General features: G+C 42.9%; 6 protein-coding genes, 1 long non-coding RNA gene and 1 pseudogene across 10 annotated transcripts; 2 read left to right on the plus strand and 6 right to left on the minus strand.

Moving 5' to 3' along the window:
- Nucleotides 1–499: 499 nt before the first annotated feature.
- Nucleotides 500–3,340, minus strand: LOC307071371 (annotated as a pseudogene). Its single transcript, XR_013812795.1, has 5 exons — nt 3,316–3,340; nt 2,467–2,713; nt 2,317–2,347; nt 1,681–1,783; nt 500–778 (listed from the first exon to the last, which is right to left on the minus strand). The product of XR_013812795.1 is annotated as an uncharacterized misc_RNA (transcript).
- On the minus strand, nt 3,210–8,010 carry LOC307070470 (uncharacterized protein). Of its 2 annotated transcripts, none has more exons than XM_079728949.1 (6): nt 7,956–8,010; nt 5,994–6,034; nt 4,634–5,667; nt 4,419–4,445; nt 3,848–3,981; nt 3,210–3,732 (listed from the first exon to the last, which is right to left on the minus strand). In XM_079728949.1, the coding sequence occupies exons 3-6, from the start codon at nt 4,686–4,688 to the stop codon at nt 3,457–3,459; spliced, it is 492 nt and encodes a 163-aa protein (XP_079585075.1). In that variant the 5' UTR covers nt 4,689–5,667; nt 5,994–6,034; nt 7,956–8,010; the 3' UTR covers nt 3,210–3,456. The 2 variants fall into 2 exon arrangements, with proteins under 2 accessions (XP_079585075.1, XP_079585076.1); XM_079728950.1 differs by lacking the exon at nt 7,956–8,010 and adding an exon at nt 6,578–6,663.
- A 6,848-nt stretch (nt 8,011–14,858) lies between these two features.
- Nucleotides 14,859–18,310, minus strand: LOC307071718 (dnaJ homolog subfamily B member 1-like). The gene is made up of 3 exons (XM_079730782.1): nt 17,836–18,310; nt 16,602–17,203; nt 14,859–16,174 (listed from the first exon to the last, which is right to left on the minus strand). The coding sequence occupies exons 1-3, from the start codon at nt 18,044–18,046 to the stop codon at nt 15,941–15,943; spliced, it is 1,047 nt and encodes a 348-aa protein (XP_079586908.1). The 5' UTR covers nt 18,047–18,310; the 3' UTR covers nt 14,859–15,940.
- An 803-nt stretch (nt 18,311–19,113) lies between these two features.
- tecrb (trans-2,3-enoyl-CoA reductase b) lies at nt 19,114–26,133 on the plus strand. Of its 2 annotated transcripts, XM_079729525.1 has the most exons (12): nt 19,114–19,161; nt 20,752–20,802; nt 22,337–22,388; nt 22,571–22,615; nt 22,715–22,818; nt 23,501–23,616; nt 23,767–23,872; nt 24,042–24,114; nt 24,216–24,259; nt 24,476–24,533; nt 24,643–24,731; nt 25,346–26,091. In XM_079729525.1, the coding sequence occupies exons 1-12, from the start codon at nt 19,147–19,149 to the stop codon at nt 25,517–25,519; spliced, it is 927 nt and encodes a 308-aa protein (XP_079585651.1). In that variant the 5' UTR covers nt 19,114–19,146; the 3' UTR covers nt 25,520–26,091. The 2 variants fall into 2 exon arrangements, with proteins under 2 accessions (XP_079585651.1, XP_079585650.1); XM_079729524.1 differs by lacking the exon at nt 19,114–19,161 and having other exon boundaries at nt 20,575–20,802; nt 25,346–26,133.
- Nucleotides 26,134–26,270: 137 nt separating this feature from the next.
- Nucleotides 26,271–27,864, minus strand: ndufb7 (NADH:ubiquinone oxidoreductase subunit B7). The gene is made up of 3 exons (XM_079729526.1): nt 27,618–27,864; nt 27,162–27,330; nt 26,271–26,551 (listed from the first exon to the last, which is right to left on the minus strand). Exons 1-3 carry the CDS (start codon nt 27,727–27,729, stop codon nt 26,464–26,466), a joined length of 369 nt encoding a protein of 122 aa, XP_079585652.1. The 5' UTR covers nt 27,730–27,864; the 3' UTR covers nt 26,271–26,463.
- A 2,398-nt stretch (nt 27,865–30,262) lies between these two features.
- Nucleotides 30,263–34,795, minus strand: samd1b (sterile alpha motif domain containing 1b; the record flags this gene model as incomplete). Its single annotated transcript, XM_079759036.1, has 7 exons — nt 30,263–30,827; nt 30,939–31,053; nt 31,172–31,253; nt 31,615–31,690; nt 32,342–32,472; nt 32,573–32,747; nt 33,668–34,795. 7 exons carry the CDS (start codon nt 34,793–34,795, stop codon nt 30,684–30,686), a joined length of 1,851 nt encoding a protein of 616 aa, XP_079615162.1. The 3' UTR covers nt 30,263–30,683.
- Nucleotides 34,796–37,218: 2,423 nt separating this feature from the next.
- LOC307091412 (cAMP-dependent protein kinase catalytic subunit alpha-like) lies at nt 37,219–47,137 on the minus strand (the record flags this gene model as incomplete). Its single annotated transcript, XM_079758379.1, has 11 exons — nt 37,219–37,344; nt 37,430–37,534; nt 37,759–37,818; nt 38,571–38,693; nt 38,996–39,091; nt 40,119–40,245; nt 40,474–40,556; nt 41,666–41,764; nt 42,348–42,476; nt 45,822–45,883; nt 47,092–47,137. The coding sequence occupies 11 exons, from the start codon at nt 47,135–47,137 to the stop codon at nt 37,219–37,221; spliced, it is 1,056 nt and encodes a 351-aa protein (XP_079614505.1).
- Nucleotides 47,138–62,828: 15,691 nt separating this feature from the next.
- Nucleotides 62,829–69,095, plus strand: LOC307071766. The gene is made up of 6 exons (XR_013811639.1): nt 62,829–63,290; nt 63,553–63,612; nt 63,701–63,751; nt 65,822–65,888; nt 67,998–68,125; nt 68,643–69,095. It is a non-coding gene; the product is annotated as an uncharacterized lncRNA (long non-coding RNA).
- The last annotated feature ends 1,270 nt before the right edge of the window (nt 69,096–70,365 follow it).

The raw sequence follows: 70,365 nt of genomic DNA on the forward strand, positions 1-70,365 counted from the left end.
GGACTTGACTTGTCACCTCATGTTAAAAATATTGATCTGCATGAAAAACCCTCTTGTACGGTGTAATCATCTTCTTAAGTGTTACTGAAGGATGTTGGTTGTTGGTTCTCAAAACGAGAGTTTTGTAAACATATTGCCCTTCTATGATTGCTGATTTGCTCTCTAATTGGATTAATTGAAATGTTTGCATATTTTCACATCTGTGTGGTTGTGTGTGTGTGTGTGTGGGGGGGGGGGGGGGGGGGGGGTGTATGTGTGTGCTTGTTTCCCTGTATGCACATTTTTGTATGCATTCATTTCAGTTTCCAACATCACAGAAGAAAGTTCCATCCACATAAGAATTTGAATGACTTAAGAACATGACGAATGACAATTGAAAGGATAAAAAAATAGAAAATACGCAATAAATAAAACTGTTAATAGCAGTACAGTTATTGTTATCACTATTAATAGTACTTTCCGAAAGCAGAATCACTCTTAGTTCTGATCTTCCAGGCCCTTACTGAGTCATTTTAATGCTAGAATACATGACAGATTCTGTGTCCGTTATGAGAGCCACACCCTTGGAATCATTGTTGTGGTTCACATTGGAGTAGAAGACATCGGGTTGCTCTGGACTGGAGGGGACCGACACACTCATCTGGTTGGTCTTGAGGCTTTGGAAACCCACTGACATTGGAGTAAATAGCGCAATCAGGGTGCGGATTGGTCAATGAGGCGGGAAGGAGGCTGTTCCTCCTAGGGTCTCCTGGACATTCATTGGTGCTTTGGTTTTTGTCTGCAAAGAAAGAAACTGTCAGGATTTTCGTATGGACTGTTGTTTTTGTCTCCCCCTACCTGTTGGAGTGTGATAATTCTGGACTTTCTCTATGTTTGTAGTCATGTGTTGGTCATGTGCCCGGAGCAACACCCATCTCCTTATTTGGGCAACTTCCTGCCTTTGTTTGTTTCCCTCCATTTTCTCTGTTCACCTGTCTCTCATTGGGTATTGATTGGTGGAGTATTTAAACACTGCCCTTTTTGTTCACTTTGTCAGATCGTCACGGTATGTACTGTTTGCGACCTGACTGCCACGTGAGTGAGACTAGCGTGAAGCTTTTTAAAGAGAAGCTATAGTTTACTGTTCTTCCCGGTTTTGAACCCTGCCTGCCTATCGGTTTTGGATCTCTTGCCAGTACCTGTCCGTCTGTATCTGTCTGCCTGCCTGCATGTTTACGAACCTTGCATGTACCTGGAATCTGATTTGCCTGCTGGACTGTTTGGGAATAAATCCTTTTTGATCTGCAATTGATTCCCGCTCTGAGTCGTGACAGAAACGACAAGTCCCAGTATAGATATATACAGGGTGCGATTTGCCGGTGGGGATGGTGGGGATTATCGCCCCCTCTGGTTTACACGTCCTACCCTCTGCTTAATTATTTTTATCCTCGGTGGGGATAAAAATTATCCCCCCCACCCAAAGTATTTTCACCATTACATCGTAATAATTAACAACCAAAATACACAGGGTCCGTCTTCATTTTGAAACATTTTAAAATGTTTCTCAAAATTATCCCCCCCTCTGGTTTTTTCACAAATCGCACCCTGGATATATAGTAGTGTAGTAAATAGCTTGCAAGTGATTGTTTCCGATCGGTTCGTTGTGGAGGAAACCTGGAGGTGGGTCTATTTCGGTCATACCTGAAGCAAACGAGGCTCTTCTGCGTTTAATCCTGCAGAAGATCATGAGAACCAGAGCCAGCACTAACACAGCAACACCAAGGGCTGCTCCTGTATATGTCCACTGATCTGTTAAGATGGATTTATTTTTCATTCATTTTAACACACACGCACGCACACACAAAATGATATTAATAAGCAGGCAACTATCATCAAAACTAAAGGCTTGTTTTGGTCACGTGGTTTAAAGTCTGACAGCTGTTTCTGATAAATGTGATTGTGCTCCAAAAACCACAACACACACACACGAGATGGATTACCAGAAATGCTTTCTCCTCGTGAGCTTTTATTTTCAAAGTTTGTTAAAGAAAGTAAGAACAAAATAAAGATTCCATTGACTATACCGCACAGTTCCATAACAAAATCTGTTTATTATGCTTCCTATATTTACCTGTTGGTTTATAACCTGTTGTCAAATGGAATAATGCTAGATGTGGTTAACAAAATTAGTACTAATTTGAATAGATTAGATACAACTTTACTATACAATTTAACCTAAACTATAAGTCAAAAGTTTGAAGTCTCATTACACTTCCCGACAAAAAAAGGGGAACTAAACCAGTCATGGATGGATATGGTTCATTATGAATTCCTCACAGCCAGCCTCTGATAGAGGAAGTATGTTGAGCTGTCAAACCAGCAAAAAAAATTATAATACCGGTAAACAGTAAAGGGATCCTCTCACCATTGTTTACCTTGAGATACACTTCAACAAATGTGTCCAATCCTATCTTTTGTATCCCTCACCAATAAGTCCCAGTGTCTTCCAGGCGCAGATCCCTAATAGTTGTGATGAATGTGTTTCCCTTGTCTTCAATAGAGTACTTATCCGATCCTCCCGTCTCACTTCTTATGAGAACGTCCTTGTCACGACATTTTCCCTTACAGAAGTATTTGATGTTGCTACGCGCATTGATGTGATTGCATTCGATTCTGACTGTTCCACCGACCACTCCATTCACAGTCAGGGCCTCCGTCCAAGTCATGCAACAGCCTATCAAAAATCAAACGTGTTCTCTGTTATAACAACCACTCGATAATGTACAACAACAACAACAACAACAACAACAACAGCAACAAAAAAGCTGAAGATGGCAGAATCAAGGTGGATATAAACTGGATATAGACATTGAGCGAACCTTACCACTGAGGAAAAAGGAAAGGGACCTTGGCCTTCATGTTCCTGAGACACCGCTCTGCTCCCCACAACCCTCCACGGCTTTAATGGCGCCGTGTTGAAGTGCTGCTTCCTATTCTCTTGGTTGGCTTCTCCTTTCTTGTCACACTAAACAATTCTGAGCTATTTTATTCACTTTTTCTGAAATTTTGTTGATGCAACATCCTGACATGGTTCATTTTAGCATGTAAATGTCAAGAGATGTGGTTTATATATATATATATATATATATATATATATATATATATATATATATATATATATATATATATATATATAATGTACATGTAATTAATCGAAACAAACTCAGAAAAAAGGTTATGGGTGCTTTATTCTACAAGTGATTACGGCTAGGCAGGCATACACAGTAGCATTATAACCCAGGGTCATTTTTTGGATCAAACCACTTTCGTGGTTACTCTTGTGGTTCCTATAAAGTAACATCTGGGAATTAGTTAGAAAAAGTGTCCAGAAAAAATAATATCCCTTCCACTCCATAGGCCTATGTCATTCATGACATGCAGATTTTGCAAGAAATAAAGAGGGAACTGTAACTTTTTTTAAAGCATTGTGTGATATACACTCTCCTCATTCAGGTTGAGGTTCAGGCTTTGGTAGTGACACGTCTGTCTGGAATCAGCCACATCAGCGTGTTCATTGAGGTCTATGGTGATGCAGGCGCTGACCGTCGAACGCCGCGGTTTTGGGGGGACAGTGTTTGGTGCTGGTTGCGGCAGAACTCTTTTCGTACGACCAGAACGTACACACTTGGACTCGGGCCGAGGAGGTCCAACAGGGTTCATCATCTCATAATCGTTTTCTTTCTCTCGATTACTCTAGACAAAGAAAAAGACAACACAGAGATATCACGGTCTCACAGGTGCACGAGTATGCCCAACTCCATTCTTAGGTAACGGACGATGATCATGTTTACAACGTGTGTTGGCCCACCTCCTGTCTGCGGAACCTGCCGGCGGTATTCCTTACGTGCCTAGCAAGCAGCCAGAGCAAGAAGGTGAACAGGCAAACAAATAGCAACGCCACCATACACATCGCAACCGTCAGGATCCAAGAAACCTGTGACCCTGAAATAGAAGAAGAAACCCAGAAGTTGCTGGAGGTTAAAATGCAAACTGTAAATCCGTACATAAAGACACAATAGATTCGGTATACACGCCATTTAGGCATTTGACTTCGCACCACCTCCATCCGCATAGTATTCGGGCCCGGCCCACGAGAGGTCTCATGGGAATTTAGACAAATCACTCAATTGTGCTTTTTTGTCCCCCCTTTGTTTAAGCTTCATGTAGGGCTGTCTATGGAGAAATGACAATGTAATAATAATTTCGGTGTACCTATTTCTGTTCAATTTGCTAATGTTTTGCTATGTTCAATACACGGGTTTAATTAAAGAACAGTGCAGATAGTAAGAAAGCTGAAGATTGTTCATCACCGCAGGGTTGTGGAATACAGTGCATTACATTGCATTACGAACACACATACACACATGCACGTTACTCACTGGTAATGTGAAGGTCCCCAATTGGAGCTGAAAAGAAGCATAAACATTGGTTTCAGGCACAATTTGTACAGTAGGGATACCAATAATAATATGAGTGGCGCCATTATTCTATGATAATTATTAATAACAGGCCTTATATGTTTTTTTTTTGTTTCTTTCCCCACTAATTATATTAATCAAATTTAATGTAATATCATGACATGAAAGTTTCTCACCGGTTGAACTGATGTTCATGCTTTTCAATCCATGCTTAGCAGGGAGAGAATCCATGACGATTGTCCTTGTAGGTCACTTATAACAAACTGGCTTATTATTTACAATCTTTGATGTTTATTCGATCTTGAGATATTTAAAATGCATTCCCATTACTGCCAGTTCATCTCAATAAACCCTCTCAACGGTTGGCTTGGAATGAAACATCCCGGAAGACTTGTGGCTTTTATTTCTCTTACACACCTACACACACGTACTCTCAGAAAAACAAAGAATACATCTCTTCCTCTTTCATGTCGAAAGTCTCACACACCTAAACCTCAGCTTAAATGAAGTGAACTACATAAGTGTTCCTCATGCATCTCCTCTTAGATCAAGAGGATCTCTTATATATATATATATATATATATATATGGAGAGAGATAGATAGATGTACAGATAAATAAATGAAATAAACAGCTAAGAGACTGTCTGAACATGTCAGCCAGCCTTTTGTGTTTTTACTCAAAATTGCTTATAAAACATATGAATGACCCAATTACACTCTTGTTGATAAGATACATGGCCAATCCATGGTATGGAAAAAAGAGTTGCCCTATTGTAAAGGTACACAACAAAGAATCCCTAAAAATCCCCATACCTTTATCAAAAGTTTTTTTTTTGGTTAACACAGTACAGAGTGCATAGAAGTTTTTTATACCTATATAAGGGCCTTCCTACGAATGGAAAAGGAACTTGTATTCAGTTCTCGGTCATATGCACAATGAGATCTGAATTCTGTGAAAATGGTAGGCTTCTCTTTTCCCGAGGTGAAGCACTGATCAGCTGAACTAAATGTACTTGAATTTGTACTGTATAGTAGAAAATGCAAAGAAAGTACCCCCAAAAATGCTCATGTTTTTTCCTCTATAATTCAGGGATCCAGTCACTGGCAGATAGAAGCACATTGGTTCATGTCTGCTGGTTCTGGGTCCATGTGTTCTGTTTCGGGCCGCGTCCCCATCTCCTGCTCTTCATTGTTCTCCGTGTAGCCAGCCTACATACAGAAAGATTACATGGGTTCAAGACCATTGTGTTTTAGCACTGGAATACATAGATTATGGTTATGGTTTAAATCAGGTTTGGTTATGGTTAAGCAGAGTGAAATATTAACATCAGGGGCTATATATCAGGGCTCAGTCTGGTTCAACGGTAACCTCAAAACTATCATTCCACTATGACTGTACCATGTGAAAAATATCGTTAGAGTCATTCCACTAGTTTAATGACTGCACCATGTGACAAATATCGTTAGATGAGAGGAGATGCATCTTGACATTGTGTTTGAGTTGTAACACTTCCTTCTTTCAGAAGGTCACTTACCTCTACTCCCCTGCCTTTCTCTGTATCTGGCTGTCTCGGACCTAAAGATAAAACAATGAGATGTGTTAATGTCGGCGTCCAAGTGAGGGTTAGGCTTCCCGGCCACCTATAGTATAACCAAAGATGTGGACTCGAGTCACATGACTAGGACTCGAGTCAGACTCGAGTCATGATTTTGATGACTTCAGACTCGACTTGACAAAATTACGCATGACTTGCGACTCGACTTAGACTTGACTGCTATTGACTTGAGACTTGACTCGGACTTTGCCTCTTTGACTTGTAATGACTCGACATGTCTTGAGTCAAAAACATTTGTTTTAGATATCTAACCTATTTCCCGCCTAGAGGGCTAGACACCCAAGACGCATTCACTTCCGTGAAGATGAAATAAAAAAAACGGCGAGCAAAGACAAATCCACACTTCAATAATATCAAAACGAAATTTCGATATCGTTTATACTTTATTCAGAATAACAGTTTTAGTTTCATATCGGCTGCGTTTTGAGTTGGTCCCATTGAAGCCGTCTGGCCAGCCTCTGACACTAAAGACATCGTAACTAAATCATTGTTCAACCGTTTACCTTCGTTCAAAAAATGTAACAAATCTACACACTCGTACTTCAATAATATCTAAACTGAATTTCGATATCATTTATGCTTTCTTCAGAATCACAGTTTAAGTTTCATATCGGCTTGGTCTCTCTCTTTCAGTTGGTCTCATTGACGCTGGAGGTGAGGACGTTCAGCGGTGTTGCCAGATTGGGCGTTTTTTCCACATTATTGGGCTACTTTTAACAACAAAAGATTTCGGCGCATGCGCATATCATAACACATTTGAAGACAGAAACAATGAACATATTATTACTGTATTGATGAAGAAATGACGGTACATTAGAGTGGTATGTTGAAATTATGATCAATAGCCTAATCATGACATTATTAAGTGAAAATACATGGTGGATTGTTCAAGACTTGAAAAAGTTTTCGACTTTGACTTGGACTCGACTTGCCTTTCCCTGTCTTGACTTGGGACTCGACTCGGACTTGACTGCGAAGACTTGGGACTTACTTGGGACTTGTCAAACAGTGACTTTGTCCCATCTCTGAGTATAACACAATAGTGTGTGGCGCATATCATATACAACATGCCTTATTATAACACTCATAACAGTAACACAACACCGGTACAAAAAAATAATCATAAGGTTGGCGTGGGTCGTAACCACGGCGATAACACGCCCCCTCTTTCCTAAAACTCTCAGCCAAAACATTTTTTTTAAGTCACATAGTGATGAATTACATCTGAAACAATTAATGGGCACACTGACTCTCTAAGAAAAACCTGTGGATTCCAAGATGCACATGCAAGGCGTAGTTTATATTTAAAGAGATTTTATTTTCTATTTAATTATTTCTATTTGCATTTGTTTTAAACACGTAATTACTTATTTTCTATTCATCTTGTTATTTAAGATTACGTTCAAATTCAGTTGCACTTTTGGTAAGTACCCATAGGCCAGGGGGGCCCAAATTCTTCCCAGTGGAGGGCCAAAATGTAATCGTGGGGAGGCTCGTGGGCCAAAATTTAAAATTTTCAGTATATTTAGTCAAATATGTGGGAGGCGGCTGAACAGGATAGGAGCTCAACAGCGCCACCCTACCATCAATGTATCACAATGTTATTCTAGGGTCAGGAATGGAAGTGCACCAATAAATAATATTCAATGAGAGCGAGCGCAGATTCCGAGCGCTGGTGGCGGAAAACAATAATATATACAGTGGGTAAGGCACGGGCCATATAAAATCGGTCGCGGGCCCCAAATTGGGCAGCCCTGCCATAGGCTATGGCCCAATCCCAATGTCCGGACTCACGGACTTTGTTCTCGCGAAATTATTAAGGCTTTAGGGCTGTCCCAATGTCGAATTCCAAAGGGCGTGAGGGTTTGAGTCCACACTTACCAACCCTTTCCGTGAGTCCGCATCAGTGCAGACTTCACCTAAGGGAATTACCCACGGTTCAAAGCGTTGTTACGTTTAGCGCAGAGACTATAGGGAAATCCGGAAATTAGGAAGGTAAACAACAAGATGACGCTACTGTCAATGCGCGACTAGATGGGAATTTCAGCCTTTTTTTAGTGAGCCGGATCATTTGGATCAGCTCACCAACAAGAGCCTGCTCTTTTGGCTCCCAAACGGCTCTTCATATTACTCTATTATATTACTATACCTTTTATAATTCAGCCAAATGTAGCCCGTTCTGACGTATGATTAGTATGTGTAGGCCAATAATCACCTAAATTATGCAATACATCCTTTATACTGAAGTATTCAAAAGTAAAAATTATATTTTCTAATATAAATAAATTGCTGTAGCCGATTGTTTTCATTGCATTTACAAAAAAACGTCAAAATGAGAATTCCAAAACCGGCAAGTGCCAGCAACATCTTTGTCATTAAAGGTTGTCAAGGTAACATGTGTTCTCGCGAAGTGCTGTCCCAATCCCATATATACCTATCTGAGCCCATGTGGCCTCACACACTCACTCACTTAGCATCTGAGATCAATTAAGTCCGTGAGTCCTTAGTCCTTAGTCCTCAGGGCTCACTTTGGGATTGGGCCTATGTTGTTCTGCATAGCAGGGTTAGTCAATTGGTCTGCAGATTAATTTTTGAAAGAATTTTTTTTAATGGTATGGCATTGGGAGCTGAGTGTATCGTTTAATCCCTATTGTTTGGTGTGTGAGTGTGTGTGTGTGTGTGTGTGTGTGTGCGTGCGTGCGTGCGTGCGTGCGTGCGTGCGTGCGTGCGCGTGTGTTTGTGTGTGTGTGTGTGTGTGCGCGCCTCTGTGCCTGTGTCGGGATACCTTTTGTGCTCCTCCAGCGGCCGTAGAAGATGACAGGTATCAGAGCGCATACGAGGAGAGCCAGGCTCACTGAGATGATGATGACCACCGTGGTACCTGCACAGAGACAGGCATCTGCGCATCTGCTAAACGCTCGTATAATCCTAAACTTTCCCACAGGTTCTGTTTTCATATGATTCAATGATGGACAATAAGGCATGTTGTGGATCTGGATGTGCAAGAGTTTTGCTTTATATCGGCAGTATTTTTTCTCTGAATGCATCTTTATTATCTATCTCTCTTTAAGCGTTTGATTGTATTGTTTATAACCATAGTTGCTTCGGGTGAACAGGTTGTTCCGTTGCATGTTAACACTGCTGTCGGTGTATGAATGTGTGCATGGATGGATGAATCTGAGGCGTTTGTAAAGCCCTTTAAGTGGACACAGGATAGAAAACTTCAATATAAATGCAGTCCGTTTACACTTCATGATTATTGTGAAGGTGCAGGCAATGGCCAGTAGTGTCAGTACACAGACCGCGTGGGAGACCCCTTAGTGGTAACAGTGGTGGAGCTAGAACATTTTCAGTGGGGGGGCCAGGGTGGGACCAGAGATCATTCTGGGGTGGCACCTAAATCTAAATATGATATAACAAGGCATCTTGAAATTTAGGGAATATTAAAGGCATGTACACGCTGTAAATCTACATCATAACATTAATTCAGACAGTGGTGGAATTGTCAAATACACGTTTCTCAGCTTTTCAGGTCTCAGCTTTTCAGGTCTGTTTAAAAATAAACACTACCTCAACGGTCTGATCTAACACTGTAAAAGTAAAAAGTCAAAATGCAATGCATTTATCAGAAAATAAATTACACAATTGCAAAAACATTAATTTTTTTAACTTTTGAATCCCTACCTCTAACATATACAAAATACATTAACTTGCCATAGTTTCATCTTAAAACAGCCGTATTCTGCAATTATTATTATTATTGTGGTTTGCAGCAAAGCGATTCAGAAAATCACCAAAATCCAGTGCTTTTGCTCGTCTTGACTACACTTAAAACTCCTACATTTCAGAGTCGAACATCATCCATGGTAGATTTAAGGTTGGTCTTGACCAGTTTGAGTGTGGAAATGCTTCGTTCACAGGTAGCTGTACTCAGAGGTATGGCAATGGTCCCTTCACATAACCTGAACAGCTCATGGGATACCTGTTTTAATGGATGAGTTTTGTGAGTTCCATAATATTAGAGGGCATTTGTTCACCAGATGTGGACATAAGATCCAGACATAAATGAATAAAGTCTGCAAAAATGCAAAATAAATAAAATAAAAATAAATGCAAATACGACAAGGGTGACCAATGGGGTGGCCGGGATTCAGTTTATGGTGGCCCCGGCTACCAATGGCCACCCCCTTGCTCCACCACTGTGTGATAATACTTTTAGGTTTAAAATATTCTGCCCTTGGAGGAATGTGTTAAACATCTGAAATATGAATGCTTGTCACCTGTTTCATTTATTCACTTTCATAGACATTTCAACAAAAGTCCTTCACTCACATGGGGATATAGGTTATTCATTCTGTCAATCATTCTTACATTTTGGAAACCATTTGCTATGACGATTCTCTCTGGAGTCAACGGCCATATTTCAGGGGTTCCGGTGTAGCCGCATAGGGAAACAACAGATACCCGAGACCGATGCCGGGGTCTTCCTCTTCCATGTATGGGTCATAGTTTTCAATATTTTGGGAAGGTGTTTTAGGTCCATGCAACATTTTGGCTAATCTTTCTGAATCGATATAAAAGCTATAAAAAAAAAAGCTTATTTGTCAGGCTTTTTTGTTGCCCTTCACATGTTGTTGGTCAATTCCCGTTGCCTGCAGATTCTGTTTATAAAGATCAATCATCTTACAAATTATATTAATGAAAAAATTTATCAATACGCCTACACCCAACCTGGGTTTTGTTTTTATTTCAACCTACAATAGACTGATGTTTTGTTGGCATTACTCCGGTATTTTGAGAGGAGTCAAGTGATTTTTTTAAAGCTGTAAAATACTAAATGAACATAAATATACAGTAGCCTAGGCTCAGGGGCGTAGGAATGAGTTTAACATTGGGGGGACACATATCGGAAACCTGACAGATCCGTTAATGGTTTGAACAGAAATATGTCATAAATTAACTACACTGAAAAAATTCACAAATTTTATTCTACTAAAAAGATACATTTGCAAATGTAAAGGAAAACACATTTTGAATGGCAGTAATGTACTGATAAATATCAAATCAATTCTTTAATTGCTTAATCATCCAGTTTTTTAGAATAAGAAGCGGTGACAAGACGCTGTGTTGCGCTTTCAAAATAAAATAAAATATTTTTCTCCCCCCGGTATAATTTTTAGGTGGGACAAATGCGCCTGTCTCCAATATTGGAGGGGACATGTCCCCTCCGTTCCCCCCGGTTCCTACGCCCTTGCCTAGGCTAATGGAAACTTTGTTTTGCCAAGTCTCGCATGATAAACGCCAGGGCAGTTGCAAATACAACAATGTCAACAATTGTTGTCTAATATAAAAAATAAACAAATTAGCAGGTTAAAATGTCTTTACCTGTGATGTGTGTCGCTGCCTCCTGTTTCGACTTTTGTCCTCCGTGTGGTGACTGCGTTACTGATGTTGCCAGGGACTTGACAGTTGACGGATGGTTGTCTCGAGGCATTAGCTCAATCACGGGTCTAGGGGCCATGGTGGAAGTCAGAGGCCCAAGGGGAACAGTTAAAGCTTTGAGGAGACAAAGAAGAACAGTGAAATGAGACTCGAGAAGACCACTGCGGTGAACGCCTTGAGTTCTAAACAAACACAGTAGTCTGAACGTCATCATTGGCCCATGGTCAACGGTGTACGTGCTTTACCGCAGCGATTTGAAACACTATGAGTCAGTTCAGCTTTTAGGCCTACAATCCAGCAATTATTAGTCCCAAAGCCTTTGAGAAACGGTAAGGGCCTATTTTCTATAGGCCCTATTCATTGAAATAGGCAGACGCTCCACGGATTCCGTTATTTACAAAATAAATTGTAATTCACATAAGGAATTTGAGAGGTGTGAAGAGGTCTCCTATTCACAGAAAAAGTGTTTACTTTGCCTACATCGCGGAACAAACCCAAAATAAATACAACTTACCATCCATGACTTTGAGGTGGTAGGTTTCTTGGTGCATGACCTTTGACCTTCTGGTTGACGCACAGTGATAGCTCCCTGTGTCTGCATTCTCTAGCTTCATCACAGTCACAGTAAACACATCATCCACTCCACCGCGCTCAATAACGTATCTCCCCCTCTGGGTGACATCGGCCCGTGTTCCGTCCGTCTGAATGAGAACGTCTTCACTTGAGCACGAGGACTTGCAGAAGTACGATTGGCTCCCTGCAGAGCTCCATTCACCAGAACATTGGAAGGAGATGTTTCCACCGACATATCCACTCACCTCTCGCACCGTGTGGTGAGAGAGGTGTACTGCTGTAGGATCAGCAGTGCACAAAGCTAGGAGAACAAATTAACAGGTTACAATGTATGGGCCATTCATTTTGAGGCATTTTTCTAAAATGGAATCCAAGGATTTGTCACCTATATTGTTAAATAGTAAAATAACACTCAGACACTTCTGCCTTTGTTGTGAGAATGATTGCATTGCATCCGTCAGTTTGTAAAAGTGAAACAATCATGTCTCCAATCGAGTCATTGTTAGAGCGTTTAATTAATTGTTAATTTGTTAACTATTAGAGTGTAGTCCAGACAACACAATGGTGCAGTTAGTAACATTTAACCTTAAGGTTCCAGGGACCTTTGTTCAAATCCTGTTCTATATTATGGTGTTGTTTGTTTGTTTTTAACGTTTTCTCCCAGAAACACTCAGATCATCTCCAACCTCACAAGACATGCTCACACATTGGAGTCCCTGTACTGGCTTGAAGGTGGGGGAATGGGGTCTGTAAGGTGTGGACTTTGATGAACTGGGTCCTAGTTTAGGCTTTTACTCAGAAATTAGAGGAGAGCTAAGTTGAGGTACAATTATTATTTCTCTATTGTTTTTTTGTTTTTTTTAATATTTTTTTTAATGGCATGGCATAGGGAGCTGAGTGTATCGTTTAATCCCTATTGTTTGGTGTGTGTGTGTGTGTGTGTGTGTGTGTGTATGTGCGCGCCTCTGTGCCAAGTTTATTTTAATTTTAATGTAAGATCACAATGGCTTTAAACTAGTAGATAATAAGGTACATAGATAATTAACCTACATGTTATTGTAAGTTATATATGTATAACAATATTATTACATAACATGTATTAGCTTTGTAACCATAGACTATTTAACGGGTAATAAAAATATGCCATCTGCACAATTAAACATCACATTTTTGTTAATATCTAGATTTAATTAAACGTCAGAAATATTTGTATTTGTAACAAATAACACTTAAGAACATAACACTTGGACAATCAAGGAACATCCGATGGTTTCATTCTATTAATTAATTATAATCTGTGAAATCAAGAGTTGATTCAATTATAACAAAAAATCCTTGATTTAGACTCTTTTTGAATGAAACGAGGGATTGCAATCTTTTCTTTAACCCTCAAACCCATGTTGTCCTTTTTTTGGTTAACCACAAGTTTAATAAACTTGAGACAAATACGATTCAATATTAGCAGTTGATACAGCATGGAGACGGTCTAAAATCTATTTGTTGTTTTATACTCATTCTATTTGTATAAGGTGTTTGCTGCTGCTGGCAGTGCATTTACCTGAGGGAACCTTCCAGAGGGATTAATGAAGTTCCTATCTCTCTCTCTCTCTCTCTCTCTCTCTCTCTCTCTCTCTCTATCTATCGTTCTATCCATTTTTGCAAAAACAGAACCAGGCGCAATGAACCAGAACAGATATTCTCACTGAGCTTTTCTCTAATGATAGCTACCTTTGATAGCACATTTAAGTGTACTCCATTGTCGGTCTGTTCAGAACAGTGCTTAAGAAAACCCCAATGCAATTTATTTATTAACTGCTAAGCTCATCTTGCTCATACATCTCATCTCATGCTTGCAACATACAGAAATATAACCAGTGTTCACATTAGATTATAAACATATTCAACTTACCGGACAGAGTAAAAATTCCAACGCATAGGATACTCATGTTCCACGTGATGCAATTAAACCAAATTAGGGGAAAAGGCATGATACGATTAAATAAAAGAAGAAAAAAAGCTGATTAACAAGATTGCCAAAGACCGATAGAAAGTGCAAATGCACAATGGGCTGCCTTTTTCTATATGGGATTGGATAGTTAAATAAGAAACAAGAGGATGTTTTTTATCTCCTGTTAATCTTGTCGCTTTTAAATCAGCCGGAAAGTCAGCTTGAGACCCTCGCAAAAGTCCTTGGTTTGACTATGTCTCTTTTGTGAACAAGCTTAAAGCAAAAAGTGTGTTTGTAGAGATACAAAGATAGTGAGCCAACGAGCGATGGATAGAAAGAGAGCGCACAAGACAGAGGGACAGAGAGAGGACAAGGAGGGACAGAAATAGAGCTGGAGGCTAAGAGAGTGAGAGACAGATAGGGCAAGAGAGGGCCAGCGTGACAGACATGTTGCCCATGCATGAACCTCAACAAACTGCCTGCCGAGTTAGATAAACAAAAGTCTGCTGACAATATCACGGGGTGCAGGTCACATCCCCATAGGTCTGGAGCCAATTTTTCCATGTAGCGAGCTTTACGCTGTAGACAACAGACCCACATTCTTCTCTTCAAGGTTTCTCTAGAGATAACTCAATAATTGTCCGACTGTTGGCTGCAGGAAATGAATGTTCTCCTCTATCACCAACAAACATCAATTTGTCCCAATCAAGATAGAAAGTCACTCGTCTCCAATAAGTAGGCCCTGCAGCAGAGCCGTTCTCCAAACACTCGAGATGGAATTGCTTTTTTATAGAATCAAAAACAAGAGTTTTCCTGATTATAGCATATAGAGCCACATGGTGTAGAGTAAACCCTTCATACTTAATATTAAATACAATGTGTATGATACGTATTTTTTAAAACTTTGTAACAGAACTCTGTTTCTGTTTAGAAACAGCAAGTTTTTATTTCTATAATTTCATTTCATAAATGGGATCTCAATATCATTACCTGCAATAAATGTGTCAGAGGAAGGTTTTTACATCTAACCTAGCAAGTGAAGTTAATCTGAGGATAAATGTCAGAAACCCACAACACAGAAACCCACAACACACACATTTATGTCATAGTGCCATCTTTACCAATATTGTATACAATGCTTTTAAAACCGATGCATCCTACTTTTTGAAAGGATCACTAGTTTTGGTCTTTTACATTCATGTATTCTTGTTTTAATGCCCAGACCCAATTACAAAAAATTAAGGGGAATCTCCACTTATACATGTTTTTGTGTTAAGCCAGTTTGGAATGACAAAAATACACAGACTGTGCTTGTTAAATCGAACGGTTGGCAGCAATGCATCACCTTTAATAACAATTGTACACATTCATGTCAACATAGAAACAGAAACAGGAGTGTTGTGTTATGACAACGTTTTTCTCCGCAAGCACCAATTGGCAGTGTAAACATCTATTCCAAAACTTGTTGAGTGAAACCAGACATAGAAACTCAACTAATAGCACAAAGCCCCACAAAAAGCATGAATTCATTAATTTGCGTTAATACCCCTTAATAAAACTAAAGAAACAATAATCATTTGATTTGGATACCCCCAAATAAACACACTTATTCCTAAAATTAGGAATACCCCAATATATTATCAGACTAGATTTTATAAAAATATATAAATACTTTCTCTCAAATGCTGTGTTGAAGACGGTAGAGCAAACTGCACTGACTTTAAAGACTGTTCTTGAGGAGATGACATCTACCCTTCTATTGTCCATTGTCTAATGCCAGGGTGGTCCATATGCGCTATCCTTGTGATCTAAAGTGAAAGGAATTTATCATGGGAGCCCGGAGCCAGTTATTTAAACGCTCATTTCAAAGTCTTGAATGTCCTTCTGGGATAGGGGCTGGACTTTAAGAAGGTGGAAGCACTTGGGAAATCGTCCCTCGTGCACTGGCACTGAGACTTTCCGGAAACTTCACCTCAAATTCCACCACTAGGTCCCCCCGAAGACCGGGAGACTTAGCGAGAGGTAGACCCTCTCCGGTGATCCGCCGCTTCATCCCGGGGCGGACTATGTCGCTGGTTGTCAGGGTTACCGTCCTGCCGTCCAATGTAGGCGCCCTCAAAGTGCAGCCACACAAGGCCTGGAAGTGAGAGAGGAGAGACGGAATAAAGCACCCTTCTTAGCGCAGCGATTACATTAAGAGGGGAAAATGTGTAGACAAAGTTTTAATACATTTACGTACAATCACATTAAAAGTGCCAATTATACCACCAGGTTTGACAGTGGTTAGCCGTTACAAGCCATATTGGAAATCTGCCTCTTCTGACATCACAGGTGGGCGTGTCCACCTAGATGTGTGACGGATAGCTGAGCAACGTGTGCTACAGTCCACTGGATAGGCTGGTAGACTGATCTATCCAGCACACATCTAGGTAGACACGCCCACTTGTGATGTCTGAAGAGGCCGATTTTCAAAACGGCCCCTTGAAAATTGGAAAGTGTGTCCCCACATGCCGTTTTCATACATTGACGTAAAATTGATTTAAAGTTGTGTGGTACAAACGTACGTCTCTAAGGGAGACTTTGGCGGGGTAAATGATGTCAGCGCCGTCCCGCCGGAACACCGGGTGGGGCCTGTCCTTCAAAACAAAAACAACATCCGCCGGGATGTTGGTGGGCGTCTCATCGCCCTCCTTGGGGAAGGTGATCTTCGTGCCCTCCTTCCACCCCTTCTTTATCTCCACCTCCAGGATCTTCTCCTGGGTTCTCCAGCTCCGTCGGTCAGGGTTCAGCCGCTGGTGGGAAATCTTCATCTTCTTGACGCACCCGGAGAACACTTCTTCCAGGGTCACCTGGAGGTCATGCACCACAGGGGGGTCCTGACGTTTGGTCAAACTAGTGCCACCTCCCATCCCCCCCATCCCCCCCATCCCACTGCTAAAGGAGCGAGGGAGACCTCCCAGCCCACCGCCGGCCATCCCAAAGCGGGCGAAAGGGTCCTCTTGGTTCATCTCCTCATGAAAGCCCCCATTGCGGTTGCCAAATAATTGGTCAAATGGGTTACGTCCACCAAAGAATTCTGCAAAGACTGCATGTGGGTCCCCCTGGAACGTGTAGTTGAAGGTACCAGGACCCCCCGCCCCGGTCTGGCCTCCTCCCCCCTTCAGACCTTGAAAGGAAGAGAGCAGAACAGTGAGATACAAGTATACCAGCTATCTGTGTTTTATCGTGTCTACTTCATTATTCAGCACAGCTGAGTAATGCAGCATATCAAAGGGTGTAGGTCATTTATTAGCTTGGCCTTTGATCGGGAGGAGCACTTTGTACAGATGTAAGGAACTCTGAGTCTGCAAAGTTTCGTCCAATCTCCTTCGTCCAATCTCCAATGGCTTTTGAGAAACTTGCCTTTCTTTGGTTCATATAACATGGTGGGAGTATTCGGCACGAGCTCCGTGGCGTGCGTCAACTCCAATGGTAATGTGATTGACAGCAAAAATAGTATTCGTTTCCGTGTTGCCCTTCCATAATAATGTATTTTCGCTGTCATAGCCTAAACGCATCTATTTTGTAATAATTCTAAAACTATGTCTCACGCCAGATCCCGGGTATTTTATACAAACACGTTTTCTGTTTACTTTGTTGCATAGGGCAATAGCACCCGAGGACCATGTTGACACAAATGTGACACTGGAATCTGAGACAAGCTTATAAATAATGTTTTCTGTTGACGCAAAAACAACAACAATTTGAGCTTTACATTTCGTGACATTTTGACCTGCCTTGAATGCAAACTGAACCTACCTTCTTCACCAAACCGATCATAGACATCTTTTTTCTTGGGGTCACTCAAAATGTCATACGCCTCTGCTATTTCTTTAAATTTATCCTCGGCTTCCGGCGACTTGTTCTTGTCGGGATGATACCGAAGAGCCTGCTTACGATAAGCCTTCTTTATATCGTCTTCTGTGGCACTTTTCGTGATACCGAGCACATCGTAGTAATCTTTCCCCATGTCGACAGCAGAGTGGGGTTGGTGGAAGCAAAAGCGGTGGAAACAAGTAGAAAAGTCGAACCTGTAATAACACGAATGCAACCAGACCGGTTAAAAGTCCCACTAATCCTTAACACACACGGACGGTGTCACTGTGAATGGCAACGTCCACCACCCGGGGATGTTATTTTGTACCCAGATACACAGAAAGCTCTAGAATGTTCTCCCACAATCCCGAACAGCCTCAATCCTCCCAGGGTGTGTTGCGATACCTCTAAAGTTCGGCTCACACCCACGCCGGTGGGCGGAGCATTGTTGTGCCGCGCACGGACTTGTTATTATCACAGGGCTGTTTCGGATAACTATTTGGTGGCGTCATGGATGCGTCTCTGTGCCCGGACCGGGCCACTATGTCAATGTCTCGGGCAAACACGTCCACGGTACGCCCCCGTACAGTGATGCAGGCCACCGCTCGTCCGGTAGACTTGTTTGATTGCAAACGTCAAGCTTTTGGGGTAGTGAGCGTGTTTTCTTTGGACAACGTCCTAATTGTTTAAAATCTTCTACAGGTTTCCTAAGGAGAAGTAGGACTATCCGTGTTAATGACGTGGTAAGCCATGGTGAGGATCACATTAAAGACAGGTGGCCAAAATGGGACACTCACGTAGACTACAGGGAAATTGAAAAAATCCCCGGACACCGACAATGTGGAAGAACGATTGAGAAAATATTCTGTTATTAATTAATAAATACACCAATTAAAAATATATAAACTTATATCAAATACAACACGTTTGAGTTTGGAAATCCTCAAGTACTTATTATTATTTAATTATTTTCCTTACTGCAGATTTTGTTACACTATAATACAGCGATACTGATACGGTCACCACAAGACTTTAAGCTGACCACCGAGCAGCCGACCTCGTTCCCAGGCCTTCTCGTCTCGCCCATCCTATTGGACGAAACCTCCTGAATGGGCGTATATACCCGACGACGGACCGTGTTGATTGGCTGGAGACTGCAGTAGTAAACGCCCTTCGATCCGCATCACCTTCCACCGATTGGAGAGTATATATGTCATACAAGTGGGATAAAGGAAGAGGTTGCAAACTAGCAAGATGAAGCACTACGAGGTAAGTAGTGTATTTGAAACTCGAAACCGTCAATGGGCGTTATTATTCCCAGTTTGATTGATAAATAAGGACATTGCAAACCACAAAAAATTGCGTGAAACTGTAGGAGAAATCAGCAACATCGGAAATATGATCCCATGCTTGTTACCTCCTATTCAATGTAATGGGAGTGTGGCCTCATGATGTATTGTAAATCTGATTAGAAGGCGGATATGAGCACCATATTGTGATCAGAAATCATTCGGGGATTGCATTGCCTAATATAACGACATTTGCGTTGCAAGATTAAGAGACGGAGCTCAATTGTGTCTCGAACAATGCGCCGCCCCTGGTGAGAATGCACCAGAGGCCCTAGCTGTCATGCCGTTGCTCAACGCACTTGCAGGTCAACAGTCAAAACTTCGCCCTCTGAACAGGAGTAATTGCCACATTTTATTTGACTAGGTTGAGGGTGTGTAGACTTTAAACATTGCATTTCGGGTCAGTTTAATGACCAAAGTAGACCCCCGAAACCGGTGCTGAACACCATTACGTGAAACCTACCTGGCAGGATTTCTAGCCATACAGGAACTGCTCAAACCAGACTATCAAATAAACATGTGTGAGGAATGTAAGCCTATGTATTGAGGGACTGTTATGCTTTTTTTTTTTTTTTTTAATTATTAAAAAGACATCCGTGAAATTTTCACCACAACATTGACCTGGTGGTTTGGGTCATTTTTTCAATGACTTGGAACAATAATAATAACTAATTTGAAATCAAGTGCCACGCCATGTACACCAGATGACGCCAGAGAATCATGTGTGCAGCGCCTACTGTAATCTCGAGAAATATAAGCTTTTCTTTCGTTTAAAAGCAATGTATAGATTCTGTAAAGTATATTTTAAACAAATAAATGAAGTAGAAGGAATTGTACTTCCTGGTTGTAGAAATTAATCTATAAAAGCAGCTTTTGGCCCTAGATACTTTTGGCCCAAGATACTTTTGTCCCACTGCGCATAGATAAAGATAAGAGTTAAGGTTATTTAATCTCTTATTGACAGTGCATATATGACAATGCCATACCTTGAAGTAAGATAGGGGAGGGGGGTTCTGTGGAGAAGCAGTCTGTTATGCAGCCCCAACGGTAGATGTTTATATTTAGCAGGCGAGAAGAGACAAGAAATTTGTTAAATAAACAGGTTCCTCGAGGAAGGGGTTGCTCCTTCATGGAAGCACGCGCACGTTTCTACCTCACAGGAGTCGGCTGCCAGTTTAAAAAAAGCGCCATAAGGAATGAGAGTGTTAGAGGGAGGGTGGGTGGGTGAGAGAGGGAGAGAGAGAATGACAGTTATTTCCACAGCTGAATGTAGTGGGTCAGTGGTGCTTTCCGGTGGGAGGCTAGACAGAGGGGAGTTACAGTGTGAGGAAAGCCCATCGGGGAAGCTTACACAGGACTACTGTAGCCGAGGAGGAGGGTAGACATGGACGCCCTAGCACTAGAGGCCGCCGGCCCCAAAAAAGCAGCCAACAGCGCGGCGACGGGCCCCACGGCACCTGTCAAGCGTAAGCCTGTGAAGAAACCTAAGAAAGCTGTTGTTTTCTTTGAGGTGGAGATACTGGACGCCAAGACCAAGGGGAAGCTCTGCTTCCTGGACAAGGTAAGATCAAGACTTTCATAACCATTGTCGTTTTCCAAGTGTTGCACGCTTTTGTCCTCTCCGGGTGGACTAACCTCAGCTGTCGTGAATGTAGGTTGTCCCCTACTGTTCTCTGCTCCCATGTGTGGCCACCGGGCTCGGCCTGTGTACTCACAATGCAACAGGTGCAGGTTGGCGGAGTTGTGGTCTCTATGGGAGTGACTTTTAGTGAGTGGAACAAGTTGCACACAGACAGACAGGCACACTGCTGCAGTAGGTCAGCAATAGGTTTCAGATTAAAAAAAGAAAATCAAATATTGTCTGTCAAATTGGGATGAGTTGAAGCATATGCCGGTTTGAATTCATTTGTCGTTAGGCTTTTATTGGGATAAATTAACTAAGTCAGGCAAGTGTGCACTGTACAATTTGTGTGACATGCTGTGATGGTGTGGCTGGTTGTCCGGCTCGGTTGCCAGGCTGGGTTACAGCGTTGTTAGTCTTACCAGAAGCCCTCCTCGGGACGCCAAGGTATCAGGTCCCAACCTTGCTGGATTAGCATGGCTTTCTGGCTTGTTAACGACTAGGCTGAATGCTAATCATCCATCTTAACACCTGGTGAGAGCCAGTATTGCCGTGGTGACAGATCCAGAGATAGATATGGGAGACTCCTTGGGGGGGGCGGCTTTACTACACCCATACCTTCATGTGAGGTCAGAGTTCAAACTGTAAAGATCGAATAAGTAAATGTTAATGAAAATCTGAAAGGCAAATCATATCTTTAGGTAAGGTCCTGTTTTTCTGGAAACCAACACCAGTGTGTGTGATCCGTGTTAATCAGCCATTCCAGCATCAAGATTCCATTTAACTAACATTTAAATCAATAGAATCTTGTCAGACGTGGTGGTGGCTGGTGGGGATGGCTGTCACCACTGGACCCGCCTTTTTCATGGGGTCAAGGGTCACTCAGACTCATGTTCACACCCCACCGGGGACGTGGCAACTATTGTCATGTCAACAACACACAGTCACGCTCTGGCGATGTTGATCTCTTTTCAATAAACGGTTTCCCTCTAAGCATAAACTCCTATAAGAATAATGTCTGGGAACTTAAAAAAAATATGCTTAGACCATCGACTGGCACACAATGTTACCGGGTTCAATCCCCCATGCCGGAGGCCTCCCTCGTTGAGAAAGGCCTTACGCCTAAGCTGCACCTTTTTAGAAAGTAACTGAACAGTGGATGCCTTTGGATAAAAGCGTCTGCAAACAAAGTAATACATGGCGAGAGGACGCTGCGGCAGTGGTGCTGGAGGCACCTCGCCCGTCCCACGCGGGTGACTGTTTAGGAAAGGATGCACGCTACTCTATAACTGTCAAGAGTGTTTGGGTTTGTGCGCGTGCGTTTCTTTGCACTTACCAGCTGTTTGTTGCACTTTATTCCCCCCCCATCCACCCTCCACCCTCCAACCCCCCAGGCCTCTATATTTAACACATATGGGAAAGGAAAGCCGAGACATCATATATATTCCTCTTGTCATTGTTATGTTATGCACAGGTTGAGCCAAATGCCACCATCGGGGAGATTAAGTCCATGTTCCACAAGAGCCGTGAGTTTAACTTCTCCACGTCTCCACATATCTTATTTCTCCCAGTCACATGACCTCAGATGAATGAGGGGGGGAGGGCGCGGGGGGCCTGGCTCAGTCAACATGGAAAATCAACTGATTCATGCTCCCTGTCTCTGCCCCCACACTCGCCTCTCTCCTTTCATCTGTTTACCCTTTTATAGATCCAAAGTGGTACCCCACCAGGCAGTCCATTCGCCTTGACGCCAGTAGGACAGCTCAACATTTAACATTTTGATGTTTAAATATAGCCAGGGGATCCACCATTGCTAATTTGTGTGTGTGTGTGTGTGTGTTTGCGTGTGCAGAGGGGAAATCTCTGAAGGATGAGGATGTTCTTCAGCATCTCCCTGTGGGAACGACTGCAACCTTGTACTTCAGGGATCTCGGAGCTCAGATCAGCTGGGTCACAGTGAGTATGATCAGAACTGGCCCACTTTGAAGACTGCACCCAGAGAGGTGCAAAAATCGATCAAAATCGATTTCTGTCTGGTCTTTTGGCACCAAATAATAAAAATCTCTATTCATAAGATCTGTTCCGTGTGTATGTCTTACAACATTTGGACTTGCATTTCGGAAGTTCAGTGGTGTTGTATATGTCTGATCCAATGATCCTGTGAGGCCTTCAAGCATTTCTGTGGAACGTGGGTTTATTCACACCGTTTCCATGATGAAGTCCAGAAGGACGGGAGTAGGATGCTAATTGTAGTGCAGTGTTGGCTAAATGTTGTTTTTACTAATTTATACTTATTGGCTGATCACGAAAACACCTCTTTTAAGTTTTGCTATTCGTAGTGTTAAGATGAAACACATTTTTCATCATGATATCTTGCATGCGTACTTGTGGTTAGTCATAACAAGCTTTGGCTGGTGTTTAGAAAGCAATTAGATTTATATCCGTGCACCCCTCTAGAGGAGCGATGTGTTATTTTACAAAAGAGACACGGACAGAGTGAGGAGGGACTATAAATGGTAGAGTGAAGAATTGGACACTGGTGAGTGCTTCGGTTCTTCCAATGTGATGGGGTTCTAAGAACCCTGCAGTTCCACTAAATCCTTCCATTCTGCCCCCCCACCCCCACTCCCTCCCCAAGGTGTTCCTCACGGAGTACGCCGGCCCACTGCTACTCTATCTGATGTTTTATTTCCGGGTTCCCTTCATCTATGCACCCAAATATGACTTCACCACCAGTAAACACTGGGTCGTACAGTGAGTGGCTTCAGCACGTGCATGCTTGGACCTAGAGTTACTTTGATCCGAGTGACAATTTCAAATATACTCTCCAATTCCGACATTGAATTTCTTTATAATAAACAGTCCTTCAAAATAATTGCCTGTGTGTGTGTGTGTGTGGTGCAGCCTTGCCTGCATGTGTCACTCGTTCCACTACATGAAGAGACTGCTGGAAACGCTGTTCGTCCACCGCTTCTCTCACGGCACCATGCCACTGCGCAACATCTTTAAGGTGAGAACAACCAACGTACAAGTCGTACTCATCGTTAGCAACACAAGTGTGATTTTCCCCCCCCCCTCCCAAACTCAACAACCGTGTGTTTCATGCTGATAAAATTACGGAAACAGAAAAACCCTTGAAATGCAAGCATTGTGTTCACCGTGTTCTCCCTTTATTGTAGAACTGCACGTACTACTGGGGCTTTGCTGCCTGGATGGCGTATTATATAAACCACCCTCTGTACACACCACCCAGTGAGTACACGCACGTAGAAAGGCTTTCAAATGGCCGTTGCACATTTTGGGTTGTAGTTTTTGTTGCTTCTGACTGAAATCCACTTGCTTTGCCATTGCAGTATACGGCGAGCAGCAAATCCGGCTAGCCCTCGTCATGTTCCTGGTAAAAGAACAAATATTTTCTACATTTCGTCATTCCTTTTTTTCCCCTGATGTCTCTTGTTTTCTTGGTCCAGCCAATGCCATTAATGATGCTCAAATTAAAACATCTCCTAATTTCTGGGACAGTTGTGACCGCCAACAAATTTTAAATACCTGCTATTGCAAGTAGTTGGTTTTCCATGTATAATGAGAGACTGTCAATATGATTCCTTCTTAGTTCTGTCAGATAGGTAATTTCTCCATCCACATCGCTCTCCGGAACCTCCGCCCCCCAGGTACAAACACACGTGCTTTGGATGTATGAGTGGGTTTTTTTTCATTTTCTCTGTCAAAGCTTTCTGAAGATGAATTAATTGTGTCTGGTTTCCCTCCCCCTCCACCTAGGCTCCAAAACCAGGAAGATTCCTTACCCGACGAAGAACCCCTTCACATGGATCTTCCTCCTCGTATCCTGCCCCAACTACACCTATGAGGTACTGGTGACAGAACCCATGCTTGGGCTGTTGATGGCTTTGGCAGGTGGCTGTAGGCTAGCTAGCCAAGCATGAAAAACAAACATTTCATGCAGCGTTTTGTAAGCTACTTCAACTTGAAAGGGAAAAAATTATAAAAAAAAAAATTGTATTATATTGAGTTTCGGGGGGCTTGTGCCACTGCATTTTTTCCCGTGAGGTACTATGAAAGAGTACAGGCATATACGTAGTACAAACAGATGCATGAAATTACCTCAGTATCGCAACACAGTAAGTGCAATTTATTTCAGTTGAAATTCTTTATTAAAGTGAAGATGTGAATCAATTTGTCAATGTCTGTAGAAAAGACAATCAATGTCTGCTATTGGAAAAATATGCATGTCGATTTGTTCTTTGTTGGATGAGTCATGTCTACTTGTTGTATGTATAGCTTATTTTGAGGTAAAGCTACCAAAGACATTTAATTAATACAAAATGTTACCGTGCATCTGCAATGCATAAAAAAAAGAGGCTTCCTGCTTGGTCCATTGAATGGGCCCTATTTGGGTTCATCTGCTGCCCTCTGGTGGTAAACGCTTGCCAGTAAAATGTCCAATCTGCTTCTCACTCTGCAGCTTGGCTCATGGCTGGGCTTCACGTTGATGACACAGTGTCTGCCGGTGGCCTTCTTCACCGTGGTTGGCTTCTTCCAGATGACTGTGTGGGCCAAAGGGAAGCACCGCAGCTACCTTAAAGAGTTCCGCGACTACCCACCTCTCCGCTCTCCCATCCTGCCTTTCGTTCTGTAGAGCATTACATATCTCTAGCAGTACATTACATTACCCCCCCCCCCCCCCCCCCCCAACCAAACCATCTCCTCCCCCTTTTTATAAAAGCAAAGTACATGTTTCCATAAAATTCCCTTTCCTTTTGGGAATTCTGTTACCTTTTCCTTTCCAGCTAAACAAAATAACATCCATTCTTATTCTTGTTTCTAATCTTTCCTTTTTGACTCTGCTTTTGGACACCTAATTGAGTCAGGTTGGTTAACTGGGGTCAACTGATAGCAACACATTATTTGGAATCTTATTAAACAATTGACAGAAATTTAGTAAAACCATTAGTTTGAATTAATTGTAACTCTGGATTTTCATTTAGCTTAATTTGTAATATTACAGAACCTTAAATTCATCCTGTTTTAGTATTGATATATTTAAGATATCAGCTTCATGCTTGTAATTTGGTTTTGTTTGTCAAGGTTTAATTTATTAAAAAATCTTTAACAAAATGTTGCCCATCTTTGAACTTCAAGACTATTTTAACTACCAATTAAAAAAAAATGAAATCACCAATTCTATTAGATTCTTCAAATCCGGTGCAGATATTGACCATACAAGCCAATTTTGGTATGTTGTGTTCTGATTGCACCTACTTAATTGTCCAGCTATCTTTGATCAAGAAACCAACTAACAGCTACTGAAGTTTCCTTCATGTGCATATCATTTTATTGAATTCAGTTATATGGCTAAAAAACGGATTTGCTTGCATATATTTGGTTATATCATATACTGTATTGTTATGCTATTGTGACCATTTGTCATTAAATTAGTTATCCTTTTGTAATTCAAGTACGGCCTACTATAGTGGACGTCAATGAAGATGATATCAGAATTGGTTCAGCTCAAATATGGCTGTTTATTGTGGTCAGAAGCAGGTATATACACAGAAAATCAAGGTTTAGTTGTGATCCTAATCACGCAGCCTCAGCTTGGCCCTCGATCCTCTTCTTCCTCAGCTGGAGTCTCCGCTCTCTCTCGTACTCCTTCATACGCATGACATAGCTGTGGGGGAGAGGGGGAATCAATGTGGGCAGACAAGTGTTGGATTACTCCAGGCTAGGCCACAGTTAAGACACTGTATGGATGTATTGGTTACATTTCTGATTATTTTTTCGCATCATGCATGTCACCATGAGTAAGGTCATCTCTGGCTAGTGTGGAAACTTCCACTATACAATACTCAATTAGAAGTTCAAATATTGACCAACAAATATGAACTCGGAGGTATACACCTCCGAGTTCATAAAAAAAAATACACAACTCAGTTGTGTATTTTGGCTACACTTTGAATTAAAGATCATAGGGCGAGGATTCCTGCCATTAATATTTTATTGTCTTCATAAAAATAAATAACTGACACGGTTGATTTTCAGAATTGCTTTTTCATGTCAACCGATATATTCTTGGTATTGTTTATAACTCGCATTACAAATCACATTTACAAATGTTTTCAGATAAATCCTTGAATATTTCCCATCCTTATATTCATATGCATTCCGTTTGATACTGTAGAATGCAATAAGTATAATACAAAATATTTACTGTATTAAAAATAATGGCGTGACACTAGAACATGTGTCACTTCGACCCAAACTTTTCCAATCTCACTTACTCCTCGTGCTGGCAGTAGTCCCAGTCATGTTTTTCGTGGCTGCAAGCGAGCAGGTTGGGCCAGTTATCCCTCTTGCACTTCATGACTTTGAGGAGATAGTGAGCACAGTAGTCCCTCTGCTCCAACGGTAGACGGGCCAAGTTCATTTGTTCCTGGGTCGCTACCATCTCTGGTGAAGTGGTACAACATGACACAATTCAACACAAACAGGTGTATACGAAGAGTGCTTTTAAACGAATTGTTTGACAGTTAATATACGTTTTGGGACATTAAAGGATGGGTGACAACATTCAGAGAAGACGGTGTTAGCAAGAGGGTCATAGCAATGGGTGCATTACATTAGTGAGACGGGGTCGTTGATGCTTTAGACAAAAAATATGGATATTTTTTATAGCCATTTCCACACAGTACACAGAGCAGATATGATAGATATTTGCATTAAAACAAAACACAGACCTCTTTCCTTTCTTTCGGGAAAGCCATAAAGGGGATCGAAGTCGTATTTCTTCGCTGGGTCTGGCTCGGTATCCCTTTCGGTGATATACCGTCTCGAAAGGTGAGTCCCCATGTTTCAGTGTCTTGGCAGTGCAGAACACCAGAACTAATAACGCAGGAGTCAGCGGCTACCCTGTTGGATATATATATATATATTTATACTGTTATACTCCCGTTCGGTCACCTCCAGAAACTACCTGAAGGTACTTCCGCCCTGGAACGGAAATAAACAACAGAACGTTCCGAAGTGAAACAGCAGCGCACATCAGTTCCGTGGTCGGTAATGCCCATCGGGTCCTGGCTACACCTTCACTGAATACATAAGTACAAGAGGTACAAATTACCAAATTACCCCCCCCCCCATGGGACCTATGAGATCGAAAAATATAAATGGGTTTCAATGGTGAGAAAGTAATTATTTTTCTGGTCCCAGCCTTTATTTGCCCCGAATTACACATATGTTGTTTGTGGATTTAAATGATAATTTTTCATGTCAAGAGTTTGACCGTTTATTGTGCAATTGTTCAGCTAAAGGCTGTAGAGAAAATACAATGACAAAGACTACACGTCTCGTATGTGACGTCACGCTCCCTGCGACTGGCGTGGACAAGACCGACAATCTCCCCATCGGCATAACTGAAACTCTCCACATGCCCCGACTTATAATGATTTTCACCTCTTTCGATGCTTTTATCCTCCCCTTGGAAAAAAGCCGTGAGGTGGAGCAGAGAGATCGACATGAGTTCCAAGTGCGGGTGGTGACGTATATCATCGGCCTCACAGAAAACCTAACATTATCAAACTTCTTCGCGAAATTTTTTAGTTTTCTTTGCATGAACAATTATCATTTAAATCCACAAACAACATATGTGTAATCCGGGGCATATAAAGACTGGGACCAGAAGGCAATTACTTTCTCTCCATTGAAACCCATTCGTATTTTTCGATCTAATAGGTCCCATGGGCTCTACCGGAATGGGCGTGACTTCGCCACTCTATAAGCCGTAGTGAAAAATAGTCAGTTACCACACCAGAAGAATGTATCACAAATATCTGCATATTTGAAACCTCCTCAAGGGCCTTTGCACTTATTGATGTGTCTAGTTTTGTGTTGTGCCTTTGTATAGTAGTTGAAAAAAGACAATAAAATATTTGTCAAAAAAACACGTAACTATATATAATATATAATACGTAAGCATATAAGTCCTTCTCCAATATTATTTGGAGAATGACTACTTACATTTTAAAGATAGCTTCGGTAAGGTTGCTTCGGATAGCCAAATTATTACCCTATTAAATCCTAGCAATATTTGTGTTAGATGAAGTTGTGTATTTCTGAGCTTCACAGACACCGGTTCGGGAAAGAGAGCCATGGTTTATATTTTTTTATTAGAAACATTGTTTATACATTGTTGATACCAGATAACCAGCAACAAAAGACCCCATGAATTATCCCCATGGACACTGAAAACATATGTCTCTCTCGTCTCATGTTAAATATGAGAGACCAGTGACAGAAGAGAACTGGGGCCTTCCAGCTATTAAAAATAAATAAATACGGGAGGCCCCAGGTGGCTCAGCCTGGGCATTGATTTTTTTTTCCCTGTAGAGTACAGCATTGAAACCTATCCTAACATTAGTGCTGCACTGGGCATGTCAGACGAGCTACGATTTTCCACCTGGACGCTGCATGTAAAGTTTAAATAATTTGAGTTCTGACCCTGGTTGACGCATCAGAGTACAGCTTTGTTTGACGTTCTAAAAACAATGGAATCCTAACAAACATTCCAATTCCAAAATGGAAAAAATAATCATCAGCGTCTCATGAGCTATCTGATATTTGTCCTTTTCCGTACATCCTTATGACCGTCCTTCCCAGCATCCAGCGCTTTGCTGAACGCTCATCATTTGTTCAAAACACAAAGCAACGAATTGGGACCAATGAAGTGAAGGTGAGATCTAAACTGTTGGTCTTATGATTGGTTAAAACCAGGCTTCTGGATTGAGATTAAAGCTGCTGTAATTAAGATTCCAGAGAAAAGTAAAGAGATAGAGAACATTCAAGAGCAAGATTTAGCTCTCCAATGACAGTCTAGTGACAGAAGGCTACCACATGATTTTGGTTTGTACAGTTTCTCTCCAGATAAACATGATATCACATTCACAATTCAAAAGGCTGGTGATCTGGCTATATAATTTATGACCTGGACCTTCACCCCGCTCGTAGGTAGATATTATTGGAATATTACAAATGTAGGTTATCAAACTGGAGGTCTATTTACATGATTTGTATTCTGTGACATTGCACAACTTCATGCAATGTTCAGCTTGTCATTAGCCGGTATGTTATCTCGGTGGACTTCAGCAATGCTGTATTTAAGCAGTAGTAGGCCAAAATGTCAAATCATATCTGGAGAAAGTTGGAAGATACATACTTTACAATTGAATGGTGTAGGCCCTTGTTTAACCCTTCACTATCCATCTACTAAAATTACTAATATGCGACATTTTGCCTGTATAAAGCTAGTTACCTCATTACTACAGTTAAAGAATGAACTCTACAAAACTGCATACCTGCAGAGCTTATTACCTACATTGATGTTTTTAAGGTGTCATGGAATATGTATTGCAATACTACATGTTGTAGTAAAATCCAATGATGTTGCTACAAGTTTAATACATATACACACACACACATGCATGTACGCACATACAAATGGCGCATACACGCTCCCACACACACATGTTTGATTTCCTCACAGTACACTGATAATTATACATATATAACAGTACCTTTTTGAATAAAAATGTGTATAAAATATGTCTAGAAACAGTAAAGTGCTCATTCAGACATTGCCAGAGTTACCAGTGTGATTTTGACAATAAATGTATGCGATGATTTTAAGTGTATATGAGAGTGTATATTGAGACATTCTGAATGTGTGATTTGTGTCACATGGTAAGAACTTAAACTCCAGGCTAAGACTGAAAATTCTACATCGCTCTGTGCTTCTCAGACCTTTGCGGTCAGCAGTCATCATCTTCAAAATGTGTTTTTTGCAAAGCTTTCACGTGACGCTCATATATCTTAACTGCTGGGCCGAGCCTGATGGACAGTCCAGTCAGCACGTCGTTACGCTGCATCAGCAGAAGGGACTTACCATCAATTTCCTATTGGAGAGTGAGAGATGTAGAGATGAATAAATATTTAATATTCTCTATCATAGTATTCTGTTGCGTTTGTTTGCCTTCCTGTGGTTGTTTGAGGTGTCACAGACCTACCTGAGCCTTGAAGGCAACTGCCTGTTCAGGAAACCCCACTGCTGCAAAATAACTGGCCACATCGGAGACAGTCCAGTTCACGGGACTCCCGCCAAGCCCCTCGGACTTCATGTGACTAAATGCAGTGGAAGTACTTTAGGTTAGTCCATCATCACAACACACGCCCGTCCTTCTTTCACTCCAACACTGTGTTCTCTCTCCTTCCCTCTTTTAAAACTGAAAGCGGTACTCACAGTCTGTCATCGAATCCTCCGTTCATCCCTTGTTCCTCTGACACACCCAGGTGCATGCCCACTTCTCCCCTGCACACTACATCTCCAAGGAAATAGACATAACACATTCAAAACGTTGTTGCCACACAAATTGCAATGGCTGCCTAAAGAGCTTCTTCTGCAAGGTAAATAAAGCCTAATGCAGATATGTTAATCTCTGGTTAGCTGAATACACAGAGGCAGGACCACAAGGGGAAATTTCACTCACACACCGCACACACACACACACACACACACACAGGCAAAAACAGACAAGTGCACACACACACAGGCACAAACACACGCACACACACACGCAAAAACAATCACACACAGGCATAATCACAGATACACGCATGCACGTACACACAGTCACACACAGTGGACTAAACTCATTTCGAAACACAATGGAAAGCAGAACTTACTGTTTATGATCGGAGAAGCATGGAATTGCATCTCAACCTGATCTAGGCAGGGAATAGGAGGAGGTGGAGACAGATCCTGACAATTGATAAGATATGCATTTGAAGTATGTTAAATCAGGAGCACGTAATGAATCTTTCACAGTGATGCCACCTTTGACCTGTAGTAGTGTACACACAACACACAAATACATATCATTACGCAAACAGAATAACACGTACTGCATATTCCTCTGCTGTGAGATGACTACAATTTCCCAAAAATGCCCAAATGTTTCAACCACGCTCTCCGCGGGTGCTCACATAAATCCGCTCTCTCGTACCACCTAGTGGCGAGCTCAGGAGCCGCCACTGCTTGCGTCCAGTTACTGTATATAATTTACTGTAGCGCCAGTTAATTAAACTAAAATGCCTACGGTGGAATACAAGGAATACCCTTTCTTGCATCAATAATAATAATTATTAGTATTCTTTAATAATAATAATTATAATTATAATTATAATAATAATAATAATAATAATGATAATAATAATAATTATTATTAGTATTAGTATTAGTATTCTTTAATAATATTATAATAATAATAATAATAATAATAATAATAATATATATATATATATATATATATATATATATATATATATATCTGTTACATAAAATGCATTTGCAAGAAGTTATTGAGCAAGTGTATACCATGTAAATCATTGGAAATAGTACACACACACTTACATGTGCATCTCTCTGTAGTGTATGGGTTGTGGCAATGCTGTCTCCTGGCTGGGTGCTCGTAGTGTGTGAGGACAAGCCGTCCCATGCAGGAAGGGATCTCGTCCTGGGCAGAGAATCTTGCACTGACACACCTAAGCATGGGATGACGGGGGTGAGGATGGTATCAACATTAGCACTACTAGCATCACAAGTCACACATATACAATAAGGGAATAATGTTATCAACCATACCACAATACTGCTGCAGGTGTTGGGGGCTTTCTGACGGTGACTGGGTATCAGCGTCATCTTCTAGGCCTGGTTTGGTTATCACTTCTTCCTCCTTCTCTACACTTTGGAGATCGTCTTGATCCTCCTCATCCTCCTCCTCCTCCTTCTCTCCACAACCTTCCTCCACAACCTTCTCCTGGAACAGGTGGGATGATGCAATATAAGATTATACATCCTATTAAACGGTGCACCTTCTGCATTTTAGATGATCCAACCATACTGCACCTGTTATACGCTATTGTAATATATCTTCTCCGACAGTATACCGTAGTTCACGTTCTACCTCCAAAGGAAGACGGTCGGGGCACGACCGAGTGGAATGCTAATTTAATTACACACCTTTAATACCCAACATAGTTTAGTGAACGGCGAGAGAGAGAGAGAGAGAGAGAGAGAGAGAGAGAGAGAGAGAGAGAGAGAGAGAGAGAGAGAGAGAGAGAGAGAGAGAGAGAGGAGAGAGAGAGAGAGAGAGAGAGAGTTAGTAGGGTCGTAATAGAGGGAGCCAGAGAGACGCGCGCTCAGGAAATGGCAGGGACAATCTCCAAACGACCGGCCTGAGCACATCCCGAGTTAACATTGACACCCCCGATGAGAAATAGATCCGGAATAAACTCTGTTTTGTGGCAATCAACCCCCCCCCCGCCCCGCCCCTCCCTCTCTTGTGTCATTAAGACTGGCCCGACTCTATGGTCGTGCGCGCTCTGTTATGCGCGTGTTTCTTGGAGCGAACCTAGGAGCGACCGTCTCGCCCCTTTGTAGACTGCAGAAAAAAAAGACCTTCGTTAATAAATAATAGATCGAAACCAAACCAATCTACATACAATTAGACCGCATTGTTCATAGACTCGCTCATGATGTAAACAGATCACACATCATGTTTTTTTTTCGCATGAGCGACAACACGGTAACAAGGAAACCGAGCGCAGGGCGAGCGGAGCGCGTCCCGCACGTGCGGTTGGGTGATCGTTCATTCGCCACCAGAGAGAGCCGACAAACAACGCAGTTCGGCCCACTGTGCGGGCTGTGGACGTGCTGTACATGTTAAGCTGGCCTCACCTTCCCAACAATGTTCCTGCCCTGCGCTACGCGGTTGCGATGTCGGTCCGTGGTCATATTTTCCAGCACCATCACCCCCCTCAACGGAAGAGTGATGTTCCCGCAGCGGGTCCTACGCAGCCGGCCTCTCGCGATCTCCCTCTCGAGAACCCCTTTGACTCTGCCTCTGGTCAACTTCTCCTCAGAGAGCCACTCCTGGCCGCTCAGGTGGCCCAAGATCTCTCTCAGTCCGAGTGGCTTGATCTGGCCTCTCGTCGCTGCAGAGTACGCTCGCACGTTTCTCTCAGAAAGGCTGCGGACAGATGAGACCAGTCTCTCTCCCAGGTCCGACTGGCCGACTTGAGCTGGCTTGAGGGCTACCGGGGGTTTCTGCGTTTCAATGGAAGTGGCTTCGTCGGCGGCGGCGGCACGCACGTACACGGGGCAAGTTTCCTTCTTCGCGTCCTCCGCTTCGCCGCTGCCCCTCGCGGCACCGCACGAACCCAGCTCTTTCCGATGGGTATCGGGTGGTGTTATTGTGTCGTTATCACAGTCCGTGGCGTTCACTCTGTGGTCATGGCTAAGCGAAGGGCAGCCAGCCTTCAAGTGTTGTCCTAATCCCGGGTCTTTCGGTGCACTCGCTTTCTCCCTTTGACAGCCGCTCCCGACACAGCCCGTCGTTGCACCACAACTGAGGCACACGCTCCCGCTACGGGGATCGGAAGACTGCCTGGTTGTATTTTCAGTGGTGTTGGTCGGGGTTTGGAGTCGTTGGTCTAGGCTGGGCTCCGAGTCTTCCTCCTGATCCGTGAAGCTGTGAGCACTATCGCCGTTGTTTAGGATGTGGTGGTGGTTCCGCTGCCTGGATTCCTCAGAGCCAGCGCTACAGGCAGGCGCCAACTCGGTCTTTTTTCTGCTTTTTCTCTGCACCTTCGCTGCGTTTCGATAGGATATGGATCCCTTGTAGCTAACTTTGAGCACGGTCTGTTGTTGAATCAGTTTCTCCAGTTCTGTCCTGGTTCGGTCTGGGTCTGACCCGTGTCGTCTTCGGACCATTCGACATATCCTTTCCAAATCCGGGCGTGCTTTTCGGGAGCGCAGAGAATCGATTGTTTCAAGGATCCATTCTCGGTACTTGGGTTCAGCCATTTTTTTCCAAATTAGATTCGTACAGGAGATATTGGGTGTTGTTTCAGGAGAAATGTTCCCTGGGAGCGCCGAGCCGCGGTGCGAGCCCCAGCTGAAGAATGACAACGGAAGCCTCACTTGTGTGCTCGCGTTCGTTGGCCACATTGTGCGCTTAAGGTGGACCGAAGATGGCGCCCGGTCCCCCACAGACAACAATTGACATTTAAGGTGGTATTATCCCATCTGAGCACCAGCAATTTTCTTTGTTCGAAGTGAAATGCCGCCGATTTAGAACACATGCCCGTTACTTTAATAATATTCCAAATAAGGTTGCTGTTCGTACTGAATATTGTCTATGGATATTCAGCTTGTAATAAAAGCCATAGCAAAATACATTTTGTTGTCTCTTTGTGGTTAAGTCATTTTAACTTTAATTTCTATCTTTTGTCGATGGTGCGTTGAATATAGCATGCTGTGAAATTGGTGTTGCCATGCGTAACTTGATGTTGGATGTATACCTACTGCCTCATGCAAGTTGTAAACCTATGCACAACTTTCTTCACTTGTCGTGATTTAAACTAATACGGAGATTAGGCTTACAACACGTATATTTCTTCTAAATCGGTGTGACCATGAAGCACGTAGACAGGTGTGCACTAGAAACCGCCTTTGATAAAGTTGTGTCCATGTTCAGGCTTACTTATTTACCGATGGCAAATCGATTTTTGGAGACGGGATTTTGCCAAACCATTGATGCAATTGGCGCCTTGGCGTTTTAAGTAGAATGGAACACTAGATTAATATTTCTAGTGGATGGAGGACTTCACCCGAAGGGTCGCCATGAAGTTACAAATTCGGATTGGAGGACACATCCATTGGAGTGACATTGGAGCCCACATCTCTTAACAGGCGTGCAGTTGCATTCCTGGATACAGATACGTGTAACTTTCTTGAATACAATACTTTATAAAGGCTAAATCAACATTCTGTAAATGTCCACTAGTTTTATAACATAAAAACAAAGACACTCTTTTTTCCCTTCTTTATTAAATTCAAAATACAAATGTAACGTCACTTAGCAGACTCTTATTCAACGGGACTTAGAATAATCACATTTGTCACCCACATTGCGGTCTCGTTCAGCAAATGCACCAGTAAGAAAGAGTTGCAACAATATCACATATCAATATTTTAATGTTTGACACAAACATGTCAGGTGTTTTTTTTTTAAACAGAATTCCAATTCCACAAGCCATAAAAAAGACCTCCGACAGTGTCTCCAATATCCATCTCAAGATCTGAGGGAACTTACACTGTAGGCCTAGCAATGCTGTCCCTTACATCACTGTACAAGCCACCTGTAAATAAATACAATACCAACTAATAAAAAAACGATTACAACTAATTTACAAAATAAAAAAAAACAGTTGGTGGTTGAATGTGTGTTTTGGGAAGTAAAGTAATGAAAGACAATAATTTGACATCATGAAAAATCGGAAGCTCCTAGTCCACCATCAACAGCACTAATGCATCCCCCAAGAGATTTGTGACCGATAGGCAGACCGCTTCAGAGAGTTGACATGACCTGGACTACAAAGAAGTCAAACTGCAGTATAGGCCTGAACAGTAAAACGCAAAACCCCAAATCAATGTTGGCCTCAGTAGTAAAATGATGGAAGACGCTAACTAACAGCAAAAATTCCAATCGATCTTAAATCGGCCCTATACAATTAAAAAATAGCCTATCCTTAGCATACCCAAGACAGCATTCTGTTATTGTCATTCAAACTTCAGTGGAACCAGAAAACACACATTGGTCATAAAACCTTTATAATAACGCTTAATACGCTTTTTAATTAATTTATTCTTTGTAGCTTTATTATTAAATTTGCCTCTATCAAAGGCAAGATAGGTTATGTTTTTTTTTTGTTATGGATAAAAAAAAACAGACCATAGACCTCCTGTGTGTATAATTGATTTTGTTGAATGAAATAGAATTGAAAAATGAAGTGTAACCCCAAGACTCACATGGAAAACACAGCATCATAAAAAAACTAAATCAATTAATAGGTACACAAAATGTCTAACGCCCCCCCCCCCCCCCCCCACACACACACACACTTTATTTCCACTCTTTGTGAGTAAAGTGCTGATTATGGTTCCACGTCGGTGCAACGCAATGACCACGCAGACGCTTCGTCGCAGTCGTGAACCTGTTTTGGTTCTGCGTTGGGTTTTAGTGAGGGGACCAATCACAGCCCTTGCTGCTGTGTCGCCTCGACGCAAGGTTGCAATTTTTATGGAGGCGCGTGTCAGTCCCATGCGGTGGACGCAAGGAGGGTCCGCAAGGACCTAATGGGTGTGTAAACTCCCTTGCGTCGACGTGGAACCAGAATCAGCCCTTTAGTGCTCTCTTTAACCCCCCTGCCATCCTCGCTCTTTTTCTAGAACTCAGCAAACTCCTTGCCACATTTTTCGCTAAAAGACACACGGATCTCCTCCTCCTCATAGTCATCGAAGTTGCTCGTGTCCCCGGGTCCTTTGCACTTGGGTAGAAACGGCGCCTCCACCTGGACACATTAAGAAACACAGCTAAAATAACACCAAAACAACACGCGTACACGGACATATAGACACACACACACAAGCACAAACCTTCCTCTGGTAAACAGCGATCCAGTCAATGGTGGCAAACCATTTGTGGCCCTTGATGTCATTAACTCCATTCTTGAGGTTGCCGTAGCGCTTTGTTAGGTCCACCTGGGTGGGCAGCAAATTTCAAAGTTCACAGTCAACTTTATATGTGCAAGAGAAATAGAAAATGCGTTTGTCTCTGACCCACAGTGCAATAAGTACAAAAGGATCAATTAGGTCAAATGAAATAAAATAAGTAATATTTACAATAAATAAATTCTAAACAGAGGTGCATTTTACTTTTACATTGAAAGATGTGAAAGTAAAAAAATAGTGTATGTCTGTTGAACCTGAAGCAGATTCCTCAGGAGGTCCTTCAGGTCAGAGCTGAAGTGAGAGGGGAAGCGAACCTAGGGGAGAACAGAGAAGGGCTGGTCAAGACAAGAAGAGAAGTAAGGGAGTTCAATTCAAGTCGGAAAATGAACGAGTGGTTCGGTACTTGGAGCACTTGTGCACAACTTAAAACCCCACTTAAAGTGTATCGATGTCATGAAAGGCATTGTCATCATAAGCAAGTAAAAGCCTGGGTACAACATTTGTTCTAGAAGCATTTTTTGTCATATTTGTTGAAATTGCCTTTACATCCCGACTAAAATCAACAGATAAAAAAAACTCTGGAAAAAAGCTAACATGCTAACAGTTACTTTTAGGGGAGTTGCTTTGGAGGGAGAGCTGAAGAGAGGGGGGGGGGGTATTGGATACTCGTTGAACCCTTTAGCTTTAAGGAAAGGTAATCTATTTTAGGGAAGCTGTTTTTGATTTACCAAATGCTTCCTGTAATAGGGAGTTTCATCATGTAGCTGCCAAGGGCTAGTTTGTCCAAACAATGCCCATGTGGCCAACTGTGTTAAACCACCACCTGGACCCTATTTACTGATTAATTTGGGTCTGAGGGACTAAGAGGACAACAGATTCTTCACGTTGTCTGCATTAGTCCCTTAGACCTAGAGTAAACGAAAATATGTTCTCCTTAACTTTACAGGTGGACATTCTTTTAAGTTATTACTGAATGGCAGAATAGACAAAGGTAACGGATTATACAAATGCTTAAAATCATCCAAATGATAAAATGACACATTGAGAATGTGTGCAAGGTGCTCACCTTGCCTGAGACTATCTTTTCATAGATCTGTATGGGCTGGTCAGCAAAGAAAGGAGGGTAACCTGCGCCCATCTCATAGATGAGCACACCCAGTGCCCACCAGTCGACTGCCTTATTATAACCCTGAGAGAGAGAGGGAGAGAGAGAGAGAGAGAGAGAGAGAGAGAGAGAGAGAGAGAGAGAGAGAGAGAGAGAGAAAAAGATACCTAGAAAGGTTACAATCTACTACTGTATTGTACTCTGCTGTTACAAAGCAGTAGTCTGTAAAAAATAAAATGGGTCAATAGCATCGACTCAATGATAAAAGGAACCATAACCCAATTTAGATTATTCAGCTTTCTCAAATAATGTGTGTTACTTACTATTTTCCAAAAATAAAATGTGCAAATACCATGTAAAGCAATAATTTAATTGTCCCATTTCACCTTGCTGAGGATGATTTCTGGGGCCAGGTATTCTGGAGTGCCACAGAGTGTCCATGTGCGACCCTTAACACGCTTTGCAAAGCCGAAATCGGTCACCTAAGTCAGGATAAAAGCACAGACACACAAAGAAAACATACAATCCACTGTTTGCCACTGGAGGTCAGAGGAGATTTCTACACCAGCTAAGGTGTAAAGTGTATCGCAAACGTACATCCAATATATCAGACTAAATTACTTTACTGTAATTGACCAAGAAGAATTGATAGATGCAAAAAAATGTCATGTCAGATAATTTCGCCGTTGTTTTGGTTTATTCCCACACTTTAAGACTTTGATGTAAATTTACAGCAAGGGTTAGGGTTAGGTTTAGGGCTGTTAGCTTTCTTTTAGGGTTATTAGTAATTAGCTTTTTAAAATATTCAACTTTTATAATATTGTGGCGAAAGTCTCCCTGGGTCCTGCGGTAGTGACATTCGGAGGGTTGCAGTAATTAGTGTACTGTGGCGGTGAAATTGGGGGAAATTGCCACCGAGGTACTTAGGGTAGCGGGATAAGCGGTGTGCTGGTGATGTGTTCTAGGTGTTGAAATAAAAGGCAGCTCTCGTAGTCTAGCGGCGTTAGTGGTGCGAGAGCTCAAAACGACTCATCGATTGGAAGTTTGATTGTTTTATATCGCACGTTTGTGAGTGGGCACCCCCTTTTATATGGCTAGAGGCTAGTGATTGCTACATATCCGTTGTACCCCCGGTAGCTACATGCTAACGTGCTTGAAAACTATGTTTTTAACATCACTCTATCTACACTTAAGCAAATTTGTCATATGAAAGCTAAGACTCCAAGGAGTCCAATGGTACAGGCCTTATCATTTTGCTGGCAGTAGATTACTGTAATACTACAGTGGCATGCTGTATGTTTAGATTACAGCAAGCTAGCTGTATTTATATTATACAGCAATACTTCTCTAAATAAACAGTACCTTAATGGCAAAACTGCGGCCAGTTTTTTACTGCAATTTTATGGTGAAAGGTTTTACAGTGCACATGCATGCACTACTTTGAGATTTATTAATACATTGGGGAGTAAACCAACATGGGAAATGGGCCGTTTGTTAAAGATTCCTCACCTGTATGTATCCCTGTTGGTCTATGAGCAGGTTCTCAGGTTTGAGGTCTCTGTAGATCAGGTCCAAAGCATGTAGGTACTCAAAGGTCAGAACTATCTGTGACGCGTAGAAACGAGCATGAGGCTCACTGCACACGACAAGACAGACACACACACACACACACACACACACACACACACACACACACACACACACACACACACACACACACACACACACACACACACACACACACACAGATTTTTCAAAAAGGGAAAAGGGATTTGAAAGAGTGGTTGGTGACATGTGGAAGTAAACCATGGGGGTAGGGTCCATTGTAAAATCAAAACAAATTCAGTTGTGACCACATACTAACCTAAATCTGCCAATTTTCCGTAAATGGGAGAACATCTCACCCCCGGGTACATATTCCATTACCATGTAGAGGTAAGTATTGTCCTGGCGAAAACAAGAGGACTTGTGAGTGACATGCACAAGCTCCAACATATAATGCATGCACACTCTGAAGACACCATGCAAGGGGCATCGTCAAGTTGCAATTCGTTTCATCAGATCAGCTTGAAAGTATATTGTAAAATGAAAAAAAGGGGATGTCCAGATATATCTCCTGCCAATAAACATTGTCTAATATCATCAAAAATGTGTGGGTATTGCTTTGACTCTTTGAAAATAATAATCCAATGAAACTAAATGGCTAAAGAAACACCTTAAACCCTCCTTTAGAAATATATTTAAAGGGATACGCCGAGAAATTTGTAAATTAACGTTTGGAGGGGAGATTTCGCTGGGTTAGCATTCGCTTTCAATTAGCTATGTCACAGCAGCCTAGCTCCTGTTAATGTGTGCGGAATACCCTTTCCAAAGATTTCCAATGTGTTTCAAATAGATGCTTTTGCAAAACCAGTTCCTGGAACTGCACAACAAGATTGTAGTTTGTATACAAACACAGATAATCTGGCAGTATTTTCCAGACTGTGATTATTAGACAACCTGTGATGTGGGGCCGACATGTAACCATCCACTTATTTACCAAGCCAGAATGTTATTAAAAAATAATTAAATAATTATATTAAATCACAGCATCCAAAATAGTGCCAAATTATCAGTGTGTTTGTAGACAAACTACTATAATTTTGTGTTGTTATTGGCACAAGTTTTGAATAATATAATATTCATTTTATAATACAAGTGTATTCCCCTCACATGAACGGAGCTATGCTACTGTTACTCTGCAAGTCAATGGAAGCAGCTAACAGAGAGCAAATGCTAACCCAGCGAACTCACCTTCTGGACACACAATGAGGAAAAATCATCTGAACCTGGGTAAAACAGGCAGACACTAATTTACCAATTTCTCTGCGTATCCCTTCAACCTTAAGAGGGAATCATCTAATGCAAAGAAAATCTACAAGGGGTGATCTGGCTCTGGCTCTCCTTTAACGTGTAACCTCAATTCGCCAAAAACTTAAAAGACTCATTATAAATGCCATTTACATTTAACGTTTGAAACGGGCATATAAACCAAAAGGATATTCATTAGTCTGTACCTTAAATGAGTATTCCAGTTCAACCAGAAAAGGAAATTTGACAGCCTGTAGAATCCTCTTCTCATTTAAAGTATGTTCTATTTGCTTTAGTTTCACAACCTGCAAGGCAAGAAGAGAGTATCCACAGAAAGTTGCTTAGTTAGCCATCAACTTTTCCTTCAAACTGGGATACAACACACCTTTTTGTAACCAATTGGAGAAGATTATAGAGTACATTATATGACCTGTGGCAATGGGAGACCTTCTTGTATATTGTTAATTATTAGCAATGGGTAGCATATAATACACATAAGAGTAAACAATCGTGCATGGATATCCCTTTGAGAGCTATTGATGTAGTCAGGAAACCAAGCCATGTTCAAATTATTAGCCATGTTCAAATTGGAATCCCAATTGGAATATGTTTTGTGGTTGCAATTGCATATCACTGACTGAAAGATTTGCTGTGCTAGTTTGATAGGATGACTTGGTTGATCACCAAGATAGGATCTGAAACAAACATTGCGATAGTGATACATCATTTTAATTAATTCAACTTAAGACTGAGGAGGAATCCCGATGAAGAAATCCTAAGGTCTTTAGAACCCATAAGTGTGTGTGTGTGTGTGTGTGTGTGTGTGTGTGTGTGTGTGTGTGTGTGTGTGTGTGTGTGTGTGTGTGGCATGGCATACACAACACTGACCTTCTGCTTGCTGAGGATCTTCATAGCATAATGCTGCTCTGTCTCTTTGTGTTTCACCAACATAACGCGACCAAAAGAGCCTGTGCCCAGAGTTTTCAACCTCTCAAAATGTTCCAGGCAGGCTGTATTCTGAACACAATGAAATTAAGAGAAGTTAACACAGACAAACAAATGGACAATATGCAATATTAGAAGACCTGTATTATGACAGTTACTCTGATTAGTGTCTAAGCCCCCCACCACGAACACACACATATTCACTATGTAAAGTGCTTTGGGTACCTTGAAAAGCGCTATATAAATGCAATTAATTAAGTTCAGTAAACATATATTTTGACTCGTGTTTTACACATCTGATTACACAACTAATTGACATATATCTGAGCATTCTGGGGTCTTTATTGCACCTTCAACCAGAATGTATTAATTGGATTGACATAGGAGTTGTGACACCCTGAAAGCTTAATGAATATGTATTTCTTGCAATCATTTTGAAACTGAAGATTCAGGTTTTAGTGAAAGGGATCTTCTCGCCACTGTTCCAAATTCTCAAATTGCCTAAGCTGCTCTAAACAAGAAGCGTGTTCGGCAGCCCAAACGTTTTAGGACGTTGGAATTCTTTGATAGTCCTAGACATGCCCCGAGAGGTGGGCGAATCAAGTCTCATGACTTTAATCTCTAGTAAGACTCAAGTCGCAAATTAGAGGACTTGCTTGACTGACATTGATAAAAGACTCGATCTGACCTTGACTTGGTATTCATGACTTGAGATGTGATTTATACTTGAGATATATGACTCAACAGGACTTTTTTATTAAATATTAGCATTTTTCTTGATATGGACGTATTTCTTATTACCATGAGTTGGTGATTAAATTGTCTTTTAGACAGAGCATAGAACACCTCTGCCTACTGCCCATCAACATTAATCGAACATCGAATGGAAGATGTTCAGACAGTCTATGTGCGATCAGTTGATGGATTTGTAGTAGCCTGACATTGCCAGACTAATTTGCAAATTAGCATAATATATGCCCGCGGATTGAGCTCACATATCGATCTAGTTCTGAGGCTAGATTTCTAGTGCAACGAGCGCAAACCTGGCAACCTACTAGGACTCTGGCAGACTAGCAGAGGCATCCGCTGATGCCTGCTTGACCTGAGCAGTGACGACTTGGCATGCTTGACTTATAGCAGGGACCTTACTTGACTTGCTTGATTCTCACCACGGTGACTTGGAACTTGCTTAAGACTCAAGAGTGAGGAATTGAGACCAGGATTTTGACTTGCGCATTTGTGACTTACTCCCAATGCTGCATACGCCAATATAGCTGGAACCCTTTTGGACATGTCCACATGTTTACACTTTCTAGCTGATCATGTCACCCTATGACCAACATATTTAAGAAATGTGATTGGCTATGAAACCTGAAGGTTGGGATTGCCCTAGATCAACAGTCGAGCAATTTAGCTCAGGTTATATTTCTCATGCTCAAAGCTTGAGGGAACAAGCCGTAGCTCTATCCTTCAGAAATAGTTTTGGAAGTAGGATTGGATGATTGGATTATGAAGACTTCAGAAGGTTTTAACCTTTCATGTACTCAAGTGATGCCATTGATCTGTACGTGAAGGGTGTCACAATCAAACCCATAACACAACCCCGTCCACCCATGCACTTTTCTGTTTTCAGTGTTTTCTCCTTTGTTAGATTCTGAAGATTTAACTTTAGACGTTACACTAACTTAAAACATTCAATCCCATCAACGTCAACCATTTATATTCACCCAATAGTTTGAATTAAGTTGTGAACACTGTTCTTGTTTTAATTGCATTTTCCCTTCTGACTAACTTAAATGTTGACAGGCTGGAGTTCCTGGCAAAGAACTCTTCGTAAAAGTTATTTTGTGAAAATATTTTAACCATTATTATACCGTTGTTGTGTTGTACACTGCTTATTTTAGTTTTATTGTAAAGATTGAGAATGATAATTCTCAATTTTTGTTTCTTAAGGATACTTACCATTTACTTATTGTATTATCAAAATATTAAAGGACAAATCCAGTGTAAAATGGATTTGGGATATGTTTGGTATGATAACGAGTTGGAACGTCCGTTTTGGAGCACAAAAACTGCATATAGACGCATTCTTCAGTTGGCTGTTTTTAGCCGATTCTATCAAAACGCTATAAACTTGGAATGATAGGGGCATGGGTTATGTAAAAACTAAATCGCTATTTTAAACCACTAAAAAGGCTAGAAGTAGCACAACACTTCTTTGGTAGTATAATAAGGGTCTTAACATATAAAACGAGGCATTGATAACTTTGTAAGTGTACAGATTGTTTATTAAAAAGGACATTTTATACACACAATACCATCAGTAGATCACCCGTCGATGCCATCTTGTTTTTAAGACTCGATAGGTAGATTGACGAACACAGAGATTGTAACATCAGTCAGCAACACGCAAGCTCGACGGGTGATCTACTGATGGAATTGTGTGTATGAAATGTCCTTTTTAATAAACAATCTGTACACTTACAAAGTCATCAATGCCTCATTTTATATGTTAAGACCCTTATTATACTACCAAAGAAGTGTCGGGCTACCTTTTAAGTGGTTTAAAATAAAGATTTAGTTTTTACCATAACAAATGCCCCCATCGTTCCAAGTTTATAGCGTTTTGGTAGAATCTGCAAAAAAAAGCCAATTTAAGAATGCTCTACACGCGCTTTTTTGCTCCCAAACGAACATTCCAACTCGTTATCATATTAAACATATCCCAGATCCATTTAACACCGGATTTGTCCTCTAACTTTGACCACACAATGGGACAGGAGAGGTCACTCCTCCCAAAAACCCCAAAATATAGAAATATAATACAGTCACCGTCCAAAAAGGGGGAAATGCTCTACAAGTATTCATTTAAGACAATTTGGCCCGTCTGAAACCTGAGGATCATGATTGCTTTTTTTTAGACAATTTCCCTAGTGTCTATATAGTGTATCCCACTAGGTCTAGTTCAATGGCAGTAGCTAATTTGTAATAAGTTAAACACTACAGGGTTGCTTTAGACCTTGCTGGAGCCTGGACTGAAGCCTGAAACATACTTAATTGAAATGCTGCTGTAGGTACACCATGCGTCTCTACGCCATGAGTCTCTGCATGTGTGCTTGTATTTAGGACTTCGGTTTTGTGATTCAGAGTGTAGTCTACCAAAAGTCCCTAATTCCATGACATCTAGTGATGGTTTGTTGCACAGATGAACACATATACACGTGAACCTCTAAACTTAGTGAATCATAAATTAACTGGAAAACAAAAGGAAAGACAACGCTGTTCGTCCATTGCCCCAATTGTATGAGCCAGAGACTCTATACCTCTGTGTAATCTCTACACAGAGGTATATTTCGGACGTTAATAACACAACTTTCAAAACCAGAAGAACTCTAAAGAAATATATTTCACACCGACCTGTTGAGGGTTCTCCCATTTCGTCATAAAATCCTCTTTGGCTTGTGCAAGGAACTCTTTGACTGTAAAAACACAGGCATATTCATTACATACCCGAATACAAGTGGGATTTGTGTTTGAAAACATAAATACAGGAAGTACAGAGGCAAGGAGGGTGGTGCAAATAAAATGAGCCAATTAAATTAAGCATTGTCTCATTTTTCTATCCAACTGAGTTAGGAATGAGAAATAGGGAGAATGGGGCACAAGCAAGCAGGACAATAATCTTAGTTTAAAGTCAGTCTATATCCATAACGGCACCTTCATGTATGTATCTCTTGCAACATTTTAGTATGTGTTACCCATTTCCAGGGAAAATGAGATTTTTGTGAAATCGTTATTGTCATTCATTTTCAAAATTCTAATACACCCCCTCCCCTGATCTTTTTGTGCAAATTCAATGGGCTCAATTCTCAAATTTGATAAATAACTTTAAATAAAAGGACCGAACTTTAAATAAAAGGACCAAAAGTCAGTGGGCGAGTGTGTGCGTTCTTGGGATTTATGCATATAAGTGAGCATGAGGGGCCTTCTTCCAAATCACCCTGTTCCGGCATATGTAGTCTATCTGACGCACCCTTGTAGGAATATAGTTTAATAAAACAAGGAAGTGATCAACTACTTAGATCAATTAAGAAACATACATAGCCTACATTTCGAGCGACCAAATAAGTGAAGCTCAGCAGAATAACAGCTCTACAACTGTAACATAACAATGGCCTTTACCTTGTAAAGTAAAAATAAACTACTAAGAATATCACAAAAACAAGAACGTCTTTGGAAGCTGTCAAACTTGACAGTTCTTACAGAGGTATTTATTGAAAAGTTAAGGAAATAGAGTAGGCCATTGAACATTTTACAACCGGCTGGAAGACAACATTTTCTTTGTGCAAATAAGTCTAATATAGGCGTCCATATACTTGGACACACACGAGATTCCCTTTCGGAAAGTGAAGCCATTAATCGGTCTTGTAGGCCTACACTGTTCTTTCAAACTATAGGCCTAGCTGTTATGGATGGGTATCGTAATGGGTAAGCCAACAGTGCCCATTAGAAACTGCTATTTCCAATGGGCACTGGTTTATTCTGTCCGTGATAGAGAACCTTTACACAAACCTAAATGTAGGGACAAGACAACTGCACTCAATGAAGACGACGTAATAAGTAGGCCTAACATATTGTAAAACATGCATGGGCCTATATTAAATGCAGCGAGTTGTATAATACCCACCGCTTTCCATTTCGTTGCCTTTCCTGATCGTGGGCGCGTTGCCCATGACTTAACTGGCTGCCTCCACCCTGAGCGCCTCTGGAACCGAACCAGGCTCCACGAGATCTTCCGATGGAGAGTATCCTTGAACGCCTGGACCGTTTGCGTTATCGTTCCTCTCTATATTTATCGGCTAATGTTCCAACCCCAGCCTTGAATAGGCTTTGCTTGGCGTGTTGACTCACAATGAAAATGGAGAATGATCCGACATCGCCATCATAAACGTTCCTGGGTCTTTTGCACGAAGGGCTGACTGGTCCTGCAGGCCGTCCTTGTGGCGTTCGGTCTCACGTCGGTCCAGTTTTCCTCTCTCCTGCTCTGCTGTCGCTGGTGCCGTGGTGGACCCCCGGCTCCCCAACAACGACAACGTTCCCAATGTTGAGATGGGCCCTCTTCATTCCCAACCTCAACTACAAAGTGAAATTTCAGCGGGTCGAGCGAATACAAATCGTTAAATCAAAATGCCCCTAATCTCCACGATGAGGGGGGAAACGACGGACCTCCTGTGAACGTGCCGCCTAGTCGGTTGCATCTGGAGTTATTGACGAAGAGAATAAAAGCATGTCGCCTTGGTGATTCCTCTTAAGATCTTTTTAGTGTGTAGCGGAAAAACGCCAGGAATTGAGGCTATTTTACTCCAGACAACATAGGCACCCACTCCCCCCCTCCATTTGTTCGGCGTGAGTGAAGGAATATTGCTGGATATGAGAATCGCTATTGGCTGTCAGCCGTTGAAAGACGTTACCTCGATTACTCCCACATTTCGTGACTGACACAAGCAATGGAGGGTGACGTCAAACAGTTATTTTTAGGAGTCTTGGTCAGAATGAATGCACCCTGTCGCGTTATTATAAGAATATCAAATAGAGCTCAACGCGGTGAGACACACGAAGTATGCATGTGGGGGAGAGTGAGTGGACAAATTGTCAGAATAACACGCAAAGAGAAGTTTTATTCTGCCTTGATTAAGGCTATACGTCCCTGGAATACAGCAATGCATTGCATGTGTGGAACACCCTCATCTCTGCTGCAGGGGAGGCGTGCCTGCGATGTTTAGGATGTAGGGCTGGACGCAAAACGTGTGTCATGGACACTGTAGAGAGCGACTTTTCTTGCGTTCTTTCAGGTTTGGTTGCACCGTAGCAGGTTAGCCTAAAATGTGGAAAGGGTATGCCGGGAAAACTGGCCATATAAACGAATAAATACGGGTTGAATAGGAGGAATGATTGAACTATCCTTTAATGAATAAATAAATAAATAAAACGCAGACATTCAGCCTCTTCCTCTAGCTGGCAGTAGTTGCCTAGCAACTTGAGGCTTGAGTGAATGTAGTGGAGTGATGTGATGCATCACTGCTGCATTTTATGAATGAAATTCGGGGTAAAGAAAGGGGGAGCAGAAGAGTGGGCGGTAAATGCTCATACAGCTTTGTTTTTGTCTCGTGACGATAACGAAAACGCAACAGCAATAGGTCATAATGTTTTGTATTTACCATTGCTTATGCAACATTTCTCATGAGGTTCTTCCAACGTTTGTCGACATCAAAGGCGATATACCTACATGATCCTAGAATGTAATGCCCATATTGCCTTTAAAGTGCACTGGACTACCAAGTTTCTTTCATCCATATTTTCATGACGAGGACATTGTGCACTTCGCGTGTGAATACAACTGCGCCTACAAATTCAGAACATCGACGAGTATTGTGCAAAATGTGCAGCACAGATTATCGCACTGTGCACAATCCTGCATAGGCTATGTTTATGTTTCGGTTTATAGATATAGACTAAGTGATATTATATTGGTCCCTTAATTATCCCTCATGTCTCCTGCACCCCTTTAGTGTGCAGCATGCATGTGCCTCACCTGTGTTAATGTATTTCTTTTCTGCATATCTCTATACCTTGTGTAGCCTAAACGTCATTGCACTGAAGACAGAACCTCAGCCCTCCGCCCAGTCACCACTCAAAATATGCAAATGTGTTTTTCGGTTTGTCGGATGAGCATCTGCCATTCTTGCCCAGATTGACTGGTCAGAAGTTGATATGCCAACCTCTTGCCTCTGCTATATTATGGGGAAGTTGTGTACCAGTCTGCCCAAGTAGCAGGACACTGTATACCATGGCATGTTGAGGTTTAACGCAAACACCCAAAACCCGAATACAACGTACTCTCAAGGGGTGAGTGGGTTGGCCATCGTTAGGATTTAACGGGTAAGCTCAATGGTAGGTGCCAGTAGACCAGCTAAAAGGGGTTTGCTTTGAACATTTGATTGCTAGAAAATAAATCAATAGATTAAAAACAAATGTATGTTATATAAACATTTTCCCAAGTAGCCCGATATATTCATCAATTGTTCCATGTCCGCCAGGTGCACTCAGGTTCATCCATCGAGGTTTACATCTTTAAGGCTGAAAAATAAACTCAATTTGATTTACATATGAATTGAGTATTGTTTTATTCTGTCCATTGAGCTGTGTTTAAAAAATGTAAAATTCTGCCACCAGAGGGTCCTCTATCCTCACCAATGTATGGTTAATGGCTACCTAGCCTCGATTTCCAGTCTTAGACACTCGTCCCTACCAAATATTGCCATCAAGGTGAAAATGTATGGTTAGATATTGTCATGATCCGCTCCTGGCTTTCCGTCCTACTGCCTGCTCTGTACTGTCATAATCCGCTCCTGGCTTTCCATCCCATTGCCAGCCCTGCCAGTACTTTTCCTGATCACCTGCCTGCCACTCCCACCTCATCAGTGCAACCACCTTCACCTGTTTTCCCTCACCTTAATTAAACCCACTCATTCCACTCAGTCTCTGCCAGATTGTCTTAGCAGCATGCAAAGCTCTCTAGTACTATTTCCCGGCTTGCTTCCTTGGCTTCGGCCCTGCTTGTCCCTGACCCGTCCTCGTCGTTCCTGCCCTGGTTACCTGAACAGCCTTCCAGCAACGTCACTACACAATACAGGTACAATTAACGAGTTATTGTACACAAATTACTAATTTCACCTTCAGGCATACACGCAGTCACAGGCAGTGAGTGTGCTTAAAAAACCTTAAAATATATGTATATAGTAACTGTATATGAGTGGTGGGCGGGGCAGTTTTTCAATCCCAGTCCGACCCTGTTACTATACATTGTGAAAGACGGATGGGTCAACTGACAAGCTCAACTATTGATAGGTTACCCTGCATTTCAATACACTAAAATGCTTAATGTTTCTATAATGTAAGCTATAAAGTAGCCTAAAAAAACAGGTTTATAAAAGTAGATGACGGTTTTGGAAAAACTGATGTGAAGTGCAGTGTGAATAATATTGTGTTGTTGTTATATAGTAATTTCACCAGTAGATGGCACTGTTCTTTCTCTGCTTGTTAACAAATGAAGTTGTCAATAAAGCTGAGCCATGTGGTTAACGCTGTATGCTGAAGCACGTTAAAAACCTCACGTTAAAAGCAATAGGTTATGGGCCCAGGTCGACGCTAAACACTGAGTTTTTGTGGAAGATAAACAGTGTTGTGGGATTACACAATGGATGATAAGCTGTTTATTGACAAGCTGATGGAAGCTCATGGAAGTTTCAGATGGAACACCTGCTAAAGGCTAAAGGACTATGGGGTATGCTAATAGAGACGGAAACGCTAGCTGCAGATGCTAACGCACTCGCACAGGCTGAGTTCACTAAACGGAAAGAGAGGGCATTCTCTATGTTAGTGCTGAACGTAAGTACACCCCAGTTATACCTGATAACAAGCTGCCAGACTCCCAAAGAGGCGTGGACCACGCTGAAGGCCATTTTGAGAGAGATACCTTGGCAAATAAACTGTTCTTAAAGAAAAAATATTTCCGATGTGAAATGAAGGAAGGAGATCGTTTAACTGAACATTTAAAACAAATGAAGGTGCTGACAGACCAGTTATCAGCAATCGGAGCAGTTATTGAAGAAGACCAAATTGTAACACTTTTGGGAAGTTTGCCATCGAGCTATGCTACGATTGTCACTGCACTATAAACAAAGATTGACAATCTGACACTGCAGTTTGTTAAGCAAGCATTGATTAATGAAGAGCAAAAGCGAGTGAATGGCAATGATAACTCCAGTGGTGCTACAACGTCAGGTGGTGCACCAGCCATGATGTCATCACAATTCCGGGGAAATGTGCAGGATAACTCCAGGTCAGTGGCAGCAGAAAGGCCAAGCATGTGGAAATGTTACAAATGTGGCAAAGAAGGTCATATAAAGCGTGACTGTCCAACCTGGAAAAATACAGCTAAAAAGAAAACCCACAAGGCCAAAAGCATGATGTGTGAAGATGCAGAGGATTCGTTTGAAAGTGCCTTTGTCTCCAGAGAGGCAAACTCGACTGCCAGACCACAACAGGTTGATTGGGTGATTGATTCGGGAGCATCAAAACACATGACATGCAATAAAGAACTACTTCAAGATCACCAGCAATTCACAAAAGCACAGTCTGTGAAACTTGGTGACGGCAGGTTGGTTGACGCCCTAGGAATTGGAACTGTTGAAATGAAAATGAGCTTCAAAATGAGTGATGCAAAAAATGTGACAATGTATGATGTGCTGTATGTTCCAAAGCTAACTGGAAATCTATTCTCAGTGGGAGCTGCTACTAAAAAAGGAAATACAGTGCAGTTCAGGAAGACTCGCTGCTACATACGTGGAAAAGATGGAACTCTTCAAGGAATGGGAACACAAAGAGCTGACAGGCTATATCAGCTGGATGTTGAAGGAAGTTCATCTGTCTGTCATAGTGCATTATTAGCAGCCAGCCTGTGGCACCAGCGCCTGGGTCACACCACCAAGCTGAAGGAACTAAAAGATCTGGTGAACGGAGTGGACTTCTCTGCAGAGGAAGGATGTGTGGAAGGCAAGCTGACTAAAAAGCCATTCAAGTCGATTGGAGCAATCCGTTCCAAACGCAAGATGCAGCTGATTCATAGTGACGTCTGCAGTCCCATGCAGACGGAGTCTATAGGTGGAGCAAAATATTTTGTGACATTCATCGATGACTACTCCAGATGCTGCAAGGTATACTTTCTGAAACAGAAGAATGAGGTGCTAAACAAATTAAAGGAATTTGAGAAAACATTCTCAAATGAGTGTGGGCAGAGCATCACAAGGCTGAGATCAGACAATGGTGGTGAGTACACATCAAAGGAGTTTGAAGACTCAAGGCATGCACCATGAAATGACTGTACCTCACTCACCACAGCAAAATGGTGTTGCAGAAAGAAAAAACAGGACATTGGTTGAAGCAGCTAGAAGCATGTTGTCACATTCTAAGTTGCCAAAGATGTACTGGGCAGAGGCTGTAGCCACTGCAGCTTACATTCAGAACAGGCTGCCAACATCTCTCCTCAAGGAAGAGACACCCTACGAGAGATGGTGTGGAAAGAAACCTGACATGAGTCACATGAGGGTGTTTGGCTGTGTTGCTTATGCACATATCCCAGATGAAGAGAGGAGAAAACTGGACAAGAAGGCTGTGAAGCTTTGTTTCGTGGGATATGCAAACAATGCCAAAGGCTGTATGATGAAGAGAAAACGAGGATTCTAACTCGTCGTGATGTCATCTTCTATTGGAGAATACGCTTGTGTTACTGTGTTTTACTGGGACCACTTTATCCAGGACGGCAACTCCGGTCAGAGAGTAGACGCATACACAGGGAACAGTTCTGGTTGTTTATATTGTTTCAATATTGCGGTGACATCAAGGAATTCCAAGGAATCAAGCAATGGATGAACGATGAATAACGATTGAATGATTGAATGAATGGTTTTTCTGTAAGACAGAATAAGAAATAAACAAATACTTATTACAATATCTACCTAAACATCGGGCCTAACACCCCATAAATGCTATATACACATAACAAATACACACGTTAGCACAGCGCAATATAACAGCCGATAATGGCGCCGCCGAGTGACGTATACACAATGCTACACGAGGTACAGGCTCATACAATAGCTACCCAATTCGTGAGTAAATCAACTAAACAATAGTGGAAACCGGCTCAAACATAAAATCACGCCCACTAATATGGAACCGAATTGCGGACTGCATATAATATTTATCATACATAAATATTCATAAATATACGTGCTACAGTACAATGTTACTCACTCTTCACGAACGCATTCTTTATCGTGGCGTGCTATGCGGTCGCGCGCAACAAGCTCTGACGTAGCCCCGTACACCACGTGACTCTAGGACCCCACGGCGCTATCTGGGCTGTCCCAAATGCCTGAACAGAAATAACGATATATATATATACGCATTATATACGTAATACAATAAACAAACTAATGGAACTAGGGGAATTTACAACAGCCGCCCCCTGAATAGCATGGCTATTATGTAAACAAATATAAATTCCCTAAGGTGCTACAGCAATCCCTGGATCGGCGTCGTCGTCCGGAACAGCTGGTAGCCTGACAAGGCGTGCTACTGGTCGCAGGTAAGTCTTGTCCCCCACTTGGACCTCAGCAGACCGAATGCATCCATCAGCACTGGCATTCAGCTTGACCACCTTCCCAACGGGCCAATGAGCACGTGGCAGCTGAGGATCGACGATCATCACGACAGTGTGCTGGAGAAGATCATCAGTAGGTTGGCGCCACTTCTGACGGACTTGAAGAGACGGTAAGTAGCTTCTGAGGAATTGTGTCCAGAAGTGATCCACCATCATTTGACAATGACGCCACCGTCTCCTGGTGAGTGGGTCCGGGGCATAGGACACCTGTGGCAAGGAGGCGTCCCGCCGCCCCATCAGCAACATATTTGGGGTCACAGGATCCGGATCCCCAACGTCTGACGACACGTATCCTAAAGGCTTGGAAGATGTGAAGTAGCATGAAGCAGCATGAGACCCGAGACCATCTGGACCCTGGAGCACCCAGCCGAGCGCTGTGTGAACAGCTGCGGGTCCACCTCTGGGGCCGAACCTGACAGGCTCCTTCGCTGTGATCAGGTGGGTGCAATCTGCACCGATTAGCAGTAGCGGATGTACCTTACTGAAGATCTGCAGCTGGAGGCCCCTCAAGTGGTGATAGCGCTTCTGAAGTGCAGTTACGGGGTAAGATTGCTCTGACAGGGCTAGCCGACCCGCTGTGAAGGCACCCTTAACCAGGTGCTGTTTTGAAGGATGTGCCAGGGAGGCCACATGGAAGTTGACCGACGCACCAGTGAGGCGAGCCACGTCTTGGCGGATCGTCCGCAGAGCGAGAGATTCGGCTTCACCTTTGAGTTCCAGGTGACGAACGGCAGCTGGCAGTATTATTGTGCGTTCGGCCCCATCGTCAAGGATTGCGTAGGTGTGCAGCGACTTGCTCCCATGGCTAATGATGATTGGCGCCACCTTGAGGTACACCTTTCCTCCTTGCTTGGAGTTGGCGAGTGAGGCACGATCCTCCGGTGTAATGAGGTAGACGCGGGGACCTGGCTTGGCGATGGTATGGAGAACTCTGAGGTGAACCTCATGACATTCACTGCACGCTTTCTTCAGGGTGCAGGCGTCTTGCCCGTGGTTGGTGCGACCACACTTACGACAACGCTTGCTGTCTGCTATCCACTTCTCGACCTCTTCCGGTGGGCGTCGGACGATGTCTGGACACTGTGATAGGTAGTGATCAGCACTCTCACAGAAGAGACATATCTTCTCGAACTTCTGCTGCTTGGCCTCCGACTGAAACCTGTCTGAAGGCTGACGACTGTCAGATTCAGGCTTGTCGGAGCCATGATAAACTGAGAGGTTGCGAGGCCTGGTCACAGGAACTTGCCTATCTCTGTTGGGGGCCTGTGGCCCTTCAATCCGATGGCGATGTGCCATTCTTGCGGACAGTCTTTTAGATTCAGCTTTTACCCTGAGCCAATCGGAGAGGTCTCGGAGGTTGTACGGGTTTAGGCTGTTTGTATTGAGGCGACCTTGAGCCTGTAGATGCTCCACGAAGCCGTCCCTCGATTGCTTAGGGAGCTTACTGGGGAGCCGATCGACATGGCCGGTCGACATCACTTCCATCCCGTTGGGCCCTTCCAGTGATGCAAGCATTCCCACTAGCAGGTCGACACTAAGGGCGAAGCTCTGGAAGGCCTTTGCATCTCCAGCTTTGAGGTCAGGAGAGTTCAGGATCGCGGCAATCTCGCTTTGAGCGAGTTGATGTGGCTGTCCATATTGCCGCTGTAAGGCCTGCATGGCAGCGGTGTAGGGCTCCGCATAATGCCTGCAGGACTGTGCTATCAACCTGGCTTCGTCCAGGACCAGGTGCTCTATAAGTACACGGTACTTGTAATGCTCAGAAAGTTCAGTGTGGGGACTGAGTAGGTGGTCCAGCGCCATCTTCAGGTCAGTGAAGTCTCTCTCATTGTCGTTGACCAACTTAGGCAGTTTCGGTACTGGGACTGGCTGCCTGGGAGGCTGGAGAGTGGATGGCATTTGTGTTGGTGTATAGCTGGGCTGAAGGGCATACTGGACCAGCGGAGCGGGCTGATACGGTGCTGGACCAGGTGCTGGAGGCACCAGCTGATAGGCTGGCTGAGTTGTTGGAGCAGGCTGGGGCTGGTACACCGGTTGTGGATGATGGCTCAGCTGGTACGGTGCTGGACCAGGTGCTGGAGTCACCAGCTGATAGGCTGGTTGAGTTGTTGGAGCAGGCTGGAGCTGGTACACCTGTTGTGGATGATGGCTCAGCTGGTACGGTGCTGGACCAGGTGCTGGAGGCACCAGCTGATAGGCTGGTTGAGTTGTTGGAGCAGGCTGGGGCTGGTACACCGGTTGTGGATGATGGCTCAGCTGGTACGGTGCTGGACCAGGTGCTGGAGGCACCAGCTGATAGGCTGGTTGAGTTGTTGGAGCAGGCTGAGGCTGGTACACCGGTTGTGATTGATGGCTCAGCTGGTACGGTGGCAGTTGATACACTGGCTGTGCAGGGATGACTGGTGGAGGCTGATACGCTGTCTGCGGGGGAACAGCAGGTGTGTATGGTGAGGGCACCACTGCCCATATGGGTGGTTGATAGGTAAGCTGTGCAGGCGTAGCTGGAGCATATTGATATGCGGCCTGGGGTTGATATGTCGGCTGTGCAGGCGTAGCTGAAGCATATTGATATGCGGCCTGGGGTTGATACGTCGGCTGTGCAGGCGTAGCTGGAGCATATTGATATGCTGCCTGGGGTTGATACGTCGGCTGTGCAGGCGTAGCTGGAGCATATTGATATGCGGCCTGGGGTTGATACGTCGGCTGTGCAGGCGTAGCTGGAGCATATTGATATGCTGCCTGGGGTTGATATATCGGCTGTGCAGGCGAGAAGGGACAGGGAGGAGGCCCGAGCGCGGTGTATGGCTGGTCACCTGTAGCGGCAGACTCGGTCTGCAGGCTGAGTGACCGCAGCTGCTGTGCGCTGGCGCTCTCGCTGTCGTCTTGGAGGGGGGCAGTATAAGGCATGAGGGACTGTGGTAAGCTGACCTGATAGCCCTGCATGTGTGCTGGAAGCTGTCGCTGCCTTCCTTGTCCTTGTGTTCCGCTTCCGGTTGCTGCTGTTCTCTGTGCGTCCATGGCTCCGTCGTGGGTGAAGTATTTCCGGTTCGAAGGACCAATATTGGAGAATACGCTTGTGTTACTGTGTTTTACTGGGACCACTTTATCCAGGACGGCAACTCCGGTCAGAGAGTAGACGCATACACAGGGAACAGTTCTGGTTGTTTATATTGTTTCAATATTGCGGTGACATCAAGGAATTCCAAGGAATCAAGCAATGGATGAACGATGAATAATGATTGAATGAATGATTGAATGAATGAATGAATGGTTTTTCTGTAAGACAGAATAAGAAATAAACAAATACTTATTACAATATCTACCTAAACATCGGGCCTAACACCCCATAAATGCTATATACACATAACAAATACACACGTTAGCACAGCGCAATATAACAGCCGATAATGGCGCCGCCGAGTGACGTATACACAATGCTACACGAGGTACAGGCTCATACAATAGCTACCCAATTCGTGAGTAAATCAACTAAACAATAGTGGAAACCGGCTCAAACATAAAATCACGCCCACTAATATGGAACCGAATTGCGGACTGCATATAATATTTATCATACATAAATATTCATAAATATACGTGCTACAGTACAATGTTACTCACTCTTCACGAACGCATTCTTTATCGTGGCGTGCTATGCGGTCGCGCGCAACAAGCTCTGACGTAGCCCCGTACACCACGTGACTCTAGGACCCCACGGCGCTATCTGGGCTGTCCCAAATGCCTGAACAGAAATAACGATATATATATACGCATTATATACGTAATACAATAAACGAACTAATGGAACTAAGGGAATTTACAACATCTTCAATGAGTCAAACTTCGACTGGAAACAGGAAGCGGAAGTTCTCACCTCAGAGAGTGAGATAACCATGACAACAGAAGAAAGGGAAAAACAAGATGATGAGGTTCCTGTCGATACCACAGTCAGAATAAGGGACCGAATCAGAAGGACTCCAAGGAGATTTGGATATGATGAGTATGCTGATACAGTGACTGTTGATCATCATGCAAATATGTGTTGTGTGACAGAGCCAATCACACTGAAAGAAGCAATGGTGAGCCATAATACAAAGGAATGGCAGGAGGCAGCTGATTTGGAATATGAGTCGCTGCTGGAAAATGAGACGTGGGATTTGGTGGATTTACCAAGAGGAAGGAAGGCAGTAGGCTCAAGATGGGTATTCAAAGTCAAGCATCATAGTGACGGACGAGTGGAGAGATACAAGTGCAGACTCGTCGCAAAGGGCTACTCACAGATGTATGGTGCTGACTATGATGAAACGTTTTCACCAGTAGTACGATTCAGCTCTATTCGTACACTACTGTCCTTTGCTGTCCAAAACAATCTACATGTGCACCAAATGGACGTCGTAACTGCATTCCTTAATGGACACCTGGAAGAAGATCTACATGGAACAACCAGAGGGATACATCAAACCAGAGCAGGAACACCTGGTGTGCAAACTGAAAAAGTCAATCTACGGACTGAAGCAGTCACCTCGCTGCTGGAGCAAGGCTTTCACAGGGTTCATGACAGAAATTGGATTCAAACAGAGCACATCAGACCCCTGTGTGTTTGTGCGAACAAGACATGAGCTTGAGATACTCGCTGTTTACGTGGATGATCTCATTCTTATAACAGAGTCGACTGAGAGCATGAACAAGCTGAAAAGAGCTCTCAAGGAGCACTACAAGATGAAAGACATGGGTTAGCTGTCCCATATCTTGGGCATCACTGTGGTCCAAGACAAAAAAGAACTGTCTTTCTTCATCAGAAGCATTACATCGAAGTCATGCTTCAGAAATATGGAATGGATAACGCAAACCCTGTAGCAACTCCTGCTGATGCCAACGTCAAACTGAGGAAAAGTGATGGTGTCAGTAAGTCAGTGCACCAACCTACTTATCAGTCAATGGTTGGAAGTCTGCTGTATGCTGCAATGGCCACACGACCAGACATAGCTCAAGCAGTGAGTGCTGTGCCAAAGTTCAATGCAAATCCAGATGTTGCACATCTGACAGCTGTGAAGAGGATTTTTCGATACTTGAAAGGGACAGTGAACCTTGCTCTCAAGTATGAGCAGTCAGACTCTGGAGCTTTGATTGGATACGCAGACGCTGACTGGGCTGGAGATCAGGATGACCGTCGCTCGACAACAGGCAACATATACCTACAGAGTGGAGGACCAGTGAGCTGGCTCAGTAAGAAACAGACAACAGTTGCACTTTCAACAGCAGAAGCTGAGTATGTTGCGCTTAGCCAAGCCGCTCAAGAAGGTATCTGGCTGAGACGATTACTGAGTGATCTGGGACTGAAGGCTATGTCCACAGTGATCCTGGAAGACAACCAAGGAGCAATCGCCATCGCGAAGAATCCCGTGGACCACTCCAGGGCTAAACACAGACATTCGCTACCACTACATCCGTGAATGTGTGCGAAGTGGACAAATAGAACTACAATACTGTCCAACAAATGACATGAAAGTGGACATATTGACCAAGCCACTGACTAAACAAAAGTTTGAATATCTCAGAGGAGAGATTGGACTTGTGCCTGTCTAAGAGTAGACTTAAAAGTGGTTGTTTAGGATTGACAGGTGAATGCTGAATGCTGCCTAGTCAAAGCAAGTCTAAAAATAAAATGCAAAACGGAGTTCCAGAATATGACTGTTAATAAAAGGTGTTCAAAGGTAAATGAACAGTTTAATTGAAAAAATGGCAAGTATTTAGCAAAAAAAAAAAGGAAGTCTTTTGTTGTTTAAAGATGTATTTTTCTTGATATTTTGTGAAGGGGAGCACGGCTCTGTAATATAATTTAAAGTGTCTTAATGCCATTGTAAAATTAAGTGGGAGTGTTATATAGTAATTTCACCAGTAGATGGCACTGTTCTTTCTCTGCTTGTTAACAAATTAAGTTGTCAATAAAGCTAAGCCATGTGGTTAATGCTGTATGCTGAAGCATGTTAAAAAGCTCACGTTAAAAGCAATACACTCGTTACTAGGGTTGGATTTAGTGATTCGTTTCCGTGATTCAGTTCGTGTCATTCAGTTCGCCAAGAGGAGTCGTTTGCGAATCGTTCGTTCGTTCGTTCGTTCGTTCAGTCGAGTTTCCGGTAGCGGTCAATCGAATCATGGAATGCACGGTTCTCAGACTCAGCGCCTCCCTCGTTCTCATTCTCGTACGTCAACATTACAACTTTAACCAAACGCAGCGGGATGGGGGTGTAGTTGATTATTGGATGTTTAACATATCAGCAAGATAATAGACTTGATTTAGCAATGATGGTGGGGGTCCCGGGTGTTTTAGGCTCTCATAAACAGAACCCTGTGCAGCCCAAGACTAAATCTAGCTGCCAAATTTAACACTGCCTTCAAAACGAGAGCTGGTTAATTGTGAAAAATGCATTAAACTGTAATCAGAAAATGCGGCTATATGCTATAGACCCTATAGTATCTGTGGTATAACGGCTGGGACGAATTTCAAATGATAAATATGTACACTTAATGTTGAAAGTATACCGTCGCGGTGACTAGTCTTCACAACGAGAACTGGTAGGGTGTAAAAAATGAAGTAAACTGTAATCAGACAACGCGGTTATATGCTATTGTAATGACCTCGCCGGTGACATAACGATGTCCAGTCATGAGTACTTGCAGGAACTTTAATGTAACAAACCAGGTCACTGAAAACCCGTAACCAACGGCAAAAAGCCACACTAACAACCACCGGTTACCTGGGCAACCCCCCAACCCGGTCCCTTCAACGTGCAAGCCCCCACCCTCCTGTTCTCCCAAGGCCCTCCCCCAGCTGATCTGATGATTCGCCCCCCACACTGATTGACAAGAAGAACATTCCAATGCATGCACATAGAACAACTGGCATAACGGACAACAAAATACAATGCAACACATAACACACAAACTCTTTAAATGTCCCAGGGTTGCTACACTATAGACCCTAGAGTTTCTGTTATAAAGGCTGGCACGAATTTCAAATGATAAATGTGTACACTTTATGTTTAAAGTATACTGTCGCGATTCCCATTGAAACGAATTGCACGGTGACTAGTCTTCACAACAAGAGCTGGTAGGTTGTGAAAAATGTGGTAAAAAGGCTGGGACGAATCCGTATCCGTTAAATACGTCCATGCAACAGATGGCCAATGTGAATAATAGATTTCTGGCTCACTAAGCCCATTTGTATTTTCCCCATTAAACCGGTTGATTTCTGTCTCTCATTGACTAAAATTCAAGAGAGCGTCCTAGACTCAGTCCTAGAACAGCATACGATTGGCTGGCTCTCGTGATTCGTGACGTCTCTCAGTCGGTCCCTCCTCACCACTCACACAGTGAGTGAACGAACTGTCAGCGAGTCAGCCACTAGTGGGTCTGGGAGGAGTTGAGTCTGAGAACGAACGAGGCGAACGAGACGAACGAGAGAGAGGAACCAGTTTGGTTCGTTCGTCTTAAAGATTTGTTCATTCGAACTGATTCGTTCGCGACCGAGCCAACTCTAGTCGCGAGTTCTTTTGCAAACCAACTCAGGTAATGTTGTTGCTATCTGTGGTGACAATAAAGCCTTGATCATTCAACCCTAGTCCTTCTCGACCTCTTGTAATTTGTTAGAGTATTAGACGTGGGTATTATCCATGACAATTCCTAGGATGCATTCTGATGAACAATCGACAGCTTTCTTACTATATGCACTGTTCTTTAAACCCCTGTATTGAACATAGCAAAAAAATAGCAAATTGAACAGAAATAGGAATACCGAAATTAAAATTACATTGTCATTTTTCTATAGACAGCCCTACATAAAGCTTAAACAGAGGGGGAGGACAAAAAATACAACTGAGTAAGTGGGCTAAATTCCCATGAGATGCATAGCATTCCCATGCTATGCGGATTGAGGTGGTGCGAAATGCCTAAATGGCGTGTATTGAATCTATTGTGTCTTTATGTATGGATTCAGACTATGCATTTGAACCTCCAGCAATTTCTTGGTTTCCTCTTCTTTTTCAGGGCATGGTTCTTGGACCCTGATGATTGTGATGTACATGGCAGTGGTGGCATTAATGTTTGTTTGCCTGTTCACCTTCCTGCTGTGGCTGATCGCTAGGCACATGAGGAATCCCGCCAGGCACCGCAACCATGATCATCGTCCGTTACCTAAGAATTGAGTAGTGCATACTCGTGGCCCTGTGAAACTGTGATATCTCTGTGCTGTTGTCTTTTTTCTTTGTCGGTAGTAATCGAGCGACAGTAAACTCACCGGAGTATGACAATGTGAACCCTGTTGGACCTCTTCGGCTGGAGTCCAAGTGTGTACGTTCTGGTCGTACGAAAAGAGACCCGCCACCATCAGCGCCAAACACTGTCCCCCAAAAACCACGGCGTCCGACGGTCAGCGCCTGCATCACCATAGACCTCAATGAACACGCCGATGTGCCTGATTCTGGACAGACGTGTCACTACCAAAGCCTGAACTTCAACCTGAACGACGAGAGGGTACATAACACAATGCGTTAAAAAAAGAAAAATAGTTACAATCCCCTCTTTATTTCTTGTAAAATCTGTATGTCATGAATGATAGGCCTATGGAATGGAAGGCAGATTATTTTTTTCTGGACACTTTTCTGACTAATTGACAGATGTTGCATTTTTGGATGGTAACCACGAAAGTGGTTTGATCCAAATAATGACCCTGGGTTATAATGTTACTGGGCGCTAGGGCTGGGCTACGATTTCGATAAGTGGGAATAAAATTGTATATTGCAACAGCCTGCCTTACGTGTATGCCTAGCACTAATCACTTGTAGAATAAAGCGCCCATAACCTTTTTCCTGAGTTTGTTTCTATGAATTACATGTACATTAAATCTATGTATATATTGAATACATCTCTTTTAACATCTAACATGCTCAAATGAACCATGTCAGGAAGTTGCATCAACAAAATTTCAGAAAAAGTGAATAAAATAGCTCAGAAGTTCTAAGTGCGACCAGAAAGAAGAAGCCAACCGAGAGAAGAGGAAGCAGCACTTCAACACGGCGCCATTAAAGCCGCGGAGGGTTGTGGGGAGCAGAGCGGTGTCTCAGGAACATGAAGGCCATGGTCCCTTTCCTCTTTTTCCTGAGTGCTAAGGTTCGCTCACTGTCTATATCCAGTTTATATCCACCTTGATTCTGCCATCCTCAGCTTTTTTGTTGTTGTTGTACATCATCGAGTGGTTGTTATAACAGAGAACACATTTGATTTTTGATAGGCTGTTGCATGACTTGGACAGAGGCCCTGACTGTGAATGGAGTGGTCGGGGGAACAGTCAGAATCAAATGCAATCACACCAATGCGAGTAGCAACTACAAATTCTTCTGTAAGGGAGAATGTCGTGACAAGGACGTTCTCATAAGCAGTAAGACGGGACGATCGGATAAGTATTCTATCGAAGACAAGGGAAAGGCATTCATCTATTAGAACTATTAGGGATCTGCGCCTGGAAGACACTGGGACTTATTGGTGTGGGATAGACAGGCTTGCTGTCGACACATTTGTGGAAGTGTATCTAAAGGTGAACGATGGTGAGAGAATCTCTTTTCTATGTTTTACCAGTATTTCTTTTTTTGACCGCTCAACATAGGCCTACTTCCTCTATGAGAGGACTGGTTATTTTTTTGTCGGAAAGTAGAATCAGACTGCAAACTTTTGACTTGTAATTTATAGGTTAAATTATCTTATACATTTGTATCTAATCTTTCCAAATTAGTACTCTGTTTGTTAACCACACCTAACGTAATTCCATTTAATGACCTGCTTCTTCCTTTCAAACCATTATTATTAAAGTGGGGACGACTGATGTTCATGCTGTCGAAGAAGCTATTACAACAGGGTTTAAACCAACAGGTAAATATAGGAAGCATAATAAAAAAAATGTAATGGCACTGTGCAGGATAGTAAAATGTAATCTTTATTTTGTTCTTACTTTCTTTAGCGCGGCCAACAGACTTCGAAAATGCAAGCTCACGAGGAGAAAGTATTTCTGGTAATCCGTCTCTTAAATTTGTGCGTGCGTGCGTGGTTTGTTTTTGGAGCACAATCACGTTTATCAGAAACAGCTATCAGACTTTAAAGGGACACTTCACCCATTTGCATTAAGCTTTGTATCGTTAGAAACCCAGTCATATATTCGAATGCTCTTGCAACATTCCATTTTCCCCATTTCTCCCAGACGGGAGAGATCCGTATCCACCTCTAACACTGCTTTAAATTACATAATAATTTAAAGTAGGAAGGGTAAGGGGGGGGGGGGTCGTTACAGACGTATTGCAGATCAGGGCCCGTGGGTGGGACTTAGGGGTGTATGGTATAAACGGTATAGAGAGTACATCGGTGTGAATTTGCGTTACGGTATGGATTTTGACGATACCGTGTGAACGGTACAATGATGTAGTACCAGAGACGTAGTCGTTTACTCATAATATCACCCGGCGCACACAGCTTTTGGCCGTGTTCTATAATGTATTCTAGAACACTCCGGGAGCTCCGGCGGGAGACCTGGAGCTCTATATCTAAATGATACAATATCATCTATAGACATCTATAATATAATATATAATATCACGGCCAAAAGCTGTGTGCGCTTCTTGATGAAATTGTGAATAAAGGACTGCGTCGGGTTTTCGTCTCTGGTCCTTCCACATCAATCTGAAGTCGCATTTCATTCTGGACTTCAGAGAGTCAAAGCCAACGTTTCTTCCCCCAAATCCTTCTCCACCATGGCCGAGAATCAATACATGGGTCTTATCTTGCACCGGCCCGTACCCGCGAATTACATTCCGCACCCGACCAGACCCGCTATAAAATGATACTGACGCCCGACCCGCAACCGAAGGAAAAATAGACACATTAGATGGAACGCCGTGGAATTACACTATCTGGTGTTTGGCGCGTTTCTTGAGATTAATGTGCAAAAAAATTACATCATCCACTGTGGACAGTTTTAATTGACTCCTCCGCTCATGAATAACATATCCAGCACCGGAGAAGTCTCGCTCGCAATCGCAAAACCCGCGACCGACCCGTGCTGTTCAGGGCTGTTCAGACCCGACCCGCACCCGTGCCCGACACATTGTTTTTCCCGTTTCATCCAAATTTTGCAGGTCCCCCGTCGGGTACCCGAACCCGTGCAGGACTCTGGCCACGATAACCCCGACTACCAGTCTTTACTTGTCGTGGAAGTACAAGAGACGTCCGAGAACCCGGCGCAGTCTTTAACTCATTAAATCATCCGGAGGTGCACACAGCTTTTGGCCGTGATATTATATCTTAAATTATATTATATAGATACCTATATATTATATAATATTATCTATTTTAGATATAGAGCTCCGGGAGTCCCCAAAGGGCAACAAACACTTCTCCTCTGTGCTGCAGTTCACTCTGTACTGCAGGGAGTGAATGCTGATTGGATGTTATGTTACGACCCTCAGGGAGTGAACGCTGATTGGCTGTTATGTTACGACCCTCAGGGAGTGAATGCCGATTGCAAGTTATGCTACGACCCTCAGGGAGTGAACGCAGATTGGATGTTATGTTACGACCCTCAGGGAGTGAATGCTGATTGGCTGTTATGTTACGACCCTCAGGGAGTGAACGCTGATTGGCTGTTATGTTACGACCCTCAGGGAGTGAACGCTGATTGGCTGTTATGTTACGACCATCAGGGAGTGAACGCTGATTGGCATTGTGGGAGTTGTCGTCTTCAATCCATAAGCACCAAAAAGTCATTGTCTGCCTTTTCTTGGTCAAGACGCTGCCAAATTAGAAATGGATGATACTATTCGACTACATATATGACCCATATTCAATACAGATTCATATCTCTAGCGGTGAAATTCTCCTTTAAACCACGTGACCAAACGAAGCCTCTAGGTATGAGATAGTCATTGCCTACTTGTTTATCACACCTACGAGAAATTGCTATATAATTTGACGATCTGCTTCTTCTCTTCAAACCATCTTTATTAAAGTTGTGAAGAGTGATGTTCATTACTTTGGCACTGTTCGGTATAGTCAATGGAATATTCCTCTCTTTCGTTCTTTCTTATTTTAGGACGCCCAACAGACTGGGAAAATGAAAGCTCAAAAGGAGGAAGCATTGTTGGTAACCCGTCTCATAAGTGTGTGTGCGGTTTGGTTTGTTTTTGGAGCACAATCACATTCATCAGAAACAGCTATCAGACTTTAAAGGGACACTTCACCCATTTGCATTAAGCTTTGTATCGTTAGAAACCCAGTCATATATTTGAATGCTCTTGCAACATTCCCCCATTTTCGCGTTTTTGCGTAATTTAAAGGAAGGGTAAAGGGGGGGGGGGGGGCTCTAAAAAACTACAAGCACTAGTTCCTCATTTTCAAAGCCGCCTAGGGGGCGGGACCCACTTGGCACTACAGACCTATTGCAGATCAGGGCCCGTGGGTGGGACTTAGGGGTGTATGGTATAAACGGTATAGAGAATACATCGGTGGGAATTTGCGTTACGGTATGGATTTTGACAATACCGTGTGACCGGTGTGAACGGTGCAATGATGTAGTACCGGAGACGCAGTCGTTTATTCATAATATCACCCGGCGCACACAGCTTTTGGCCGTGTTCTATAAGGTATTCTCGAACACTCTGGGAGCTCCGGCGGGAGACCTGGAGCTCTATATCTAAATTATATTATATAATATATATAATATCATGGCCAAAAGCTTAGTGCGCCTCTGGATGATATTGTGAATAAATTACTGCGTCTGGATCTCTGACGTCTCTGGTCCTTCAACATCAATCTGAAGTCGCGTTTCATTCTGGACTTCAGATTCAAATGCAAGGTTTCTTCCCCCAATTCCTTCTCCACCATGGCCGAGAATTAATACACGGGTCTTATTTTGCAAACACGCATGGGCCCCACCCGCAAATTACATTCCGCACCCGACCAGACCCGCTATAAATTGATACCGACGCCCGACCCGCACCCGAAGGAAAAATAGACACATTATGTTAGGGGAACAGGACGTGGGGACCCAAATGCTGGACACAGGGAGGCAGAGACGGGGTACGTGGAACGGGATTTATTGACAGGCAGGCGAATAGTCAAGCAGGCAGGGGTCCGGTAACGGGCAGACAGTCAGGCAGAAGGGGGTTTGACGACAGGCGGGTAGTCAGGCAGGCAGGGGTCCGGTAACGGGCAGGCAGTCAGGCAGAGAGGGGTTCGACGACAGGCGGGTAGTCAGGCAGGCAGGGGTCCGATGGCGGGTAGGCAGTCAGGCAGGCGAGGACGAGACGGTGAGCGGGTAGTCGGGCAGGAAGGGGTCCGGTGTCAGGTGGGGAGCTACGAGAGAGGAGAGGTGGTTACCACAGGGGCAGGCTACGAAGCAGGGATTCGATAATGCTGGTAGGACCGATACTGACTGTGTAGACGTAACGACGAACTGGCGCCGGCTGAGGGGAAATCCCCGGCTGAAGTAGGGACTGGTGATTACAGATTGCCGCCTGGTGTGCCGGGAGGAGGGCCACTAGCGTCAAGTAATCGCTAGGTGGCGGTGTTGGACCGCGTAGCAGGACGCGGCGTGACACATTAGGTGGAACGCCGGGGAATTACACTATCTGGTGTTTGGCGTGGTGCTTCAGATTGCTGTGCACAAAAAGCACATCATCCACTGTGGAAGGTTTTAATTGACTCCTCCACTCATGAATAACATATCCAGCACCGGAGAAGTCTCGCTCGCAATCGCAAAACCTGCGACCGACCCGCGCTGTTCAGGCGTCCGACCCGACCCGCATCCTTGCCCGACACAGTACATTATTTTTCATCCGTTTCATCCAAATTTTGCAGGTCCCCCGTCGGGTACCCGAACCCGTGCAGGACTCTGGCCAAGATACCCCCCACTACCAGTCTTTACTTGTTGTGGAAGTACAAGAGACGTCCGAGAGAGTCTTTAATTCATAATATCATCCGGAGGCGCGAACAGCTTTTGGCTGTCATATTATATATTATAGTATATTATATTATATAGATACCTATATATTATTTCTCTATTTGAATTCTCCTTTAAACCGCGTGACCAAACACCTCTATATTTGATGAGATAGTAGTTGCCTGCTTGTTTACTACATCTACGAGATCTTGCTATTCCATTTGACGACCTGCTTCTTCTGTTCAATTCTATATTGTGTCTTTATGTATGGATTTACAGTATGCATTTTAACCTCCAGCAACTTCTAGGTTTCCTCTTCCTTTTTTAGTGTATGATTCTCTGACCCCGACGATTGTGATGGTGCTGGCGGTGTTGCTGTTTGTTTGCCTGTTCACCTTCTTGCTGTGGATAATCGCTAGGCACATGAGGAATACCGCCAGGCACCGCAGACAGGAGGTGGGCCAACGCAAGTTGTAAACATGATCATCGTCCGTTACCTAAGAATTGAGTAGTGCATAATACCTGTGGCCCTGTGAGACCGTGATAGCTCTATGTTGTTGTCTTTTTTCTTTGTCTAGAGCAAGGGCGTAGGAACCGGGGGGGACGGAGGGGACGTGTCCCCTCCAATATTGGAGACAGGCGCATTTGTCCCACCTAAAAATTATACCGGGGGGAGAAAAATATTTTATTTTGAAAGTGCAACACAGCGTCTTGTCACGCTTCTTATTCTAAAAAACTGGATGATTGAGCAATTAAAGAATTGATTTGATATTTATCGGTTCATTACTGCCATTCAAAATGTGTTTTCCTTTACATTTACAAATGTATCTTTTTAGCAGAATAAAATATATTTGTGAATTTTTTCAGTGTAGTTAATTTATGACATATTTCTGTTCAAACCATTAACGGATCTGTCAGGTTTCCGATATGTGTCCCCCCCAATGTTAAACTCATTCCTATGCCCCTGGTCTAGAGTAATCAAGAGGAAGAAAACTCACCGGAGTATGAGAATGAGAGCCCTGTTGGACTCTTCGGCGGAAGTCCAAGTGTGCACGTTCCGGTTGGAAGAAAAGAGCAGCGGCAAACACTTTCTGCCCCAAGCCACGGCGTCCGACGGTCAGCGCCTGCATCACCATTTCCATATGAGCGCGCCGATGTGGCTGATTCCGGACAGACATGTCACTACCAAAGCCTGAACCTCAACCTGAATGAGGAGTGTATATCACACATTGCTTTAAAGAAAAAAAGAGTTACAATTCCCTCTTTATTTATTGTAAAATCTGCATGTCATGAACGATGTAGGCCTATGGGATGGAAGGCATATTCTTTTTTCTGGACACTTTTCTGACTAATACACAGATGTTACATTTTTGGAAGTGTGAACAAAATTGTACATCGCAACAGCCTGCCTTACGTGTATGACTAGCCCTAATCACTTGTAGAATAAAGCACCCATAACCTTTTTCATGAGTTTGTCTTTATTAATTACATGTACAGTACACATATATATATATATATAGAGTGCTTATTTACTGGTTGGCAAGCTGTCAGATTCTGGCTGAGAATGTGAATTGAGCTGCTGATTGTAAGGCCCTGATATATATAAAAAATAAAAATATTACAAATTGTCACGACGAGTAGCGGACAAGGACAGCCTGCCTACGCGGTTCTATCGTACACTTTGGCTTCTGCGGACTCGGAGTCTTCGATGTGTTCCACCACGCATGCGCACTTGAAAAATTGCTCACTGAATGAAGAGGCTTCACTGGGTTTTTCATAAAAATGAAACGCCAACAGCACTTTGATTTAATGAATTGTTTTTGAGAGGGGATGAAAAGAAAGAAAGGACATGTGAGTTGGTTGATTATTGGTTGTAAAACAGCATGATTTTTCTATTAACCTATGTAACTTGAAAACGAGTCCACCTTAAACCACAGCAAGTATTCGTCAACAATGTATGGAACGCTGAGTCGCTCTCGCTGCTTGTTTACTTTAACGTTAGACTGTGTATATGTGCGTGTGTGTGCGCCCAGTCAATCAGCACCCGCCATGGTGTGTGTGTGTGTGTGTGTGTGTGTGTGTGTGGTGTGTTGTGTGACGTGTTGGTTGGGTGCTTTTTTAGGTGCTCACTACTTCCCTCTCTCCAGCATAAGGCCTTTCTACACTGCCAAGCCGGTTCGGTCTAAGCTTGGCACGCCCGGCGATTTCACCGTCTTATCTCAAGTTTCCTGTGTAAAACCGAGGGGTAAAATCCCCGTTCGTCATGGCGAGGGCTTTCTTAGTTCACTGGAGAAGGCGGGGCTGCGCACGGAGTCTAGACCTCTGTAGAATAATTTGCATATTCCCGAATGTCTTTATTTTTTTATGAATGAAGACACCCGCATGCAAGAATGAGTTCACATCTATAGGCTACAAACGCGATTATTTACAAGTGCAAAAACACCAACATATTCTTTATTTTGCTGACCACTTGTTTTTTATCCAGACAAAAGCCTCATAAGGAGAGTTCCTCTGCGTCTCTCTCGTAGATCGCACCATCTTTCAACATCTTTGTTTAATACGACTGCATCACCTTCTCTCACATGATCAGCAGCTCGCGGATTTCACTTTCTCTCCAGTTGGAACTGCTCATGATGATATCGCTGCGTTGTCTCTGTGTAAACAGTGCAGCAACATCTCTGCCCCCCCCCCCTCCG

The sequence above is a fragment of the Pollachius pollachius genome (assembly GCF_949987615.1).
Source record: "Pollachius pollachius genome assembly, chromosome: 2".
NCBI classification, from domain to species: Eukaryota; Metazoa; Chordata; class Actinopteri; order Gadiformes; family Gadidae; genus Pollachius; species Pollachius pollachius.

What these genes read in the sequence shown, in the direction of transcription:
- tecrb (XM_079729524.1), top strand. Translation starts at nt 20,626, where the DNA reads ATGGACGCCCTAGCACTAGAGGCCGCCGGCCCCAAAAAAGCAGCCAAC. An exon ending in AGCTCTGCTTCCTGGACAAG is followed by an intron (nt 20,803 to 22,336) that starts GTAAGATCAAGA and finishes TGTTATGCACAG; the next exon opens with GTTGAGCCAAATGCCACCAT. An exon ending in GTCCATTCGCCTTGACGCCA is followed by an intron (nt 22,616 to 22,714) that starts GTAGGACAGCTC and finishes TTGCGTGTGCAG; the next exon opens with AGGGGAAATCTCTGAAGGAT.
- LOC307071718 (XM_079730782.1), bottom strand. Translation starts at nt 18,046, where the DNA reads ATGGGGAAAGATTACTACGATGTGCTCGGTATCACGAAAAGTGCCACA. An exon ending in TGATCGGTTTGGTGAAGAAG is followed by an intron (nt 17,204 to 17,835) that starts GTAGGTTCAGTT and finishes CTTCCTTTCAAG; the next exon opens with GTCTGAAGGGGGGAGGAGGC. An exon ending in CCAAAGTCTCCCTTAGAGAC is followed by an intron (nt 16,175 to 16,601) that starts GTACGTTTGTAC and finishes TCTCACTTCCAG; the next exon opens with GCCTTGTGTGGCTGCACTTT.
- LOC307070470 (XM_079728949.1), bottom strand. Translation starts at nt 4,688, where the DNA reads ATGGATTCTCTCCCTGCTAAGCATGGATTGAAAAGCATGAACATCAGT. An exon ending in TGGGGACCTTCACATTACCA is followed by an intron (nt 3,982 to 4,418) that starts GTGAGTAACGTG and finishes CTTCTATTTCAG; the next exon opens with GGTCACAGGTTTCTTGGATC. An exon ending in GCAGGTTCCGCAGACAGGAG is followed by an intron (nt 3,733 to 3,847) that starts GTGGGCCAACAC and finishes TTCTTTGTCTAG; the next exon opens with AGTAATCGAGAGAAAGAAAA.
- ndufb7 (XM_079729526.1), bottom strand. Translation starts at nt 27,729, where the DNA reads ATGGGGACTCACCTTTCGAGACGGTATATCACCGAAAGGGATACCGAG. An exon ending in TCCCGAAAGAAAGGAAAGAG is followed by an intron (nt 27,331 to 27,617) that starts GTCTGTGTTTTG and finishes CCACTTCACCAG; the next exon opens with AGATGGTAGCGACCCAGGAA. An exon ending in GACTACTGCCAGCACGAGGA is followed by an intron (nt 26,552 to 27,161) that starts GTAAGTGAGATT and finishes TCTCCCCCACAG; the next exon opens with CTATGTCATGCGTATGAAGG.